Source organism: Mesoplodon densirostris, chromosome 3 (genome assembly GCF_025265405.1).
Source record: "Mesoplodon densirostris isolate mMesDen1 chromosome 3, mMesDen1 primary haplotype, whole genome shotgun sequence".
NCBI classification, from domain to species: domain Eukaryota; kingdom Metazoa; phylum Chordata; class Mammalia; order Artiodactyla; family Ziphiidae; genus Mesoplodon; species Mesoplodon densirostris.
In genome coordinates, this window is record NC_082663.1 from 130,587,466 (window position 1) to 130,650,592 (window position 63,127).

At 41.8% G+C, this 63,127-nt stretch overlaps 2 protein-coding genes across 4 annotated transcripts in view; one reads left to right on the forward strand and one right to left on the reverse strand.

Moving 5' to 3' along the window:
* The window catches only part of ATOX1 (antioxidant 1 copper chaperone), a 13,383-nt gene extending 222 nt beyond the window's left edge, over positions 1-13,161 (reverse strand). The window contains exons 1-3 of one of the 2 annotated variants that reach the window (XM_060093695.1): positions 13,052-13,161; positions 6,631-6,706; positions 3,044-3,213 (exon numbers count right to left, since the gene is read on the reverse strand). In XM_060093695.1, the coding sequence (XP_059949678.1) occupies positions 3,089-3,213; positions 6,631-6,706; positions 13,052-13,057 (207 nt within the window). In that variant the 5' untranslated portion in view covers positions 13,058-13,161 and the 3' untranslated portion in view covers positions 3,044-3,088. The remainder of the gene's footprint in view (positions 1-3,043; positions 3,214-6,630; positions 6,707-13,051) is intronic. The other variant, XM_060093696.1, reaches the window with a different exon arrangement.
* Positions 13,162-28,699: 15,538 nt separating this feature from the next.
* G3BP1 (G3BP stress granule assembly factor 1) lies at positions 28,700-59,294 on the forward strand. Of its 2 annotated transcripts, XM_060093697.1 has the most exons (13): positions 28,700-28,817; positions 37,591-37,627; positions 43,651-43,763; positions 45,972-46,053; positions 46,528-46,701; positions 49,240-49,330; positions 50,313-50,406; positions 51,601-51,802; positions 53,397-53,498; positions 53,946-54,057; positions 54,276-54,404; positions 54,796-54,905; positions 58,955-59,294. In XM_060093697.1, the coding sequence occupies exons 3-13, from the start codon at positions 43,669-43,671 to the stop codon at positions 59,159-59,161; spliced, it is 1,398 nt and encodes a 465-aa protein (XP_059949680.1). In that variant the 5' UTR covers positions 28,700-28,817; positions 37,591-37,627; positions 43,651-43,668; the 3' UTR covers positions 59,162-59,294. The 2 variants fall into 2 exon arrangements, with proteins under 2 accessions (XP_059949680.1, XP_059949681.1); XM_060093698.1 differs by lacking the exon at positions 37,591-37,627 and having other exon boundaries at positions 28,703-28,817.
* The last annotated feature ends 3,833 nt before the right edge of the window (positions 59,295-63,127 follow it).

Sequence of the window (63,127 nt, forward strand, 5' to 3'; positions counted from 1 at the left end):
AAGAGGCAGTTGTACCGGGTGAGGTGGGAAACCCAGGTGCTGGAGCAGGACTAGAACCCCATGTCCAGCCCTGCACGCTGCTTCTACCAAGACTGCCTCTTGGCAGTCTTGACCAGAACCCATTGATCTTGCTAAGCCGATCACTGCCGAGGCCCTCTTCTGGGGAACTCCCAGGGCTGCTGGGGCACCTTCCCTGTCCTGTTTCAACTTATACCGGGAGGGCAACAAAAAAAATCACGAGCAAACAAATCTGCCGAGAGCCAGACAATCAAGGAAACTTCAGAACCAATAAACATTCTATCTCTGGTTCCTGAACCTGGCTTCAAATCAGTCATTGGGCAGCCTCTTAAAACAGACTCGGAGACAGATGCTGCCTGGTGTGTGGGGTAAAAGCTTACCTGATCAGTGATTCTCACCCAGTGCCGTGCATATGAATCTCCAGGAGCCTTTTCATACTACACATGGTTACTGACAGATGTGCGGATGAAATTATATGATGCCTGAATTTGCTGTGAATATGGGGGTGGAGAGAGCGGGCCATGGATGAAATGATGGCAATGACTTGATAATTGTTGGATCTGGGTGATGCGTACGTGGAGATTCATTTTACTACCCTACTTGCATAGGTTCGACACTTCCTATAATAAAAAAGCTAAAATTAATTAATTAAAACTACTATGAGAACTATCCAGCCATAGAAAGGAATGAAGTACTGATACATGCTAAGCTTGGGTGAATCCTGAAAACATTATGCTAAGTGAAAGAAGCCAGACACAAAAGGTCATATAACGTATGATTCCTTTTATATGAAATATCCAGAATAGGTGAGTCCGGGGGGCAGAAAGCAGATTAGTGGTTGCCAGGGGATGGAGAGAGGAGGCAGTGGGACAGCCTAAATGGGTACAGGGAGTTTTTCTAGGGTGATGAAAAGTTTTGAAACTAGAGAGAGGTGGTGGATGTACAACATTGTGAATACATAAAGGCCAATGAATGGTACACTTTAAAATGGTTAATTGCATGTTATGTGAATTTCATCTCAATAAAAATAAGAGCCTACTATGAGAAAAACACACATTAAGCTACACATGGTTTACAACAGGCAGGTATTGCTTTTTTAGTCAAACAAAATTCACATGCTCAGGTCGGGAGCTTCCAATTCAAAGTGTCTACACTGGGGCTCCACGTGTGTAGCCAGCTGAGGAAGATTTTTTTTCTTCCCTCCCTCCATCCCTCCTTGTCACAGAGACTTTTATAAACAGTCTTACACAGAGGCCCAATATAAAACAGGGCTACTTGGGATACATGGAGGGGCCTGGGGTCCCTCCCCCCACCCTCCCCCCAAAACCCTAGGGATGCAGGAACCATGTGATGAACACTGGTACGGTGGAAACGTTACCCTCCCTTTAAGGATCATCCTGCATATTCAGAGGGATTTCACAGTAACCTCCACAAGGCAGGAAAGCAGGGTAGAGGTTATAGCCTCATTTTACAGGAGGGAGGACTAAGTCTCAGGAATGAAAGAGAAGTGTCCAAAGTCAGAGTGTGAAATGAGGGCACAGCTAAAAACTAGACTCCTAGAATACTGATTATTCATCCTGGGCTCATTCCTGAACATGGTTCATCCTTGGGCAGAAAGGGGATGACAAAGTCAGACACATCTGACATCTCATGATTTGCACGTGATGTCACCAGACACACAGGACACTGCCACGGCTCAGATTCCAATGCACACCTTGAGGAAGGAGGCTGCAGCTGAAGTTCACTGCCATGGCCCAGCAGTCAGTTGTAGTTGGATGCCTGATTCTCAGCCTGCCCCTGGCACTCACCTGTGTGGGGCTTTGGTCAAGTCACTTCCCCTCTCCAGGCCTCATTTTTAATTACAGTGAGAGCACTGACCGACATCAGGGATGTGGCGATTGTTGTAATACACACATGAAGGGCATGAAAGGCACTATGGGGGCAGTGACTGCTAGGAGGGCTGTGCTGTGAAGGATTCTGAGACTGTGGCTAGGCACGGAGGGAAGGAATGCTGGATGGATGACTAAAGTCTGCCCTGGTTCCGCAGTGAAGGGTGCTGGCACAGTATCACTAACCTCCTTTCTGGACTATGTAAAATCAAAGGGAACATCCAGCTTAAACAAGCTGCTGTTTTTTGTTTGTTTGTGTTGTGTTTTTTACCTTAACAGCTTTATTGGGGGTGTAACTGACATGCTATATGTAGACATATTTTAAGTGCACAATGTGATGATCTGTAACTTATCAATTGAATACACCCACATACCCTTACCACACTCAAGATAATGAACATTTCCAACCCCAAAGTCTCCTCCTGCCTCTCCTTGCCACCCCACATCATCAGGCAATCACGGATCTGCTTTGGTCGCTATAGGTTCGTTTGCATTTTTTAGAACTTTATATAAACGATATCATACAGTATGTGAGATTCATTGGAGTTGTTGCATGGACAATAGTATTCAATTGTATGGCTATACCACAATTTGTTTATCTATTCACCTGGTGATGGACATTGGGTTGTTTCCAGCTTTTGGCTATTACAAGTAAAGCTGCTCTCAATATTTACAAGTCTTCATATGGACAGTGCTTTCCATTTCTCTTGGGTAAATACCTGGCAAAGGAATGGCTGGGTCATATGGTAGGTTTTAAGAAACTACCAGATTGACCACAGTATTGTCTTTGCACCAGTCTGGGCAGAGGGCATGTTCAGGAAGCTGAGAACAGTTCCAAGTGGGGACAGAGGCCAAGGTGAACTAACTCACCTGGTCAGTGCACAGGACCACAAGGCTCAGGGTGTAGGTGTCACCTCTGATGGGACCGTCAAGTTATCAAAGCAAAAGACACACTGCTCAGGGCCATATGCTTAAACTTAAACCCTGCTGATGAATGTACCCTGAAGTCATAGAGGGGACCCTGGGAGACATCACATAGTGCTCCGTCTACTCACAGGGGGCTGGAAGGAGTCCCTGAGTTTGTGATTTGCATTCGGTAGAGACATATTTTGTTGCACTGTCGGGGCCTCACCCACCTGCCCACTTTGGTCCATCCTGCAGGCTGGGGGCCCAGGCCCTTGCTATTTGGGGCCGAGGTAGGAAACAGCCTTTCCTGTTTTCCCCAGGGTCTCCAGCAGAGTGTCCACGCTGTGCTCAGAGTCGACGCAGACCTTCTTGTTGGGCAGGTCAATGTCAAATTGAACTCCTGCAGGAAGGGGGGGTGAGGGGGGACAGAGACGTTCCCAGTCAGGCTCCTGAATTATTGACCACCACCCTTCCCCTCTCCTCTAGACCAAGGATCGGCACACTTCTCCTGAAAAGGGCCAGAGAGCACATGTTTTAGGAACTGTGGGCTGCATAGTCTTCTGTATATTGTTTTTACAACCCTGTAAAAATGTAAAAACCATTGTCAGCTGTGCAAAAACAGGCTGTGGGCTGGATTGGGCCCAGGGGCTGTAGTTTGCCCATCCCTGCTCTAGATGGGGGCTTTAAAATGTTTTTTTCTTAATTACAAAAGTAATAGACACACTTTTTTTTTTTTTTGGCCGGGCCACGCGGCATGTGGGATCTTAATTTCCCTACCAGGGATTGAAACCGTGCCCCACTGAAGTGGAAGCGCGGAGTCTTAACCACTGGACTGCCAGGGAAGTCCCCAGACACACCATTTAAAAAGAAAAAAGGCAAGCATTTCTGAATAAAATTTGAAACTGTAAGGCCCCTACTATTTCCTCCCTCTAAGGATCACTGAACAATAGGGGCCCTATCCAGTGTTTCTCCCCGATGGACAAATGAAAAGTAATTCTCCAAAGTGGCATCATACTCTGTAAACAGGTCTTGCTATATGTCACTTTCCAATGTCCAGGATATATTGCCATCTCAGTGCATACAGACTTACTTCATTCTTTTTTAACAGCTACACCATACCCCATAGTGTGGATGTACCATCCATCTACTCAGTCCCCCTCTGAAGGACACTGAGGTTGCCTCCAATCTCTCACTATGATCACAACAATGTAAACATACTTGAACGTATCTTATAAAACTTGTGGAAATATTTCTATACCATGAATTCATAGAATGGAAATTGTGGGACAACAGACTGGCACACTTTTTATTTTTTTCATTAGCATTTCATGATGTATTTTGTTGAACATTAAGACTCCTATGCACAGGGACCCATAAGTCCTGACAACTGCTTTCTAGAATCTGAACCACTGATAAAAAAAAGCCCTGGTGTGTTTAAAATTCAGCTTGTTGGGCCCCATTCCAACATTCTGATTATGACCAGAATGGTTTGGTCTGAGATGAGGAAGCCAGGTGGAAGAACCTTAGACTGAGGAAGTAAGTTCCAAAGAACCACTTCTATCCTACCACTGACCCATCTTTCCAACGTGACTCAGCAAAATCTGGTAAAGATCATGAGTTTTCCCCCCTTGAGTCCCATGGAACAGTTAAGGGCACGTTCTCCCACTCATTTATAAATTCAGAGCATACAATGGCAATAGGCTTTTCAACGATAAGATATGTCCATTATCGGGCTTCCCTGGTGGTGCAGTGGTTGAGAGTCCGCCTGCCGATGCAGGGGACGCGGGTTCGTGCCCCAGTCCGGGAGGATCCCACATGCTGCGGAGCGGCTGGGCCCGTGAGCCATGGCCGCTGAGCCTGCGCCTCCAGAGCCTGTGCTCCGCAATGGGAGAGGCCACAGCAGTGAGAGGCCCGCGTACCGCAAAACAAACAAACAAACAAAAAAAGATACGTCCATTATCAACAGGTAGCATTCTCACTTTCAAAGTGAGAAGCCTCAAATTAGGTAACCAGCCAAGGCCTTATTCTAAGTGTTGGTGCCATGTCTTCCACACTCTGAGGGGAGCTGGCAAAGGAGCCCAGGTCTTCATTCCCTAACTCCTAGAACCCGTTAGGTGGGTTTCGGTACAGGTAGGGAGGTAGAAGTGCCAAAGAACCTACACTCAGACCAGATGAGGAAAGCACTTGTTATCCTTTAACGCAGCGGTCCCCAACCTTTTTGGCACCAGGGGCCGGTTTTATGCAAGACAGTTTTTCGGATGGGGAGGGTGATGGGGAGGATGATGGGGAGTGGCGATGGGGAGGGCAACGGGGTGGGCTCTCCAGTTCAAGTATGCCACTGGTCTGTGATTCCTCAGGCCCAGCACTGCTCATCTGTGGCCCCGACTAGCTCAGAAAACCCTTCTGACCTTTCTTAAGAGGCCACCCCAAGTGGGGATAGTAGTGGAAGAGGGAGAGATACCTGCCCAAGCTCAAAGGCAGATCCTCAGGCACCAGTGAAGGGGCCTGAAAAAGCACATGGCATGGGATTTAGTCCTAACCTCTGACTCTGTACATAATGGATACCAGGGAGAGGGCAGTGTATCCTGGCTGCACTCCGGGTTTTGTCTTTTGGTTCAGAAGTTTCTCCCTCCTCTTTGGAGAAAATATTCTGGTGGCATCATAGAGCTGGAAGATACTCTGGCATCATCTGACCCAGTGGATTTCAAGCTGTGTTTCTGGCAGCCCAGGTCCCTGGACAGGTGTCCTGGGGCCAGCAAGAGCGAAAGCAGGCCCTCCCTCACTTCATGCAGAGCTGGTGCTTGTATAGAGGGGCTTGTGAGCAGAGTTATACTGTTAAAGTATCCACAGCAAAGCTGAGAGGCTGACTTTCCCATACTGTAGCTGGGGAAAGCCAGGCCCCGGGAGAGGAGGCCAAGGTCACATGGCAAGTCAGCAGCCAGGTTCTTTTCACTGTTTCAGATTCTTTTATAGTTCAGATTCCAGTTTACAGTCTAGAAACCAGCCATGGACTCACTGTGGGACACTGGGCAAGTCACTTCCCCTCCTGGGGCCTGGTGTCAACATCCCAATTCCACAGACGGAAAGTACAGCTCAGAGGACGGTGTTAAGTGCTAACGAGATGACATCCACATGAAAGCCCTTTGAAAACTGGGTGTTACTATTATCCAGGGTTAAAAGACTGACTGCCCCAGCACTACCAGAACTCTGATCACAGCTCTGTCATGACTTCATGGAGCCCCAGGACCAGACCCCAGCCCTCTCTGGGCCTCAGTTTCCCCAGATGAGAACTGAGGGGACTGGAGGAGATTAATGGTTTTCTAAATACACCAAAAAGAGGTGCTTTAGGAGTTCTGCACAGGACTGATCCAAAGTTTATTTCTTAAAATGTTACAGCTTCTAAAAATCTTAATAGAAAATGACACTCACGTGTGTCACATAACAAAAGTTATCACACTGGAGATGAATGTGATTACCAACATACTAAGTAGTACTGCCAGGGCTGCATGTGGCCAAATCCCAGCTCTGCCACTACTGGCTGTGTGATCCCAACAGGTTACTTAACCTCTCTGAACTTCAGTTCCCTCCTGCTTGAAATGGAGATGGTGAAAGCAGCTACCTGAAATGGTCAGGGTGAGGGTTAAATGATGTGATCCACGGAAGCCATGAAGCAGAGTACTTGGCATGTGCTAAGTACTCAATATGTTTTAGTGTTACTGTTAACAGCTTAAACTCAAGCTTCTCCTGTTCCATGCCTACATGCATTTAATATAAGTGTATCTGTCCCCGCACCCCCATCCGAGGGCCACACACTCACCTCCCAGCTTGTTGAGGACCCGAGTGACTGCATTAGAGCAGCCTTCACAGGTCATGTCCACGGAGAACTCGTGCTTCTGAAACAAAGGAGACCATAAGCCAAGTCCTGCAGAGGGGCCCCAGGGGCCCCATGCCCCACTTAGCATGCAGGCCCACTCGGGGGCCAAGACACAGGGCAGAGAGAAAGGCAAGATCCAGCTTTCATCAGACTCCCCAGTAGCCTGTTTCTGAGCCCCACTCTCTTAAACTGTACAGTAACTAAGGGTTGCTATATCTCACAGGTGGTTGTGTTAAAGGACAGAATCCCTCGAAACCCTTTAGCGGCGTCTGGGACATGCAAGAAGAATCACCTGGGAAGGTAGTTTAAGATGTTGGTTCCTAGTCTCATCTTCAAAGCCCTGATTCTTCAGCTATGGGGTTGTCTCAAGATCACTAATAACTCTAATGTGGGTGGGCCCCATGCTCTGAGCAGTGCTGATCTGGTGGTCTTAATTATGCATTAAAAGATCACTCTCTGCATTAGACTCACCTGGGAGCTTACAAAAACTATAGGTTCCAAGGGGAGAAAGGGGGAGGTGGCGAGCGTGGGATGAATTGGGAGATTGGGATTGACATATGTACACTAATATGTATAAAATGGATAACCAATAAGAACCTGCTGTATAAAAACAAACAAACAGGGCTTCCCTGGTGGCGCAGTGGTTGAGAGTCCGCCTGCAGATGCAGGGGACACGGGTTCGTGCCCTGGTCCGGGAGGATCCCACGTGCCGCGGAGCGGCTGGGCCCGTGAGCCATGGCCGCTGAGCCTGCGCCTCCGGATCCTGTGCTGCGCAACGGGAGAGGCCACAGCAGTGAGAGGCCCGCGTACCGCAAAAAAAAAAAAAAACAACCAACCAACCAAACAAAAACTATAGGTTCTGGTCAGCAAGCCAGAGGGCTGAGGCATCTATTATGGTCAATAAGCTTCCCTGGTGACTCTGAAATATGGAGACCACTGCTGCCATCCAAGTGCTTCAGAGGCAGCACCTGAATCCTGGGAAGGGAGAGGATTTGCCTGGGCTCCAGTGAGCTGAATCTGGGCCAGTAAGGGAACCCAGGCTCCTGGACTCTTCATGAGGGCTCAACATCCTACAGTCTCCAGGATATCTAACAAACCAAGGGTCTGAAGGCAAGCTCCCAGAAGATGAGGCTTTGTTCAGTCCACTGCTGCATCCCCAATACTTGGAACAGTGAGTGCTGGGCACAGAGTAGGGGCTTAACACATTTTGTTGAGTGAATAGATGTTTGACACAGCTGGTTGAACAACCCTGGGTCCTTCCTTTGCTTTCAAACAAAGGTTACTTATACCAATACTTCCTTTATTTTAAATCTCTGGAAATGAGACCTGGCTTCAGATCCCAGCTCTGGCACTTAGTAGCTGTGTGGCCATGAGTAAGTTACTTAACTCCTTTGTGCCTTGGTTTCTATATCTGCAAAATGGGGATGAAAGTCCCTCTCCAGGCTGGTGAATGGGATGAACACAAGATTTTAAGTGTGGTAGCCAGCATGCAAGATGGCCCAGTGATCTCTACCTCCTGGTATTTATGCCCTTGAGTAGTCCTATCCCACAGTGTCTCAGGGTTGGCCTGTGTGTCCAGTAGAATATGGCTGAAGTGACGTTAGGTGACCTTGGAGGCTAACACATAAAAGACATTGTGGTTTCTGCCTTACTTTCTCTGGGATCCTTCACTCTGGAGGAAGCTGGCTGCCATGTCCTAAGGACCCTCTGGCAACCCTAAGGAGAGGTGCACATGGTGAAGAGCTGAGCCCTCCAGCCAACAGCCGTGTGAGGGAGCCAACTTGGAAGCAGATCCTCCTTCAGAGGACCACAACCCTGGACAACATCCTCACTGCAGCTTCCATGAGAGATCCTGAGCCAGAAATACTAGCTAATCTGCTTCCAGATTCCTGACTCTCAGAAACTATAAGTTAATAAATATTTGTTGTCTCAAACCACTAAGTTTTGGAGGTAATTACTCAGAAGTATAGTTAATTCATATGTTAGGTAAAGAGACTGGAGCCTAGTAGTAGGTTCCACTGGGGTAAAAAGTTGGCTATCGGGGGAATTCCCTGGCTGTCCAGTGGTTTAGGACTCTGTGCTCTCACTGCTGAGAGCCCAGGCTCAATCCCTCGCCGGGGAACTAAGGGGAACTAAAATGCCACAAACCACTCGGCGCGGTGAAAAAAATTCTTGAAAAAGTTAGCTATCGGATTATTAGTATTACTTTGTTCCACTTCCATTTTTTCTGTCCCTTTAAAAAACTATGGCTACGTTTTCCATGGAGCTTTTCAAATCTCTTACCTCAATTGGAATTCTGGGCACAGCACTGTATCTTGCTGGAAGACCTCAGGCAAAATCCCTGCCCTTAGGGGCCCCAGTCCCCTTATCTATACCAAAAGGGCATTAGCCAATTCAGTTTCCTCAGTCTCAGTGCACAGAAGAATCACAGAGGTACTTGGTGACTGGGCAGCTCTGCAGGCAGCTGACTCAGTGAGCTCTGTAGCTCTGGGTGGGCCCTGTGACTCTCCATTTTTAACCCACTGAGGAGAAACAGAGGGGTAAGACCACACACTTGAGAAACATTGGTCTAAATGGCTTCTCAGGCTCTTTCCAAGTCTCAAACCACCTTTGGGTCTGGGTTATCATCATGCTGTACAGGGGAAACTGAAGCCAAGAGTTAAGCAGTTTGGTTTTTCGGTGCTGAATTACATAACCATCATTACAAACATAATGACACAACCAGGAGACGACTATTTTATCGAGGCCAAATCTGCAAAACCTGCCTTAAAGAAAACGGTTAGTCTTTCTTTTTTTCTAAACACCTCTGATCCCTTCAGCTCATTTTGTGACTATTCAACAACCACCACAGCAAATTCTGGAAGTAAGGATTTCTAGTGAGGATTCCATAATCTTGCCTTTAACGGGTGGTTCTCAGAACAACGGTATCAGCATGACCCGGGAACTTGCCAGACTGCAGACTCTCAGGTCCCACCCCAGACCTCCAGAATCAGAATCCTTTTTGTTCTTTTTTTTTTTTTTTTTTCCAGAACCCTCATTTTTAACAAGACACCCAGCCAGCACATTCCTGCCCACATTATAGTTTGAGATGCTGCTCTAGCACACAAGCTGGCAAACTATAGCTTGCCTGCCACCTGGTTTTATAAAGTTTTACTGGAACACAGCTAAGCTCATTCATTTACTTTCACACTAGAATGGCAGAGTTGAGGAGTTGTAACAGACCGCATGGTTCATGGAGCCTTAGGTATTCACTATCTCGCCCTTTAAGAAAAAGTTTGCTGACTCCTGCTCTAGAATAACTGGTAATCAAGATTCATCAGTGGTTGGTACCTGTACACCCATCCAAAGCTTTAATGGGTTTGTAAGACCAACATAAAACCCAAATCTAAAAAAAAAAAAAAAAAACCCAAATCTAATGAGTGCCCACTATGTGAAATGCTCTTTATATAGTATCTCAGTCCTTACCCAGCCTGGAAAGGGAGCTAGTCACCGTACTATACGTAGGAGAAAACTTGAGGTTCCAGGGGTGAACTAAGCCACCCACAGTCCTGTGGTGGGTATGCCTTGAGGCTGGGATGTGAACCCAGGCTTTCCTGGCTCCAGGGACACCTTGCTGGTTCTGGACCAGCAAATGGGGCTGCCACCCCCCACAATGATGACTCTTAGCAGGAGACCTGAGATGGGAACACCATGTGAAGGAGCCCAAGTTTTTGCTGCCTGAGGGCTTGAAGTCAACAGATCTCTAAAGCTTTCTGTTGTTGGCTACAGAGAGAGGGTCTCCTTCCATCCTGCACGGTAAAGAGGTCAGAAGCCAGCAGACGGCTTCCGTTGGGCAAATATTACAATTCAGTCCTCTCCTCCTCCACCTCTGAGTTGCAAAAGTAAATATGGGGGCTTCCCTGGTGGCGCAGTGGTTGAGAGTCCGCCTGCCGATGCAGGGGACGCGGGTTCGTGCCCCGGTCTGGGAAGATCCCACATGCCGCGGAGTGGCTGGGCCTGTGAGCCATGGCTGCTGGGCCTACGCATCCGGAGACTGTGCTCCGCAACGGGAGAGGCCACAACAGTGAGAGGCCCGCATACCGCCAAAAAAAAAAAGTAAATATGGGGTTGTGGAAAGTCTCCTTCCTGCGCAGAGTAATCCTGTCTTTACAGAGAATCCCAAGGCCGGCCCCACCACTGAATGCTCGACTTTGCACAGTCCCAACCCCTCAGTCACCTACAAAATGGGTCCTGTAACGTAGAGGAAAAAGCCCAGTCATCTGTGCAATGCTTTAACAGAATCGCAGAACTGGAAGGGTGGGAATGGAACGGGGTCATACTATCCAGACCCCTCCCAGAGACGAAATGCTTTCACAAATATCCGGGGCGTTCAGTTTTTGAACACCCTGATGATTGGGAATTTACTATTATTAGAGTGCCTACTATGTGCCAGGCACTGTGCATGCATGTCCTCATCACAACAACACCATGAGGTAGGCATTATTATTATCCCTTCTTGACAGATGAGGTTAGGTCACTCACTCAGAGTGACACAGCTAGTGAATAGCAGGGCCTAGACCTACCCAAGCCTAAACTTTTAGCCACTGTGGTCCTTGTTAACATAGGGTTGAAACCTGCCTGCCTATAGTTCTACCAATTTGTCCTAGGTCTACACAAGACCTACCATTTCTTCGGGACTAACTATGTCAGTGGCTGAGCTACATATTTTACTGGCATTTTTCCAGTTACTACTAATGACAGCCCTGTGAGGTCAGTTTTTACCCCCATTTTACACTGAGGAAATCAAGGCACAAAGAGGTAAAACAGCTTGCCTGAGGTCATGCAGCTGGCAAGGGGGGTGGGGTAGGGCACAGATTTTTCAAAGAGGTTTCTGAGATTCCAAGTGTTTTGTGTGAGAAACCTCTCAGGTGACACATTAATCCCTTTCCAGTTTTGGTTCATCTCGTGGTATACGGCCAAGTGCCCTCTTCATTTGGGTCATCCACTCTGGTGGGTCTTTTGTTCGTCAAAATTCCCAGAAGTGAACATAGAATAGAGCCATCCTCAAGCTGGCCTTTCCCTCACTGCCATCCCCCACAAAAGGCCGGTAGCCTCAGCCATCCCAGTCCCAGAGTGATTAATGCTTTCCTTTGACATTGCCACAGGCAGATTTGCTCAACTGGGAGGGCTGATTCTGTCAGGTTCTTTGTCCATACTTTGTGTTGTCTGAGGATTTGTCTCAAGGCACCTGGCAACACCCAAGGGAAATGACACCTGAGATATTTGTGGCCTGGCCCAGGGGGCCTCTGACTCACCTGTCAGCTCCCCAAAGCTAGGCCGCTAAGACACAGGGCGTCTGTGGGACACCTCTGGGTACCCACTTGGAGCAAGGCCAGAAAACCAGGCACCCTGGGGGAAAGTGCTAAACACCACGCCTCCAGCCAGTAGCCCTGGGACGCAACTGGGATCAGAGCTTCCTGCCAAGCCGGTATGACTACTTTTGTTGGACATGTATCATGTGGTGTGGTCAGGAGAGGCTGGGCCCCTGAAGATAAGGGGCTTAATCCTGGCTGCACCCATCTCCCAACACCACCTTGAATAAATTACTGGGATTTTAATGTTTGTTTGTTTTTATCTGCAAAAGGCCTTAATCTTTTACCTACAAAATGAGGCCATGAGCAACAAAATGAGGCCATGAGTCTTATCATGTATATTGGATGATAAGACTGAGTGAGCAGCTCATCCCTCCCCAGACTCTGCCACTGAGCAACTGGCGACTTGGGCAGGTCCCTGAACCTCTCTCTAGCTCACGGGTTCGGGTTCATAAAGTGACCTGTAGAAAAGGTTAAAAGCACTGTCTCCATTCAGTGTGGCCCAGCGCTGACCTGAAACTCAGACACAGTGGGCAGAGGAAGGGAAGACAAACACGGACCTCCGAACTCCTGCCCTGTCCGGGAGGTAACAGTCACCCCAAGCCCCTCTTTCAGGCCAGCTCCGCGGGAAGGGGCATCCACGTGGGAGACGCAGGGACTAGCCATCCCAGTTCCGGATCGCCACCGACTCCCTGTGTGACCTCCAGCGACTCTGCCCCTCGCTGGGTCTCAGTTTCCCCGTCTTTGCAGGGAAGCTTTAGGCTTGTAATCGCTTGGAGGCCTTAGAGCTTTGATGTTCTGAAGCCTGACTGCCAGATAAAACTCCCATGGGATCCTATTTTAGGGAGGGTCGAAGAAGCTGGAGGCTGGGTGGGGAGGGGTGAGAAGAGGGGCGACAGCTCCGGGCGCGGCCTGAGCCCTTTAAGAGGGACCTCTGGCCAAAAGGCGGTGCAGCCGAGGCGCTAGCTGTTGGCCGCGGGTCTGCGCGGGGCGGGGACGGCGCGACAACTTACCGGCATGACTGAGAAGCTGGCTGCAGAGACAGCGGCGGCGGCGGCGCTGCTTCCCCCGGCTCTGAGCGCGGACGCCGGTGCGCTTCCGGGTGTCTCTGGCCCAGGCCCCGCCCACTCCGGTCCCGCGGGCTGGCAGCTGCCTGAAGATCGTAGGCCTCCCCGCCTCCTTCCGGCCGGGTCGGGGCCACTGGAGCCCCGCCACGACTACGCTAGTTGGTGGGAAGGATGTTAGGCAAGCCTGCCTTGCTTGTTAGCCATTTTTAGAACTCCTGCTCCGTGTCAGGCTTGTATTAGGGGGCTGGGAATACTGGGGCCCCCCCGCTGCGAACAGGACAAACTCCCCCTCACACCCCCCATCCCTCCCTCCCTAGAGGGACAATCTCAGTTACTCAGTATTTGTTTATTGCCAGCCATGGGCCGGCACTGTGCTAGGCATCCAAGATGCAGTAGTGGAAAAGACACAGCCTAGTAGGGAGCCAGGGAAGCAGGCGATGATAATGCAAGATAATGCAAGTGTTAAAGGAACTGTGTGTTTGGAACGAAAAAAGGATCTCTAACTCAGGGGCGGTTCGTGAAGAGAGGAGGCTTCCAGAGGAGGAAGTCTTCGTTCATCTGAAGATGGAAGATGGACCAACTGGGAAGGAAGGAGACAGAACAGCACGTAAAAGTTGAAAGACATTAGAGGGCATTCCTTGGGAGGCAGAGATATTCAGATTGAGGGGCAGGCACAGAGAGAGATGGAGAAACGAAGCTGCAAAGACAGGAGACCCACAGATGCTCTAGGACACTTACAAAGAGGTGTACCAAGACCCAGAACTTCAGACACACACACACACACACACACACACACACACACACACACAGTACCAGGCTGGTTCTGTCCTTGTAATATCCAAGGGGATCCCTCCAAGTTAATAGCTTCAAAGATCTCTCATCACTAGAACTGCTTGGAGAGCTTATTAAAAACTCAGATTTCTAGTCCTTTCATTAGATACACTGTCCCTTAATTTCCAGGTGTATTTTTAGTCTGCGTCCTCCTTCTGGTTTGGGGAACCACGTTGAGGAAAACTACAGTCTTTTTTTTTTTTTTTGACCAAGCAGCGAGGCATGCAGGATCTTAGTTCCAGGGATCAAACCCGCGCCCCCTGCAGTGGAAGTGCAGATTCTTAACCACTGGAGGGCCAGGGAAGTACCAAACTATAGTCTTAACAAATACATGAAACCTTTTTGAGAAAGTGTGCTGGTTGTTGATTTATTGTCTCTTAGCTCCAATTCATCCTTTTTGTTTGTTTGTTTAAAGAGCACATTCATGTAATTTTTTTTTTTTTTTTTTTTTTTGCAGTACGCGGGCCTCTCACTGTTGTGGCCTCTCCCGCTGCGGAGCACAGGCTCTGGACGCGCAGGCTCAGCGGCCATGGCTCACGGGCCCAGCCGCTCCGCGGCATGTGGGATCCTCCCGGACTGGGTCACGAACCCGTGTCCCCTGCATCGGCAGGCGGACTCTCAACCACTGCGCCACCAGCGAAGCCCTCATTCATGTAATTTTATTTTATTTTTTGAATTTTTATTTTTTATACAGCAGGTTCTTATTAGTTATCTATCTTAGACATATTAGTGTGTCTACGTCAATAAAAATCTCCCAATTCATCCCATCGCCACCACCACCGCCCCCATCCACTTTCCCCCCTTGGTGTCCATACGTTTGTTCTCTACATCTGTGTCTCTATTTCTGCCCTGCAAACCTGTTCATCTGTACCATTTTTCTAGGTTCAACATATATGCGTTAATATACGATATTTGTTTTTCTCTTTCTGACTTACTTCACTCTGTATGACAGTCTCTAGATCCATCCACATCTCTACAAATGACCCAATCTCGTTCCTTTTTATGGCTGGGTAATATTCCATTGTATATGTGTACCACATCTTCTTTATCCATTCATCTGTCGATGGGCATTTAGGTTGCTTCCATGACCTGGCTATTGTAAATAGTGCTGAAATGAACATTGGGGTGCATGTGTCTTCTTGTCCAATTTATCCTTTTTGCCTGCTTGTGAAAATCTGGACCCATTAAACATTGTTTTTTCATTGCCTGATGGCAGAATGTTAAGCTTTGCCAGTAAAGGCTCTGGAGAGACACTAGAGGAGAAAAGCTTTTCCTTTCTGATTCCAGTGTGCTCGCTCTCCAGGCTCTTGCAGTATGTGTGATTGGCCTCTGCCTAGCTTCTGAGGACGGCTTCCCCAGCACCAGGCTCCTGCTGTGTACAGGGACCAGCAGCACCTAGCAGCTAGCAGCTTCTCCCAGTACCTGCCCTGCTTATGCACTTTCATAGAGTAACTACAGTGAGATGATTCTCTGTGAACAGCTTTCTCCAGCACCCTAGAGGGCAGTTTTCCAGCTCAGAGAGTGAATTTCTAACAAGTTCCACCAGCATGGTACCATAGCCACTCCTCTGCCATTCACAAGGGTTGGATCTCAGCCTGGGTGTGTGGGGTGCAGGATTCTTCTTTGGGCACTCCACTTTACTATTTTAGCCCTGTGGGCAATGGCTTCTCCCCGAATCTGCTACTTCTATATTCTTTAGAGTTCTGTTTACTTCTTACTAGCCAATCCTTCATTACTCTAGCTCCATTATAATCTTTAAACTCTTCTATTTCTAATTATGGTGTGGTTTCCCTCTCCTGATTAAAGCCAGACTGATTCAGGGAGTGACAACTTGCCTACTTCAGTTTAGGAAAGAGGATAATGGTTCCACCCTTAGTCTAAGTTCAAGGAAAACAGGACATCCCTGGTGGTCCAGTGGTGAAGACTCTGCCCTTCTGTGGTTAAGAATCCGCCTGCCAATGCAGGGGACATGGGTTTGATCCCTGGTCTGGGAAGATCCCACATGCCGCGGAGCAACTAAGCCCGTGCGCCACAACTACTGAGTTTGCGCTCTAAAGCCCGTGAGCCACGACTACTGAGCCTGCGTGCCACAACTACTGGAGCCCATATACCTAGAGCCCTTGCTCTTCAACAAGAGAAAACATGACAATGAGAAGCCCGCGCACCGCAGTGAAGAGTAGCCCCAGCTCGCCGCAACTAGAGAAAGCCCGCGTGCAACAACAAAGACCGAATACAGCCAAAAATAAATAAATAAAATAAATAATTTTTTAAAAAATTAAAAAAAAAAAGACTCTGCCCTTCCACTGCAGGGGGCACGGATTTGATCCCTGGTCCTGGGAACTAAGATCCCACATGCCACACGGCCAAAAAAAAAAAAAAAAAAAAAAAACAATTTTTACATTCAAGGAAAACAGAAGGGGTAAGTCTAAACCAGGGCCAGTTGCTGACTCACACTAACCCTAGATGACTAGGCCCACCAGCATGGTGAGTAGAAGGGGCATGGATATTAGAGCCCGTCCTAATCTGCTCAGGCTGCTGTAAGAAAATACTGTATCACAGACTGGATGGCTTAAGCAACAAAAAGTTATTTCTCACATTTCTCACAGTTCTAGAAGCTGGGAAGTCCAAGATCAAGATGCCAGCCCATTTGGTTTCTGGTGAGAGCTCCCTTCTTGGCTTGCAGACAGCTGCCTTCTTGCTATGTCCTCACAGGGTCGAACTAGCTAGCTCTGGTGTCTCCTTCTCCTCTTACAAGCACACCAGCTCTACTGAATTAGGGCCCCCCCTCTTTTAACCTTTACCACCTCCTCACAGGCCCTGTCTCCAAATACACTCACATTGTGTGTGTGTGTGGGGGGGGCGCTTAGGGCATCAACTATGAATTTGGGGGAACACATTTCAGTCCATAGCAAAGCCATGTATACCAGAGTTTGAATCTTAGCCCTATCATTTACCAGCTGTCTATCCTTGGACAGATTGCTTTACCTCTCTAAGGCTCAGTATCCTCACTTATAAAAGGGAGCAGTTTGGGACTTCCCTGGCGGTCCAGTGGTTAGGACTCCGCGCTTCCAGTGCAGGGAACACGGGTTCCATCCCTGGTCAGAGAACTAAGATCCTGCATGCCGGGCGGCACGGCCAAAAAAATAAAAACAAAGTGTTTCAATAAAAGGGAGTAGTTAAGATAACTCCATACTTTTTTATCCAAACCTCTAGCTGGTGAAAGGGGATACCATTAATAATGTTGTCAGGACAACAGATATATACCATGACTGTTCCAGGGCATATGGTTCCCTCAAAGAAACCTACACTAAAGTATTGTTTGGAGGAATATATATGGTAATGCATGCATTTGTCTAGCACATTGCTTGGCACAGGCTAGGCATCAAAAAATATTAGAATTCTTCGAATTGTTAAAATCTCTGCTGGCCTCCCTGGCCCTGGGTCTTCCCCTACAGGCAAAATGCTCACCTGTTAACCCTCCACCCCCTCCCTACCTGCCAGGTGTTTCCTAAAGGAGGGAGGGAGGGAGGAAGGGAGGGAGGAAGAGAGGGAGGAAGAGAGGGAGGGAGGGAGACCAGTGAAGGTAGCACTGGGGACAACTGTTTACTGAGACTGGGAAAAGCTAGATCACTGTAGGAGGCAGAGGAGGGAGTAAAGGAAAGGCAGAGGAAGAGTGAATAGCTCAGAGAATTGGGGAGGAGTGGGTTAAGCAGAGAAAGTGCAATTTAATGATAAGCAGTATTATGAAAACTCACTAGAGATAGCAAATGAAGACCTGTCAAAGAGGAGAGAAAGGGCTTCCCTGGTGGCGCAGTGGTTGAGAGTCCGCCTGCCGATGCAGGGGACACGGGTTCGTGCCCCGGTCCGGGAAGATCCCACATGCCGCGGAGCGGCTGGGCCCGTGAGCCATGGCCGCTGAGCCTGCACGTCCAGAGCCTGTGCTCCGCAACGGGAGAGGCCACAACAGTGAGAGGCCTGCATACCGCAAAAAAAAAAAAAAAAAAGAGGAGAGGAAAATGTACAGGATTATAGTTCCTATATATGAATATATACATAAATTCCATTTATTTACATGAAAATAAGCCTGAAATGAACTACAGCAAATGTTACTAGAAGTTGTCTAGGATGGGTGCAGGATTACAGGCAAAATCCCAATATACATATTATTTTTAAAATTTCAAATAATACAAAAGGATACAGAGGGAAAAGTCAGTCTCCATCCTACCTTAATCCCCTCTTTTAAACAAAAGGCATACTATATACAGTTTTGCCCCTTGCTTTTCTCACTTTACAAAATATCTTAGAGATTGTTCTTTCCTAGTACATGTCAATTCCCTTCGTTCTTTTTAGCACTACCTGGTGTTCTACTATTCAGTTGTACCATAATTTATTTAGCCAGTCCCTATGGCAGAAACCTTTGGTTGGTTAATCCAGCCCTCATTCCCAGTCGTTTTACTTTAGCTACTGTAGAGGCTGGAATCCCTAAATACTTGCTTTCCCATCCTCTCTTGCAGCCAAGTGCACCCACATGATATGACTTGGGCCAGTGAGTCAAAAGCAGACTGCTGGGAGGCTTCTGGGAAAGCTCTTGCTTTCCTCACAAAGGGAACAGATACCATTCCTTTTCCTTTCCTGCCTAGAATGCTGATAAGATATCTAGAGCACAAGTGCACCATCTTGCAACCATGAGGGAAATGTCAAGAGAATCTAGTTCTGACTGTGTAGTCACTGAACTGATGCCAGCTGCAGCTTGGGCCTCCACATTTGTTATGTCAAAAATGTAAGCCCACCTTTATTTTTAGCTACTAGTACTAAGACTTCCCGCTGACACATTCCAGATACAGTCCCTTACCATTGGACATATAGGTTGCTTCCAATCTTTTATTGCTAATAACAGTGATGTAATGACTATCCATATACACACACGTTTGCTTATAATTTTGTATAGAATTCCTAGATGTGAAATTGCTATTCATTTTTAATTTTGATATAGCCAGATTGCCTCTCAAAGTTTTATTAACTACATCTTTCCCATCTCCAGATCTCTGTGTATTATTCTTAGCCTTTCCAATATTACAGATCATTTTTATTCCCTTTTAAAGACTTTGTCATATTTTCAAGAGTGAATGTGTATTAAAAGAAACACAGGGAAGAATATTTTTAAAAAGCAGAGTTCAGGAATTCTGAGTTCCAGACTGCCCAGCAGCAGTCTCATTACTAGCCTTGTCAACTTGGGTAAGTCATTTCATCACTAAGCCAGTGGGCCTGGGAAAGACTACGGTCATGTGTAGTGGTGGGTTCTCAGACAGTGATTGGAGCCTTCTTCCAGGGATACCCTACCTCTAGACTCCACCTACTGGAGTGACCCTTTGGTGGATGCTGGTGGATGCTTTCCAGTTAAGCTTTGGAAAGAGAGGCCTTTATAGCTGCTGCCTACTCCTTCTGGGAGACCAAGTGTTTATTTTCTGTGTTATAATACAGGTATGCACTAGCTGCTTCACTGCTTTATCCACTAAGGAACCCTTAACCTAAGATCAAAGGTTCTGATCTGAAAGGGCCTGCAGAGAAGCCCAGGCATGAGAAGAGATGGGCTAAAAGCCAAGGGAGCTTGGGCTGCAGGCTTGGGAGAGGGAGCATAGCATCTGGCAGAGTTGCGAACTGGCTTAATCTGGCCTGTAGACATATTTTATTCAGTTCCTAAAGTATTCAAAATATTTTAGAGTAGTTAACATTTAAGAACATTGAGTGTGGTTGCACAACATTGTGAGTATACTACGTGCCATTGAATTGTACACTTAGAAATGGTTAAATTGGTAAATTTTATGTTCTGTATATTTTACCACAATTAAAAACAAATCTACTTGTAGAATGGCATGTGAAATTAGTTGCTTCTTTCTTACAAGAACTAAGAAAAGGATTTAAAAAATTAAAATTCCAAATAATGTTTAAAAAAAGAATGAATTTAGTTATAGTACTCTTCTAAAGAATATTTCATTGCATTTTTTAAAGTGAGAGCAAAACATTTTTATACCATTAATAAAATGTTAAGAAAATAAAGAATGCTGAGTGATGTCACGTCATCACCCAGATTTTGAGTATCTCCTGAAAAACTGGAATATATGGAAACCTATCTATAATTGGCAGGATAGGTCAGGTAATGCTGTGGTAACAAACAATCCCCAAACCTCAATGGCTTGAAACAACAGATTTATTTCTTGCTCATGCCATATGCCCACTGCAGGTTGGGCACCTTGGAGGAATGGCTCTGTACAAATTGTTTTTGCCCAGGGATCCACATCGAGAGAGACTATCCATATGGGACAACATTGAATATTGGGGTGGGGTGGGGAGGGAAGACCTTGGCAAAATAATCACCAGCTCCAAAGACTGCCTGGAAGAGATCTGTGTCACTTCTGCTCACATTGTTTTGGTCAAAGCAGAGCATGTGGTCATGCCTAATTTTTTTTTTTTTAATTATTATTATTTTTTTGGCCATGCTGCTCAGCTTGTGGGATCTTGGTTCCCTGACCAGGGATTGAACCCACACCCTCGGCAGCGAAAGTGTGGAGTCCTAACCACTGGACCACCAGGGAATTCCCATTCATGCCTGTCTTTAAAGGCAACAGTAAAGTATAATCTTGCCAGGCACCTCGAAGGAGGAGAAACAGCATTGTCAGAAAACAACACTAACGACTGCTAGGGACTGTTTAGACAAGGCACGAACTCTTTGGGTCACCACAGTCCCCAGCATGCCTTAGTGGACTCCCAGCACTACAGCCAAAGGTCAGAGGACATTTGTCACACCGTCCTTTTGTTCCTTTATTTTCTGCCAAACTACTCTAGGCTTCCAGGATTTAAAGCTGTGTTCAGTGAGATGATCCAGACAAACCTGTGTTCAATTCCTGGCTGTTTTGGACAATTAACCTCTTCAAACCTCAGTGTACTTCCCTGTAAGATAAAGATAATAATTAGACTTATCTTCATAGTGCAGTTGTGAAAAATAAGACAATGCTCACAAAATACTCAGTTCACTGCCTGGTACACAAAAGCACTCAGAAGCTACTCTTAGGGTTATGACAAGTTATTTTTTAAATTACACAATATATGAAAAGTTTCTTAATGTAAAAAAATTTAAAAATAATACAGATAAAGTAAAAGTCTCCTTCAAACTCTTAGGTCACTGTCTTCCATAGAGGTACTAACTATTATCAGATTGCTCTACATCTTTCCAGATATTTACCTATGCATTTACCAACACTGACAAACACATGCAAATAATAGTTGGGATTTTTTAAGCATATATGACATACTGTACATAATTTGTAAGATGCTCTTTTTAATGAATATGCTCTGGAGATTTATGCTATATAATATTGCAATATATACTTAAAATATCAATATCTATGTATATAAACACACATATTATAAACCAGCTCAATCTTTAAAATTACTGCATAAAATTCTCTAGTATAGATTTATTATTGTAAATTTAGATATTCCCTTATTGAGAGATGTTTAGATTATTTTTCAATATTACAAACAATGCTATAATGAACATCTTTGCTCACTGTGTATATGTGGGAGAGTTTCTTCAGAAGGGATATAAAAAGTATAATCTCTGGGTCATAGAGTGTATGGATTTTAACGGATACATTCAAATAGCGCTTGGAAGGTTATGCTAATTTATATTTTCTACTAGTAGTATATGAGAATAACTACTTTTCCACACTCTTGTCAACATTTGATTTTAGCAAATTATCATTTTCTCAATTTGACGAGTGAACAGTTATTCAACTTCTTTTTGCCTTGGTTTCCCCCTGTGTTAAAGTGAGCAGTTTGAGGATTAGATGAGCTATTGTATGTATTTTATTATTGTTCCCATTTTCCTTATTGGGCTTTGTATTTAGAGTGCTATTATCCTGAATTTGAATACCAGCTCTGCCACTTCCAAGCTATGTGACCTTGGGCCAGTCATTTAACCTTTCTGAGCCATAGTTTCTACTGCTGTAAAATGGAGTTAATATTTTATGAAGTTTATGAAGAGTTTTTGTGAGGAGGGACTCAAACGTGGTGCCTAGAGCACCATGCCTATCATATAGTAGGTGCTTGATACATGCTACGTTATTTAGACTTCAAGTTTTTGTCCCTCTTCTAAGCCACAGGAAGTGAGAACACCTAGGTCTATAGATGGTACTGGAGTGTGCTCTTTTTGCAAAGAGCTTTGGCTGCAGATTACCAGGATTTGCCGTGGATTAAATTCTCAAACCACCTGGAAAGCTGTCTATGCAGCAATACCTGGTGCTGTGCCTGAGAGAATGAAAGAAAATCCCAGCCTCTCAGGGGTTTCTGAGGAGGTCCTGCCCCTTTTCTCTACTTGGGGCTGTATTATCCTGCCCTGGGTAGTACTGACAAGTGGGTAAAAGAACATGGACTTCAAGTCAGAGAGTCCTACTTTCTAGCTCTTGCTGTGTGACCTTGGGCAAGTTGCTTACTCCCTCTGAGCTTGTTTCTGAGAAATGGGAAATAGGGTTGTTGTGACTATTAAATGAAATGATCTTTGTAGAGAACATTAGTAGGGTGCCTGGTTGAGGCACTGGTCAGAGTTTGAGGAGGTGATGTGTTTGCAGTCAATGCCAAAGGAGAGAGGGATCCAATTAGGCATGGATTTCTAAGCCAGTAAAGGGTCTCTTTGGATCTTTGTATGATTTTTGTAAGGTAAGGAGAAAAAGGAAAAGAGGTTAGCAGTCTGGGAGGGAGGCAGATTAAAACTTAAATGCCTCATTTCCAAAAACCCTCATATACCTAAAGGGGTAATGTAGTATTCCATCTGTTTGTTTTAAAGATCAAAGTTTTCATATGTGTAGTTCCTCATATCACTATTAAAATCTATACTTAACGTTGAATTTTTGAAAAATACATGCACATGTTTAAAAAAATTATAAAGTACCAAAGGGTACTTTCAATGAATGAAAACTAAGACTTTTTCCACCCAGGTGCAATTCATCTCCCTGTTAGCAATCATTGACAGTTTCTTATGACTCCGTCCAGGTGTTACCTGTGCATGTACAGCAAAACCATACAGGATTGTGCATGGATAACTGTAGCAATACAGAGTATCAATAGAAATAATTACCCCATTAATAATGGCCCCCTACCTGGTTTTCTTTTCTTCCTATCTTCATTTATTGATATCTCTTGGAGATCTTTATAACCATACACATAGATCTGCCTCATTTTCTCTATGTTTGCATGACAGTCCACTGTAAGAGTGAAACAGGAGGGAAGGGGGCAGGGCACAACCTTTAGAAGAATGACATAGCCCAAGGACATGACATAAACTGATTAGAACCAAATAGGTCCAAGATGGCGGACGAGCCGACTTTCCACTAGAGCTTGAGCCTCAGTATACGCTCATTGTAATACATCAGCAAGCTAAATGACACACCCACAGGCGCCATGACAGTTCCAAGGCTGACCCTAAAGGTCGAAAAGTGGGTGGTGGCCCAACTTCTGGAAATCCCCACCCCTTCCTCAAAATAGCTGGAATAATCCTCCCACTTATTAGCCTATGAAATTACCCACCCCTATAAAAACTGACAACCCCATACCCAGGTGCCTTTCTCACCTTCTGAGGTGGCCCACACTCTGTGGAGTGTGTTTCTCTCTAAATAAATCCACTTCTTACCTATCACTTGGTCTCTCACTGAATTCTTTCTGTGACGAGACATGGAGAACCTGAGTTTCATTAAGTCCTGAAAACAGGTGTGTGATCTCAGTTAAAAGACCGTGGGTTCGGGCTTCCCTGGTGGCGCAGTGGTTGAGAGTCCGCCTGCCGATGCAGGGGACACGGGTTCGTGCCCAGGTCTGGGAAGATCCCACATTCCGCGCAGCGGCTGGGCCTGCGCGTCCAGAGCCTGTGCTCCGCAACGAGAGGCCACAACAGTGAGAGGCCTGCGTACCGCAAAAAAAAAAAAAAAAAAAGACCGTGGGTTCAAGTCCCAATCTGAGTTGCACGGTTTCAAGAGTGCACTCTAGTGGGATGGGGAGGGTGGGTGGGAGGGAGGGAGATGCATGAGGGAAGGGATGTGGGAACAGAAGTATATGTATGACTGATTCACTTTGTTATAAAGCAGAAACTAAAAAAAAAAAAAAAAAAAAAAAAAAAGTGCACTGTATTGTTGTATTGTATCTACCCATTCCCATATAGCTCAACATTTGGGTTGTTCCTGTCTCTACTGCAAGCAGTGCTTCAGTGAATAATATTACACTGGGTCTTTCTTCATAGGTAGAAGTTTAACAGTTAAAGGTACACACAGGCATTTTTTTTTTTTTTTTTGCGGTATGCGGGCCTCTCACTGTTGTGGCCTCTCCCGTTGTGGAGCACAGGCTCCAGACGTGCAGGCTCATCGGCCATGGCTCACGGGCCCAGCGGCTCCGCGGCATGTGGGATCTTCCCGGACCGGGGCCCCTGCATCTGCAGGCGGCCTCTCAACCACTGTGCCACCAGGGAAGTCCCCAGGCACATATTTTTAATCACCCTTCCTGAGTGATTAGCTTTGTTTGAGAAATACTGATTCAGGTGATATTCTTAGGAGCATTCCTTACCCAATACACCACCCATCCATTCTCTCCACAAAAGTGTATTTTCTGGGGTCTTGCCCATGCTTTTTTCTGTTACTAAACACAAGTTCGTGTGCCAGATGCACAGTGAGGCAAAACAAACTGAAACGTCGGAGTGTGGAGCAGAGAAAGGTTTATTGCAGGGCCACGCAAGGGAAATGGGTGACTCAGGCTCAAAAACCACCGAACTCCTGACGGTTTTCAGGGAGAAATTTTTACAGGCAAAATTTGGGTTGAGGGCTGTAGAGTGTGTGACTTTCTTCTGATTGGCTTGGTGGTGAGGTAATGGGAGCGTTTGTTCTTACTTAATTGAGGCATGCATCGTTAAGGTGCCTGGGCTCTTCGCTGTGGCGTGCAGGTTTCTCTAGTTGTGGCATGTGGGTTTCTTCTCTCTCTAGTTGTGGTGCGCGGGCTCCAGGGCACGTAGGCTCTGTAGTTTGCGGCATGCGGGCTCTCTCACTGAGGCGTACAAGCTCAATAGTTGTGGCTCTCGGGCTTAGTTGCCCCACAGCATGTGGGATCTCAGTTCCCCGACCAGGGATCGAACTGCGTCCCCTGCACTGGAAGGTGGATTCTTTACCACTGGACCACCAAGGAAGTCCCAGTTCCAGGAATCTTGTGCTCAGCCTGAAGTTATCATCCCCCACCTGGGCGGGGGGCCTTAGTTCCTGCAGAAGAACTCAAAGATATTGTTATGTATCTTCCTTCAGGAAGAACTAAGACCCTGCCCCAAGGCTGGACTATTGTTTCTTGACTTCTCCTTTGTCTCTGCATTCCCTCCCTTCCCTGACTAGCAACTGTTTGAACCTCCCCTTTGGAACTCAAGGAAGGTCAAGGAGGCTGAAGTCTTTTTCTAGCAAATAAGAAAAGGGACATGGAAAGGATTTGTACCAGGAAGGGCCCCACAGAGTCTCGCTCCGTTTCATTTCCACCCCCATTCTCAGAGCTTTGGGGAGAATTGGCAGAAACAAAAGGGTGAAGTTGTGTTCTGGAGGGGTTTGCAGAATTTGTTTGCCAGTAGAAAGACTAGTAGGAGGCCGGGTACTCTCGCTTAGATGACTACATCAGGGTTCTCACCGCTGGCACTATTAATTTGGCCCCCTTCATCACTGAGTTCTCCTGGGCTTCCCAGGCCTCCGTCTATTAGATGCCAGTAGCCCCTCTACCTAGTTGTGAAAAGATCACATGTCTCCTGGGGGCAAAATCTCCTCCATTTTGAGAACAAGCGCTCCAGACACTTCCATGGTGGTAAATTACTCACTGAACATTTACTAAGTATCCAGCATCTGGATCCTGAGGTAAATGACCACAGGAAGATGCCAACTTGTTCTCTCCTGTGGAAGACAGTCACAGCCACCTGAAGGGTCTTGTCCACATTCTCACTCTGGTAATCCATTTCCTCTTCCTTTCTTCCTACCCACTATTAGACAGCAAAACCATACAGGATTGTGCATGGATAACTATAGCAACAGAGACAACACAGTACATGAACACAGTCTCATTGTACAACTTTCCAATAATATATTATCCTTGTTGCTCCCACCCTAGGGGAATCCCTAAGGGGAATGGCTTGTTTTAAATTTAGAATTCTTACCCGGTGCACTTACATACCTATTTTAACATACAGAAATCAGGCGTTTTGGTTTTTAGTTTTTAACATAAATGGGAATTCACTGTATGTTTTGTTGAACTTGATTTTTGTCAGTTAACAATCCAATTAACAACTGGAGACAGGCTCATATCAGTATAGTTCGACTTCATTCTCTTTTAAACTGCTGCATAGTATTCTATACTATGGGCATATTACCGGTTAATCAGTTTGCAAATTGATGAGCAATTACGTTTTCAGTTTTTAAATATCATAACAAAGCTGACAGTGCTGTAATGAACACGTAGTACATGTCTCTTGGTAAAAAAAAAACACATGGCTATCAAGCAAGAAGGGAGATATACACAATTTTAACAGACTGCCAAACAGCCCTACAAAAAGAGCTGTTATCACTTAAAATTCCCTCCAAATGTGATTAAGAATAGCTTTGACTGCCGTCACAGGCCACCTGGGTTAAATTACTAATCTGTGAATTTGAAGTGTTGCCAATCCGCTCTCCTTAGCATTTCAATTTGTAAAGTCCTGTTGTAAAATGCAAATTTCTTAGTTCACCCTTTAAGAAACCTTTCAGGGGCTCTCCAACGCCCTCAGAATAAAGTCCAAATTCCTTAGCAAGGCTAACGTGATCCTGGAGGTTCCTTACTCCAGAAAACCTCTAGCAGCTTCTCTCCTCCGAGCCGAGTTCCCTCCAGTGCCCCCATAGCCCCACACGCCCGTTCCCCAGTTTTGGGAGCTCCCGGCACTGCGCAGAGGCACGGTTTGTTGAATGGGTGACAGCGGGCAGGGACAGCATCTCGGTCATCTCTGACCCCAGCCCCTGGAGCTCAATAAATGCTTATTGAGCAAGGCCAGTGCGGGAGAGGGGCTTGGGGGGCCAGAGGGACGCTCCTACTTCGCTCCTGGAGCCGCACCTCCGTCCCCACCAGGCTGCTGCCTGCGCCCCTTCGTCCCCAACAGAGAGGCCTCACGTGCTTCATTTCCAAATTTGCAAAACAACGAGAGCCCCTTCCGCAGGGTCACATGCCTGGAAGGAGAACGGACAGAGGCGGTCTCTGTATTTCCATATAAAATGCTCATGTGATCAACAGAGGGCCCAACAAAACAGTAAGAGTCCTGGACAGGACCAGGCTGGAGTGCTACTTATCCTCTAAAGTGTTTCGGGAAAGCTTCGGGGTGTCCATATAGAAGTTCTTTTTTTTTTTTTTTTAATATAAACTTATTTATTTATTTTATTTTTGGCTGCGTTGGGTCTTTGTTGCGGTGCGCGGGCTTCTCATTGCGGTGGCTTCTCAGGGAGCACCGGCTCTAAGCACGTGGGCTCAGTAGTTGTGGCGTGCAGGCTCAGTAGTTGTGGTACACGGGCGTAGTTGCTCCGCGGTATGTGGTATCTTCCCGGACCAGAGCTCGAACCCGTGTCCCCTGCATTGGTAGGCGGATTCTTAACCACTGAGCCACCAAGGAAGTCCCCATATGAGTCTGACAATCAACCTTTTAAAGACGCAAGGACCTGAAGAAATAAGCCCTCACACCTACAGCAACTGGAAATCTGAATGACAATGGTGGTGAAGCCCAGGATGTTGCAGGAAGGCCCCAGCCCATCGGAGAATTTACAAACTCCCGTTCCTCGGTGAACACCCACCAGCCAACCTGCCGCAGCACTTGCCGAGAACAGCAGGGTAGAAATGGGTGTCCTCAAACTCAACGGTTTTCACCTGCGACCTTTTTAGAGGATCTTAGGTACACAACGGGAGTTACTTTCTCCTCTGGCTTTCCTTGAACAGTTGTTCCACAAGAGTGCTGACTAATGGTGGGAGCCAGCAAGTGCCCTTAGGCGGCCTCATGGAAATAAAAAAGTTGGTATAAGAAAGAAAAACAAAACAAAATAACCAAACAACGGGAAACTTTACCACCTGGCTCCCCTGGTACCAAACTGTGAGGAAAAGGCGGGAGAGGGGGCCTCAGGGACCGCACCCAAGAAGTGAAGAAAGAAAAAAGGACAGAAGCCGGAGCCCAGACAGCCTCAGAACCGCCCCAGAGGGCATGGCGAACCCGGGGCTAGGTCTCCTCGGTGCGGTCCAACCCCTGCGTCAATCAGCTCCTTCCCGCGCTGTGATTGGTGGGTTTCCTTGGCCACCCTGGCGCCCACCTCCTAGTTGCTTGGGGTTTACTTCCCCAAAGTACACGGGCCCCACCTTGTGGAGCAACCGCTCCTGCATGGAAAGCGGATCTCCGCCTTGGGGAAGACGTTGTAACGAATGGGAGCACCCTCACACATTTATTGGCTACCGTGGATATCGGTCAAAGAACTTCCCACCCTCCTTCCCACCGTACCTTTCAGTTATTGGTCTCTCTTAGTGCCAATCCGTTACTAGGGAAACGAGCTCCTCACAGTCTCATAGGCATGAGTCAAAGCCAATCAATAGCCACGCCTTCATCCTGAGTCAGTACCCAATTGCTGCTCGAAGAGCCCAGGGTGCGCAGTCGGGATTGGCCATCAGACTGCCCGACCTGGCCGCAACAAGTTAGGCTGAATCGCCCTTATATAGCCCGGCGACGGAACACGCGTGTGTGCGGACGCAGTTGCGTGAGGGGTTTTTTGCTTTTTGCCGTGCTGTGGAGCAGAGCTTGTTCCTCTCCCGCTCAGCTGTGCAGGTACGCCGAGGTGTGGGCGGGGCGGGGCTGGGCGGCCCCGGGACGAGGACGAGCTGGGGCTGTGGTGAGAAGGAGACGTCCTAACGGCGACCGCGCGAGGCGCGCCTCCCCCCCCTCCGCAACGGCCGCAGGCGCGTGGCGGACGCACGGGCGCGCGGAGGCTCTTCGCCCCCCGCCCTCACCGGCCCGGCGCGCGTGGCCGTGGCCGCGTCCGCCGCCTGCGCGTGCCGCGCCCAACGGCCACGGCGGGCGAGAGCGAGCCGCGGCCGCCGCCCGGGCCCCAGGGTAATCTCGGGGGCCTGAGGCCCTGCGCAGCCGGCTCGGTAGCTTTTCCCGCCTGCCCCCCACCCCCGACCCTCCGCGCCCTAGCCGAGTCCTCCCTCCCCTGGCGGGGTCTCCAGGTTAACCCAGACCAGAGGAGGCTTTTCTTTGGGTGGGGGACACGAAAGTGCGATGAGAATTTCTCGACTCGAGAAGCAGAAGTGCTGCTCCTAGGTTTTACAAGGAGTAAGGGGGGAGCAGCGAGTTCATGGATATTGAGTGATGATAATAGCTAACATTTTCCCAAGCTCTCGTTGTGTGCCAGGCACTGTGCGGAGCAACTTGTGTGTCTCTTCTTTACTCCCGAAATGCCCCGATGAGGTATGTACGATGCTTTCCCTCTTTTTACAGCGGACTTGAAGGCCCAGAGGTGGAGTGACACGGTCAAAGGCACACAGACCGTAAGGGGCAGGTATTTGTTTGAACCTAGGCGGTCTGACTCCCAGTCCCCGAACCTGTTTTATTCTTTGTCCCATCGCCCTGTGCGGCTCTAGGGCATCTTTGCCCCCAGAACGCTAGTCCCTGGGGTCAGCGTCAGCCTCGGAAGGCCGACTGCAGCGGCATTTGTACTTGGGCCAGTTGAGGGCTTCCAGGGAGACGAGGGTTGGACGTGGGATTATTTCTAAGGAGAAGAAAGGGTTTTGGGGGCTTCTTTTCTACAGATATTCCTACAGGTAGCTGATGGATGTGCTGCCCTAAAAGCCTCTGGGAAAAGCGTAGAATAAAATGAATAAGCCCCAATGATCCTGGACAGTGTTCCTCGTCAGATTTGAAACTTAGAGCCTGATGATGGGAAGTTCCCGCCAGCAGGAAGTTAGGCTCTGATATTAGATACTTGAATCTTCTTTCTTCATTTTTTAATTGGAGCAGGCTTTTGAGAAAGACCCTGGAGAAGACAGTTGAACTTCCTCGTTTTATGTAGTTGAAGAAAATGAGGTTGCAGAGCGATGAGTTTCAAATCTGGCCATGACGTATAAGTGAAAATTTGAAATTGGGGTGGAAAGCTTGGTGCCCAGTTACAGTACAAATTTGACCTCTGTGGAGCCTCAGCTAGGTGAATTAGGGGTGATTGAGAGGTGTTGGAAATCTTACCCTTATGGCAGTTGGGAACTTCCGTGGATGAAAACTTGTCTACATACATTTATTTAGCATTGTGTGTATGCTCCTGTTATATGCAAACGTAGAAGACACCTTCAAAGACTTGAGTGTAAATTTTTCTAGTAGAGTTATATCTGAGATTTTTTTAAAGCCAGTTTATTTCTTGACTTAATGAAATAATAAATGTTCCTGTGTTGCAGGTCTGCATCATTACTTTGCATCACAAACGTCTCTACTTGAGCTAAAGCTACATTAAAAGTTTTGGAGCTAGCTCTTCTGAATTAATTTTGATTGGAATGGCTGTCGACCATTTTTCTTTCTCTTTTTTTTTTTTAAAGAAGTTTATCTATTTTGTTTGTGCCGACACTTTTTAGAATTGGTCTTTGTATAAGAATTGTTTTTGCTGCCAGAGGGAACACATAATTTACATCTTTGTAAGTAAATTAAAAAGCTGTGAGGAAACGAACATTTTGTTTCCATTTACCCAGTAATTTCCATATTTCTTAACAAAGTAGCAGTAGATACAGAATCAAAGCAGCTTGTGGACAGGTTCCAACACCTTTGTTGGTGTTGCCATGAATGACAGATAGCTTTAGAGTATAACATTGTTTTCTTTGGAACTTGCCTTGTAGCAATTCCAGTTACCTGCATTTATATACGCCAGTTAGCTATTAAATTAACATTTTAAGTTATCAAATGTTAAAACACTACTGATCTACATTTAAATTGTTAATGAGTCCACAAATTATTCCTTGAGGTAAAATATATCAGAATGAAAGTTCTTTGTGTATTAATTGAGGGAAATTTTTGTTAGTTTCCCCTTCAGGTATTTTAAAAAATACTGCTCTTGGCTTCAGGCAAATGGTTATCGGTTGGGTAGGAATATGAAAACTGGTATTTCACAGATTGGTAGCCCAGGTGATTGCTTGTGTATTCACTGATCAAGAACAAATGAATTGAAGCAAATTGTGATAATACAAGACTTGTCTGCCTGTCTTCAATCCAAGCTAGAGGTTGCTTTTGCTGTTAAATCCTTTGAATCCTTTTGTATCTCTTCTAACTGGTAGAAAAGTAGGTAGTTCTTTGTTCTTTTATTTAACTCACTTTAGTTTGCTGTTCTCAGCTGACAGTCTGCTAAGGGAACATCAGGAGATTTGGTAATGTTTCTTGGTGACCTACTTCACAGCAGTTTTTGGTAATTTACATTTTTTTTAACTTGTTTCAGTACTTTGCCTGGAAAGTAAAGGGCAGACGTTTGTTTTAAATTTTTATAGGTTTGTGAATTGTATATGGTTCTTAGGACGGATGGGGCAGTGTTAAAAAATGAAATTTGGTGTAAAGCCTGAATGTGTGACCTAAACCAGTTTTTCTTTTTGCCAGTTTACTAACATTACCCACTTGATCTTTCAACATTTTGCAGTTAGATTTGTTTCTTAAAATACTTCAAAATTCAAATATGCATTGTATATTCATTTAATTGCAGTTTAAGACTTCCTTGGACAAAATTTACTGACTTTAAAGAGGGAGATAATTGTTAAAGTAGGTAGCTAAGAAAAAAAGCACCCCCCCCATCAGTTTTTAACACCTAGTGGGACCTTTAGTACAGTACTATCCTTCCAGCCATGAGTTAAATTTAAGATTCAGCAACTGTAATCACTCTTGTAGTTGGTGATCACGCTGTGGTGAAGAACTAAGTTTGTTTTTAAATCTCAAAAGTCAGCTTTCTGTTTGTTTGTTTATTTATAGTATTCTTGGTCACCCTATCTGGCTTTGGTTGGGAAAGCTTAATTGCAAGCCTGATGATACGGTGAAGAGGGTGAAGAGTTAGGAAAAATCTGTACATGAAGAGTGGTAAGAGGGGGCTTAACAAAGAAAGTTACTAAAAGTTCTCTTGAAGGCTGCGGCCTTTGTAAATAAAATCAGGTCTTTAGATTTTAAGTGATAGATTTCCACTAATGCCTTCTGGCCAATCTGTTACGTCATATTGCTTGGCTGTTTAGCCTGGGTGCTGTATTTCAGGTATTTAATAAAAAGTATGGTTAGAGATGGTTCAGAGAAAAAAAATCTGGCTTCCTAGATGGGACACACTTCAGCTTAGTAGGAATGTCATCCTTGGTGGCTGTTAAGTGGCTTTGTGGCAGCATCATTGTTTATTTGTATAGCTGTTTATGTATTTTTAAAGTGCATTCACACATCTTAGGTATTCTCATGTTTTTGCTTATAAGACCTGGAGCTCTGTAACCTAAATAGTTGTCTAAACTATTTTGTAAAGCACGTGGTGTAACTGGTAAGGATATGTGCTAGATATATTTCCTTGTTCAGAAACTTTGAAGGTTTTAGAATTTCCTTATTCAAAAAATCTTTTAAGGTTTTAGAAGGCATCAGTGGCACCTACCTACCTGCCTTTCCACGGTTTTTTGTTTGTTTTAACAACTGTGCCTCAAGTATTCCCATGTTTATGGACTATCTTGAGCTTACTCCTAGGGATTCCTGGCATACATCCACCTATGCTTCATGAGATCTAAAACATAGGAAATTCATGTTTTTAAGGAATTTCGTAGATGAAGCATTAGTATATAGTTAACAGTATTTTTTTCATCTTGGTGAGAAAGGACAGATTGTTGCTTAATTATAAACCTAGCTGACTAGCTTTTAATGCTGGATTGGGGAAGGGATGTTAAAAACCAAGAAAAGTTAGTGAATTAAGTTTCTCAGTTCTTGAATTTCTTTCTCTTGAGGAAACATGTTTTTTGAGGTAATCTTGGATTTACAGACAAGTTGCAATACAGACATGTTTTGTATACCCTTTACCCAACTTCACTAATGTTAACATCTCACCTAATCATGGTACATTTTTCAAAAATAAATTGACATTGATAAACTATTATTAACAGAGGATTGACCTTATATGGATTTCCTTAGTTTTTCCACTAATGTCCTTTTTTTCTGTTCTAGGATCCAATCCAGGATACCACATTGCAGTTAGTCCTCCTGTCTCCTTGGTTTCTCTTCTCTGATCTGTGACAGTTTCTTGTATTTTCTTTGTCTTTAATGACCTTGACACTTGATCTCAGTTTAGTTATACTTGGTGTTGAGTAGGCTGAGGTTATGGATATTGGGAAGAATACCACAGAGGTGACTTAGCCTTCTTACCGCATCACGGGGCACATAATACCATTCCTGGTTGAATTTAACCTTGATCACTTGATTAAAGTGGTGTGTACCAGGTTTGTATTTTTTTCCTTTCCATATTCTTTTCGTGAGAAGTTAGTCACTAAGGGAGGAAAATCTTTGAATTTGTGGACATATATTAAAGCTACCACTGTAGTTACTAAACATTTTGGGGGAAACACTTTGAACTTAGGCAGATATTCTCTTTCTGTAAAGTTTCCCCGCTTAATGTTAGCGTTCATTAGTGGATCGTGCCTGCAGCTCTTATGGTGGTGTTCTCATGGTGATTATTTCCCTTGTTTCTTCTCCATCATTTGAAATTCTTAGGTAAGAAAGATTTGTCTCTTCTTCCCATTTTTTTAATTCTTCACTTTCCCATTTTTTGACACTATTTACCCATTAATTTTTAAATTTTTAGTTATATCAGTATGGGCTCATGGATATTCTTTGGGGTTGTAATCCAGTGTTCTCCTAACTTATTTTTGGTTTTTTACTTATTACTTTATTTTTTGAATTGTTCCAGTTTTGACTCTTGTGTTCTTTTGATGTTCCCATATATATATATATTTTTAAGCATTTTCTTTCTTTATCAGGTACTTCAGGCTCATGTTGTATTTTGCCTGTCCTGTGTCTCCAAGGAGTTGTCAGGAAGAATTTTTTTTTTTTTTTTTTTTTTTGCGGTATGCGGGCCTCTCACTGCTGTGGCCTCTCCCGTTGCGGAGCACAGGCTCCGGACGCGCAGGCCCAGCGGCCATGGCTCACGGGCCCAGCCGCTCCGCGGCATATGGGATCCCCCCAGACCGGGGCACGAACCCGTATCCCCTGCATCGGCAGGCGGACTCTCAACCACTGCGCCACCAGGGAGGCCCGTCAGGAAGAATTTTGAAGGAGGGTGACAGGTGGTAAATGTCAAGAGTTTGGAAAATAGATTGAACAGTAGTAGATGTAGTGATAGTTAATGCTGCTCTTGCTCTGAGCAAAAGCGGCTTGGTTTCTGTAGTTTTTTCTCTGGTCTGGGAAAGCATTTTTTTTTCTCATAACTAAGCCAAATTTCAAATGTTTGAATACATAGCATAACTTTGCAACAAAATTTGCAACATATTCATGTTAGTACACAGAAACCCTTGCTGTTTATTTTTCTGTAGTGTTTTAGATAGGTTATTACAATAGAGTAAAAAGTTCCCTTAAATGTCATGGTACTCAGAATTGACAGTTAACATTTTGAGTCACTCTTTTAAATTTCCTTTTTTTTCCTGTACAGGTTCCCATTCTTCTCTCTTCCCCTGAGATGACCTTTTGTCTTTCCAAGCTATTATATTGGTGGGTTAAAAAACAGCTTTATTGAGGTATAATTGACATACAATAAACTGCACATATTTCAAGTGTAGAATCTGATAAATTTTGGCATTGTTTATACCTATGAAACCACCACAATCAAGATAGTGAAAATAGCTATCATCCCCAAAAGTTTTCTCATGCTCCTTTGCATTCCCTCTTTCCTATTGACTCTCCCTCCTCTTCTGCCCCCAGGGATCCCTTATCTGCTTTCTGTCACTGAAGATCAGTTTATACTTTCTAGAATTTTTATGTAAATGGAATCACACAATATGTGCTTTTTAAAAAAATTGCTGAGTAATACTGTTTGTTCTGTCCTGTAAATATACCACAATTTGTTTATCCATTCACCTGTTGATGGACATTGGTTTGTTTCCAGCCTTTAGCTGTTACAAATAAAACTTCTTAAGAAACCACCTAACTTTTACAACGTGGTTGTACCATTTTACATTCCTGCCAGCAATGTTTGAGGGTTCCATTTCCTTGATATCCTGGCCAACGCTTTATTATCAGCCTTTTAAGTTGTCATTTTGACAGGTGTGTAGTGGTACTTTACTGTGGTTTAAATTTGCATTTCTATAATTACTAATGATGTTGATGTTCAGCATTTTTCATGTGCTTTTTTGACATTCGAATAATTTCTTTGATGAATTGTCTTCAGATTTTTTGCTCATATTTTTTAGTTGTTTTTCAGTTTTGAGACTTCTTTAATATATTCTGTATACAAGTTGCTTTGCAAATAGTTACCTCAAGCTGCTTTGCCTTTTCATTCTCTTGATAGTGTCTTTGCAAAGCGAAAGTTTTTATTTATTTGTTTATTTTGGCTATGCCGTGCGGCATACGAGATCCTACTTCCCTGACCAGGGATCAAACCTGCACCCCCTGCAGTAGAAGCGTGAAGTCTTAACCACTGGACCGCCAGGGAAGTCCCTGGAAGGTTTTAATTTTGATGGAGTTCGCATTATCAATCTGTGCTCTTATAGATCACGTTTTTAGTGTTGTATCCAAAAATGACTCACTGTCATTCAGATTTTCTTTAGAAGTTTTATAGTTCTAGGTAAAACCTAAAACTATTAAGTATATTTTAATATTCTGTAAGTCTTGAGTTGAAGTTCTCTTTATTTCTATATATGGATGTGCAGTTGTTCCAGCACCGTTTGTTGAAAGAAGTATCCTTTTTCTACTGAATTGTCTGCACTTTTGGAAATCAATTGTCCATTTATGTGTGAATATATTTCTTTATTCTGTTTCATGGATCTATTTGTCTGTTTTTTACATCCAGACTGTTTTAAAAATAAATTTACTGATGTATCTATGAACAATACTGCTATTGTTTTGTGTATACTAAAAACACTTAAACATTTCAAGGCTATCATACAGTACTTATTTGGCAAGTGACTTTTTGTTTCTTTTCTTTAAATCCAAGCTGATTTATTTATTTTTTTAAATGTATTTATTTATTTATTTTTGATTGCGTAGGGTCTTCATTACTGTGTGCAGGCTTTCTCTAGTCTCAGAGAGCGGGGCTACTCTTTGTTGAGGTGCGCGGGCTTCTCATTGCGGTGGCTTCCCTTGTGGAGCACAGGCTCTAGGCGCGCAGGCTTCAGTAGCTGTGGCTCACAGGCTCTAGAGCGCAGGCTCAGTAGCTGTGGCGCACAGACTTTGTTGCTCTGTGGCATGTGGGATCTTCCCAGACCAGGGCTCGAACCCTTGTCCTCTGCATTGGCAGGCGGATTCTTAACTGCTTCGCCACCAGGCAAGCCCAACTTATTTTGTTTCTGAGATCTAGTTCATGCTGACTTTATGACCGCTATAAATAGGGTGACTTTATATCTCGGTTTCCCAGGAACACTCCTAATTCACTCCAGTTAAGCTGGCGTAATTATCAATTGTATCACTTTTTAATCTTTTAAGTGCCCATATGATTATCTTACATACAGGCCGCTCCATGATGTGAATAAACTGCAACTTAATCCATTACCCCTTTGACGGATATGTGAATTGTTACCTGTCTTATGTTTCAGAAATAGGGTGGCATTTAATTTCTCTGTTTATATCTTGTGCACATGGGTGAGTTTCTCTTGTTTATATATCAATCTACAAGAGAACTGCTGGATTCATCAGATTGGTTTTAATTTTGTTAGACAACTGCAGAGTTGTTCTCCACCATTGACACTCAGCAGTTTTGCAGGTTCTCTTTTCATTACTTCCTTTCCAGTGTTTGATATTGAGTGATATTTTAATACTTTGGAGGATCTCCTGTGAGAAGTGATAAGTTTTAATATGCATTTTACTAGTTACTTACTTTATCTTTTGTTGTTGCCCGTTTACTTTCCTGAGAGTTGCCTGTTCCATTTCTTTGCTTGTTTTTCTCTCAGGTTATTCTTTGTTTTAATGATCTGTGTGGGAGTTCTGTATCTATTCTTCATATTAATCTCTTAGATTATGATGCTGTGCTTTTTCTTAATTTACAGTGGGCACTTAGAGATCTTGAGTTATTAAGACATTTTTCTATTTTGCTATTATTAGAAAGAGTAAGCTCTACTATTTAAAAATTCAGGTGGATTATAGTTGGTCTCAATGCTTCCCTGTTCTTGGAACATAAATTCTCACAGCTGTATTAGACTCAGTTAAAAGAAGCACCTTTAACATTTCTCTGAATTTCAGCAAAATTGATGTGGAATTTCTTTAAAGTTGCCATGCAGTCTAGTTAAATTGGGCTAAGTGAGTATTTTGAAAGTTAGGAAAGTATTGAATATTTCACAAATCAGGGTTAACTAGTAAAAACAAATCAGTGATTATGTTAGTATGTGAGGTATTGACATTTCTGTGTGTGTGTTTTTTTTAGAATAGCACTCATTGATGTTGCATGCTTTACAAATAAGGTAAGAAAAGTATAAAAATTACATTCTTCACTCCTTTTAGGTAACTAATATCAACTCTGTTGCCTCAAACTTTTTTTTCCTGTTTTGTAAACTACCTTAGTCATGCTTTTATTGTTTGCTTTGATGGATCCTAAGGCCAACACGAAGTGATGCTATTGGGAAAATTATACTATTAGAAGCCAGAAGCGAATCTTTCCTAAAGCTGGAAAACTTATCAGAAAATATTCTGATATAATCCTTTAAAAAAGCAAAGTACATAGATATCATAAGACAGATTTAGAGATGAAACCAAGAGCTTTTTAGGAGGTTGCTCCGCTCTAAGACCTTAACCCTGAAAGTTGGGAGAAAGTAACCAGATAGAAACTTCCTGCATCATAAAAAAGTTTAAATTGGACCATCTATACTTGCTGTTAGTAAATACAGGAGATGTTCTGTGGTCCTCAGATCTGTTAAAGTATCCCACTTGGACTAATTAAAATCACACAGTGTGGAGTTAGTTTATAGAATTGTGAACTTAAAGGGATTTTTTTTTCTTTTAAATTTATTTTATTTATTTATTTTTGGCTGCTTTGGGCCTTCGTTGCTGCACGTGGGCTTTCTCTAGCTGGCGGCGAGCGGGGGCTACTCTTCCTTGTGGTGCATGGGGTTCTCATAGCTTTGGCTTCTCATTGCAGAGCACAGGGCTCTAGGTGCGCAGGCATCAGTAGCTGTGGCTCGCGGGCCCTATAGTGCAGGCTCAGTAGTTGTGACCCATGGGCTTAGTTGCTCTGCGGCATGTGGGATCTTCCCAGACCAGGGCTCGAACCCGTGTCCCCTGCATTGGCAGGCGGATTCTTAACCACTGTGCCACCAGGGAAGTCCCTTACAGGGATTTTTAAAGATCATTTTGTTTTAAGAGCTAGAATATGTAAGATAACAGGTCATAAATTATTGGATGTTGGTACCCTTTGTTGCGTTTTTCTTTTTCTTTTATTCTGAAAGTAATTCATGTTCATCCCAGGACATTCCAGCAATTCAGAGGTCTATGAATTTTATTCTTTTTAACAGGTACATAGTATTCCATTAAAAATGTTTTATATATATTATGGAACAAAATATAATTTTCTATAACACAGGTAATGAAACGGTGAATACTTTTTAAACCTTATGTTGTATGTATTTACACCTTGTGTTTTTTTATATAGTACTTTTTGTATGGATTATTTCATAATATAAACAACCCCCCCTAAAAAAGGAGTGGTCAGTATCCTCAGTTTTTAGGTTGCTAATGTGAGATAAACATTTTGATTCATATTTTCTTGCAGTTTTTCTCAGGGGAAATATTCTTTATGACTCCGATGAATAAAAATTGTTTTAGAAATACTTCAGTTCAGCAAACTTATTTTCCTAGCCTAAGAATAAAATAAATTTTTAGCAGTGTTTAACAGAAAAGTAAAACTTAATGCTTTATTTATGTTTTTTTAAAGAGAGCAGAAATTTTTATATCTAACACTAGCATAAATGTACCTAAAATTATTGTAGCTTCGTGATGCATGTTTTAAAAGTTAAGATGTGCACGTCATTTGGTTTTACAGTTTAATTGGGCCAGTTACATTCTGTGGGCACACAGGTGACTCTGGCATTCATGAGTAGACCACTGCAGTCATCAAGTCAACCTAGAAGTTCACTAAAAAGTAGTTTTACTTAAGTGCTTGGGCTTCTGTAGTCCAAGGTACTCTAGAAAAATTCTTATTCTCTCAGGAGATAATCCTCTTTTTATTTTGCTAGCAAAATAGTTAAATAGTATTCTGGGTGACAGAAAATGGTGGGATGTAGAGAAGTTTTCTTTCACTATAGTTAATAGTTATAATAGTAATAATAACAGCTAACATTCATTGCTTACTACCAGGCACTTAATTCTTGCAGTTATGATTTTAATTTTAAAGATTAAAGAACTGAGGGCACCAGAGAGATTGTTACTAGCTCAGGAACACAACTAGTGTTAGAAGTTTGCCCAGTGAGAATTGGTCAGAGAAAATTTGAAGGTTTCCTTTTGTTGCATCTCAAATACTCATTCACTGTTTTAAAATAGAGCACTCAGTTTCAGAGTTCATTTGTTACATATTACTGGTCTTAGATTTACTAGTTCAGTTAGATAGAACTGGTAAAGTGAAGGTATTGTTTACTATCTTTGCTTCCTTAAGTATTTCTAAGTGGCCAAGTTTTTTCTACTTCTTGAGGTCAAGAACTGTTCTGTTCTTCTCCTTTCCCTAAGCTAGGACTTTTTCAGTATTTCTTGAAAAAATTTTTAAGGGGAAGTATAATTTTTAAAATATATTTTTCTTGTCCCCTTTGTAGAGTACAATTTTGGCATATTATGACATTCAGAATATTACAAACTTGGATATAAAATTAATGGAAAGTAAACTTTAGTGGAAGTGAGTGATTTCCTCCTTCCCCCTTTATTCTTCTTAGGCTCTGTTTCTTTCATCACTGATCTTTCTAGACCACAATGATTTTATTTTATATCATTTTTAGGAATATTACTTTTGAGTGATTTGTAATATATACCCCAAAAGGTTTATCCTGTAGATCTGAAAGCAGTGTTGCAAGGGAGTGATCTCCAAATTGGAATTACTTGGAATGTTCAATGAACTTACTTTGTCTTGGGAGAGTGGCATGTATCTTTCAGGAAGTCTTCCAGTCTTCACATCAGCATGGGGAAGGGGGAATTGCTGTTGATAATTAAAATAATAAGACTATCTAGTTTCTCTCTTATTTCTGATTTTGGTACATGCTTCATAGTCCAACCAATAATGTATCCGTTGGCATATGCTGTTATATAAGGAACAGCCAGAATCCATAGTAGTATAAATTTGTAAAATTTCTTCTAAAAGGACACAGTGTTTCAGGAGTATTTAATAAATGAGGGAGGATCTCATGTATCTTTAGCATGTATTTTCATTGGTATGCATAGTTTCTAATTGTCATAGTGGATCAGTAACTGGTAAAACATCAGCTTTTCTGAGTTGATGACATTTGATTTTGTTTACTTTCATTATTTTAGATTTGACAAAATTGAGAGTTCTAATGAACGAGGGTGAGATTAAAGACTTTATTCTCAGGAGGGTATGATGTTAGTTTACATATTTCTCATAGCTTCTGTTTTATGTTTGGACCAGAAATAAAGGTGGAGATTTCAGGGTGGTGATTTACCAAATAAAATTTTTCTAATGAGAATTGATTGAGTCTATTTGTATAGACTAAATCTTTTGGGCTCAAATTGCCAAAATTTTCTGCATTTTCTTTTTTACTGGGAATGATGATCAAATAGACAAGGTTATTCACAAAACTTTCAGTGTATGGTCTTAGATTACTGAAGAACTTCCCTAAACATTTTGTAGTCACTGGTGCTATTGGGTGGTTCAGTACTCTTAATTATTCTAAAACATTTTATGATGTCTTCAGGATTTTTTTTAATGTGGAAGCATTTTTATTTAGATTTTTTGAGGCATAATTTACAAACCACAAAATTATAGAATTTAAGGGTTCAGTTTGAAAAGTTTTTTAGTTGTATACAGGTAGCCATCACCCAAATGCATACAGTCCTCTCACCCCAGCCAGTTCCCCTCCAGTCCTTCCCAGTCTGTTCCCTCTCAGGCAGCTTCTGTTTTTTTAGCACCATAGCTTAGTTTTCTCTTTGGCCTTTTCTTAATCATTGAAAAAAAATGTATCTGTGGTCATAATCTGAATTCTGGACAACCTGATAGTTCAGTCTGACAAATGGATGATCAGAAGTCTGTTTTGCTTGTATAAAATTCTAATCTCCGCTTGTGTTGAGAATGATGAATGAAAGAAAGCTTTTTATTCCTGAGTGTGTCAGACACTCTTAAGTTTTAGGGCTAGAAAGTTGCATAAGAAATGGTCTCTACTCATAAGAAACTTTATGACTTCAAAGAAGCTTGCAGCCTTCTTTCAAAATGTTATTTTTATCTGACCATGACTTACGTAGAATTCTTGACGCTTTTGGCTATTTTAAGAATCAGTCCTTTTTTTTTTTTTAATATTGAAGCAATATAGTTTCTTTTCACTAAAATGCTATGTGTATTTACGTACATGGAATATAATTTTTTCCTCAATTATTGAGATAATTGGCAAAGATTTTTTTTAAATACTGCTACCATTTCCCTCGAACTGATTAGTTGATATTTATCATAGAAGAGCTTAAAGGAGAGACTTGAGCTGGAGTTTCCACCTTAATGGAACCATAGTGTGAATATAAGCCTTGGGAGTGTGCAAGGCTATTTGAGGTAACCCTGGAATAAAGTACCATCTGTTTGGAACATTTTAAAATGCTAATTGAGAACCTAGTTTGCAAAATATTTAGTTATATTAAACTGATAAACTAATAAAGAAACTCAGTGAATAATACGGATTTCTCTGAGAAGCTTCAGAAGTATAACAGTTAAATTCACAAATGAGGTAAAGATTAATTTACTGTATAAATATGTTAACTTTCTTGGCTTTATGGCAATGACCCGAAGTAAAACACTGATGATAATGGTAATCAAACTGAGTTGTTTTTTTTTTTTTAATTTGAATTATCTAGATAATCTCAAAGGGAAAGGAGAAGTTCCAGATGTGGTCTATAAGTTTTTATTTTTCTTACCTTTGATATATAACCTGGAGGATTTTCATCATTTTTCATGGGAAGATTGGATGTGGGAAGCAATATTTGATAAAATATTATTTAGAAATTTATATTATAATGAGACTACTTGGCAGTATCAAAGGATGCAGTTAGGTTGATGTTATTAGTCTAGTTTCTTAGATCTTGGTGAAACAAGTAATAAATGGTTTAGGTATTCAGGAATAATGCAGTCATGCACTAGATGAGGATAAACATCTCTACAGATTGCTTGTACAGGAATTGACCAACCAAACTCGATCCATTTTGCCCATTCTTTAGGAAAACTGAAATACAATTTCTCTCATTTTTCCTTTATACTGTAGTTAATTATGCGTACCTCTGTTTGCCTTTATGTTTATAAAGTTCGGGATGATTTTATCTCCTCAAATGAAAACTTGGATTATCTCATGACAAATATTTTTTTGAAAGGTTTTTTTTCATTTTGTTTTGTTTTTTTCTTTTTTTGCGATATGCGGGCCTCTCACTGCAGTGGCCTCTCCCGTTGCGGAGCACAGGCTCCAGACGCGCAGGCTCAGCGGCCATGGCTCACGGGCCCAGCCGCTCCGCGGCATGTGGGATCTTCCCGGACCAGGGCACGAACCTGCGTCCCCTGCATTGGCAGGTGGACTCTTAACCACTGTGCCACCAGGGAAGCCCTGAAAGGGTTTTTTAAAAAAATAATAACTGACAGTAATTGAGAACTTACTGTGTGCCAGGTGCCTTTCTTAACACACCAACATACTTTAAGTCATAATTTTGAGGTGGTAGGGATTATTTTGTTGAGTAAAAACATCATTTGTTACTTTTTTGCCTATTTTTTTTCATTTTAGAATTCTTTTTTCATTTTTAAAGATAGTAAAAATTTCTCTGATTTAGTTTGACTAAAAATGTGATAGTATGTGTCTGTATTGTCAAATATATATTTATCACCCTTGAACCTAATATTGCCATAGTAATATGTTGTAATATTACAAGTGGAACACTCTTAATTGATTTTATTGGCTTGGGAAAGTTATGATAGGATGCATGTTGGCAATATGTACCTTTGAAGTTCTTATATTAACTTTAAGGAAATTGAATATTGGGAATAATGATGAATTAATTCTTTGTAGTGATTTTTTCCCCCATAGCATTCATCTGATTACAGTAAATTTGAATATATAAAACCTCACTGGTTTGTGTGGGTTTTGTTTGTTTCTTATAGTGTTTATTCCTTTTAAAAACCAAGAATTGCTGAAATGATCTTGTTGGTCAATGAGTCGGTCTCAGCTAAATGATTCAGTCTTCTCCCCTTACCCTTTCTCCCCTTGTACTTGATCTTTCAGTTTGAACATATTTGACTATTTTTTTCCAGGTTGAATTGACCAAAGCAATGGTTATGGAGAAGCCTAGTCCCCTGCTGGTCGGGCGGGAATTTGTGAGACAGTATTACACACTGCTGAACCAGGCCCCAGACATGCTACACAGGTAAGACCTTTCTTTTCCTGAGCATCGTCTAATGCTGTGTTTTAGTGTGTGGGTACGTATCCTTAAGATTCTCTTATTCATCACGCACCTTCTAGGGTTACTGCATAAAGGTGCTTTGTAAGTACCAAAAAGTGATGGTGGTTCAAATTATGTAATAGTAGAATATACAAATATTATTTAAAAATTAGTCTAAGTTACCTATACATTATCAGAAAAGTAATGCTTGATAATGTAAACGTATAATATTTGTGCTTTTGATTTTGTTTTCCGTTTTGCTGTTTTTGGTGAATCATGAATTATTTAGTAAGAATGTATTGAAGAAGATGCAGGAGTGTTCCTGTAATGACATACTTTTGTGTTGATATGCTAACGATTTTTCTATGTAGGTGCAAATTTTTTTATCATACTGTGTTTTAGCTTTTTTACTTGATAATCTGTGATCATCTTACAAGGGTAATACATGTATCACATTAATTTTGTTACCCATGAGGTTTTTATTTTCCAGAGGTGTAACATGTTTTAATCCTCTAATGATGAATATGTAAGTTGCTTCCATTATTTACTCTTACAAACAGTGCTGCATTATACAAAGCTCTTAAGTTTGTTTATGTGGACTTATTAGAATATTTTTTAGAAATTCTAAAATGTGTATTTGTTGGACCAGAACTATTTTTTCTTCTATATCTTGCCAGTTTGCATATTGGATACCACATGATTATTAGGTGTAAGAGAATGTTTTTAAATTCGTTTTGAGTCCTTGTTCTGAAAATGGAAAAAATCACTTTTTTTTTTTTTAAGGCTTTATAATTTCCAAAACACTTTTACCTTTTCTTCTTGATCTTTATAAAAACCTCTTAGTAAGGCATTGTAGGATAGTTAACTTCATTTTACAGATAAAGACACTAAGGGGTTAAAATTTTGCTGGTACTCACACACCTATTAAGTGATAGAACAAGTCCTAAACCTTTCTTTCCCCCTTTTTTGTTGTTTTTTTTTGTCAAATGTATTCTTTGCCTTTAGAAGTTAGATACATTTGGAATTTTTTTTTTTGCGGTATGAGGGCCTCTCACTGTTGTGGCCTCCCCCGTTGCGGAGCACAGGCTCCGGACGCGCAGGCTCAGCGGCCATGGCTCACGGGCCCAGCCGCTCCGCGGCATGTGGGATCCTCCTGGACTGGGGCACAAACCCGTGTCCCCTGCATCGGCAGGCGGACTCCCAACCACTGCGCCACCAGGGAAGCCCACATTTGGAATTTAAAGTGGAGCAGGAGTTGAAACAAGCTAACCAAATATATTTCTTGTCAATATTATTATTTACTGGTTCTAACACATCTGTTTTTCACATTTCATCTCTGAGGTACATTTTAGATACAATGAAAAGTGGATTAGCCAGCAGTGAACTGATTCTGGCTGATGTGCAGCCTTTTAATAACTTTGAAAGTTGAAAGGTACTTTTGAGATCCTTAAGGCCCCAGATCTGTCCCTTTTTTGGAGGAAAAAACAATCAGGATGTAGAATGACATGTATGGTCTTATTTGTGAAAAATTGTTAATTTGGAGTACAAGTGTCAAGATATCCTAAAAGTGATTATCCCCAAGTCAGGGTATTTTCTGTGTGTCTGTGTGTGTGTTGGGGCCGGGTGTTGTTGGCGCTTCCCTAATTCAGTATTGTAATGAAAACAAGACAATTTTGAGGATATAGGTGAATTAAAGCTATGAAGATTTAAGTCTGAAGCTCTTAATGCATCAGCAAAAATTGTTAAACTACTCCTAAAACCCATCTGCCTGAGTTTTTAATGGGAACTCATCACATTCATTCTCAGATATAAAAGGACTCTCTAAGTCGGTAGAGAGTATAGATGTCCTCATGTATATCAAGACTACCTGTGGTCTCCTTGAGTGAAAACAGGAACTTTTATTTTAAGTGGCCTTCCTGACATGAACTACAAACAAGATCCTTCCCAACGTGATCATCCTTTCGTGAGACCTGAAACTTGTGACTCATAAAAATTCCTTGACCAGATTCATTCCCATTCAGCAAATGTTGTGACATGTAGGTGATGCATATATTATGATAGCATACAAAGATGAAAAAGAAAACACATTCCTGCCTCCAAGAATGTACTAGTGAGACAGATGGGTTCAAACATGAACAATAAATACCTGGTCTTAGGATACTTGAAGATGACAAGTATCTTTCTGTTTTACAGATTTTATGGAAAGAACTCTTCTTATGTCCATGGGGGATTGGATTCAAATGGAAAGCCAGCAGATGCAGTCTATGGACAGAAAGTAAGCATAACAAGCTTCGTGTAGGCTGTTGAGCAGCTAGAAAATAACCCATAGAATTGAGGTGGATACATGCTTGATATGTTTGTTGATATTTAAAGATCAAATTTCTCAACATCTGTTTAGAAATTTAGCTATTCAGTAACTACTTGGTTTATATGATAATCATTGAAAAGCTTATAATGTCACTTTTGTTTATTTTGTATGATATATTCTGAAGTTTTTTTATGTTAGAAGATAATAGGTTTTAGCATGGGGATCATCTATTGTAAACATTTTAGTTATGTTAATTAAGGACAATAATTTTAATAATTAAGGTTAAGGTGTCATTGGGAATATACTGTATTAAGACAAATTACAGTGGGGTCTGTGTAGTTTGTAATTTAAATGTGCATAGGTAAATGCTCTGTCTTTGTTGTGTTAGAAAGTTTTTTGTTGTTCTTGGAGATTCTGCATTCTCTTCCTTCGATTCCTTAGGAAATCCATAGGAAAGTGATGTCACAAAATTTCACCAATTGCCACACTAAGATCCGTCATGTCGATGCTCATGCCACTCTGAATGATGGTGTGGTGGTCCAGGTGATGGGCTTGCTCTCTAACAACAACCAGGCTTTGAGGAGATTCATGCAGACCTTTGTCCTTGCTCCTGAGGTATGAAAAAAAATAACAATGAAAGGTTGTACATGTCTTTTTAAAAACTGTTGATTTTGAAATTTTAAATATACAGAAAAGTTGAAATAATAGTGCAGAAGTACTCTTACATATATCTTACCTAGAGCCACATTTGCCCACACATTTATAATCCTTTTTCTATTTACCTATCATTTTTAATTCTAAACTATTTTAAAAGTAAATTGGAGGACTTCCCTGGTGGCACAGTGGTGAAGAATCCACCTGCCAATGCAGGGGACACGGGTTCGATCCCTGGTCCGGGAAGATCCCACATGCCGCGGAGCAACTAAGCCCGTGTGCCACAACTACTAAAGCCTGCACGCCTAGAGCCCGTGCTCCGCAACAAGAGAAGCCACCTCAATGAGAAGCCCGCACACCACCACGAAGAGTAGTCCCCACTCACTGCAACTAAAGAAAGCCCGTGTGCAGCAACCAAGACCCAGCGCAGCCAAAATTAGATTAAAAAAAAAAAAAAAAAAAAAGTAAATTGGAGATATTATGCCCAGTCATCCTCCAGTACTTAAGTGAGCACTTCTTAAGAATAAGGACTTCTCTTCCATAACCATAGTACAGTTATCAAATTAGAGTATTTGTAATACATTTACCCATCTATAGTCCATATTTAAATTTTGGTTATTGTCCCAGTAATACAAAGAATAGTAATTTTTTTTTCCTTGTCCAAGATTCAGTTCAGGATTACACATTGCATATAGCTGTCATGTCTCTTTAGGCTCCTTTAATCTGCTCTAATTCACTAATCTTTTGTTTTTCAAGATGTTGACAATTTTAAAGAGGACAATCAAATTACCGTGTAGAATGCGTCAGTTTGAATTGTCTGATATTTCCTTATAATTAGTTTTAGGTTATACATGTCTTTCAGTGCCTCACATTAGGTAGCACTTGATGTCATTTAGTCCCATTATTAATATTACTTAGTTAAGGTGATGGTCACCAGGTTTTGCCACTGTAAAGTTATGCTTTTATTTTTCTCATTAGTAAGTAAATTATGGGTGCTTCTTTGAGACTGTGCGTATACTTTGTTCTTCATCAAACGTTTAGGCGCTAGTTCTAGCATTCATAATTCTTGCCAGAATCAGTTGCTACTCTGATGGCTGCAAATGGTGATCATCTAATTCTTTATTTATTAGTTGGCATTCTACTGTAAAGAACTTTGCCTTTTCTTCTATCTGTCATGGGGTCTTTGTTTATTTAATGGATTTAGTTAATTTTTTATTGATTTCTGAAGTGTCCTAGGATCTGCTAAGTGTGAACCCCTTCAAGCGGGTTTCTGTTTTTCTTTGTTTGTTTGTTTTGGGTTTTTTTGCGGGGGGGCAGTTTGTGGCACAGATGTTTCAGGCTCACCTTGCACTCTCCCTGCTCCAGCCACAACCCCAGTTCTGGAGTCAGCTGTTTCTTCAAGGAGCCCTGTTTTTTTTTTTTAGTTATCATGCTTATCATGAAAAGACTACAGGTTTATGTTGATTGATTGCATTTGTACTGCCTTCTCAACTGGTCCAGAATGAACAAAGTCAGGAATCCTATCTGTGAGCATGTGGAAGGGGCTCCAAGAGGACCTGCTGACTAAAAGTTTTCTCTACATTACTTGTCAGATAGTTTTCTGTTGAAGTGTAGTGAATCTAAAATCCCTGTCATTTTATTGTTTGAATATAAAATAACTCAGTTGTCTATTTGAAAAATTACATGAAGTCGTTTTAGTCATGATTTTTAGAGGAAGGCTTAGATTATCTATAGTGTTAAAATTGTTGATGGACTTCTAAATATTCAAGGAATCATGGGATGATTATTAATTATTCTAAATTTAGTTCTTTTTTGCCTTTAAAGAGGAATATCCTAACATTACCATAGTATAATGGATTGTTACATAAACTGTCTCATTTAATATTCAAAACTCTAAAGTATAAGTTGGTATCCTTCATTTTGCAGATGAAGAAACAGCCTTAGAAATTGAATGACTAGTAAGTGACATAGTTGGTTTTCAGTGTAGGTGTGTCTTATACCTAGGGTAGGCAAACCTTTTTAGCTACATGTTTGAATGCTTGTGTCAATATTCTTGGATAGAGATTTAGCGAATTTTAAAATATCTGTTGCAATTGGTAATATGTATTCATTGTTCAAGAAGTGATTTGAAGTCTGGGCTTTGGCATCTTAAATACTTAGAGTTTGTCAGTTTTTGGATATTCACCTGGTGGTATTTTAAGCACACAGTATGTAATGGAAAGCAGGGATCCTTTCAGCCTTGACCTTATTGGCATTTGGGGCTGGGTTACTGCTTGCTGTGGGGCTGTCCTGTGCGGCGGGGACTGTCTGGCAGCGTCCCTGCCCTTTCCTCAGTAGTTGTCAGCTCTCCTCCCCGATGGGAAACCTGAAATGTCTCCCGAAGTTGCCAAATGTCTCCTGGGGTGGGCAGTATTGCCTTTAGTTGAGAACGATGGTGTAGGGTGATGTGGAATTTTCAAAGTTTGCTGAATAAATGAAAACTTTCTGTTGGCATTGCAGGGCTCTGTTGCAAATAAGTTCTATGTTCATAATGATATCTTCAGATACCAAGATGAGGTCTTTGGTGGCTTTGTCACTGAGCCTCAGGAAGGTAAGTTACTTGTCTAAATTTTTTTGGATGGCATCAGATTGACCTGAAGAGAGTGTAGGTTTCTTTTTTTCTTTTTTTTTTTTTTTTGAGAGTGTAGGTTTCTTGAATGTTTTCATAATTCTTTGTATCTTTCATTAGTAACTTTTAATTGTCAAGGCATAAGAAGGGTTGGAGATTTTAACCTACTTGAGGCTGATAGGTTAGTCTACTTCACTGATATTGGTAGAAGACATCAAACTCCTAAATCAGAAGTAGACAGGTTATTACAGCAACAATAGTAGCATCTTAGCCATAGTTTCCGTAGGACACTGCAGAAGTTTAGATGATACCTGCAGTGCAGTGGGGTGCATTACTAGAGTGGAAGCTAAGTGTCAGCAACCAAAACCTTATAATGGGACAGCAAACATGCCTGCCTGTTACTCTGGAGAGAGACGCTGTTTTCTGAGAGTGTTGCTGTATAAATATTCTTAAAAGGTAGTCTGGAACAAAGGTTAGCCATTGCCTCAGTTGTAAGATGTGCAGAAACACAAGCAACCCATGGAGAATTGTCTCTAAATGCTAAGAGTAATTAGTATTTTAGTGTTTTCTGTATGACTCAGAATTCTAAGTGCTTTGTATTTATTGTATAATACAACAGCCTTACAGATAAGTATTTTAGGAACTATTGTTCCCTTTTAATAAATTAGGACACTGAAATGCACGGAGGTCATTTGCCTGATGTCATATAGCTAGTTAGGTGGTAGAACCTTCGTTGGATTACTGGCAATATGACCTCAGACTCCATGCTTGTAACCCAAACATTACGATGGCCTTAATTCTGTCCTTAAAGCCTACGTCATGATTTTACACACTTTTCTTTATCTTTTTATGTATGTGTACTTTTCTTATTTCATTGCCTTTTTTATCATGATGAACATTGTGCAAGTGAATATATTTGTGAGTTAAGTGTGCACAAGTATGTTAAATTTCTTTTCTCATTTAGAATCTGAAGAAGAAGTAGAGGAACCAGAAGAAAGACAGCAGACACCTGAGGTGGTACCTGATGATTCTGGAACTTTCTATGATCAAACTGTCAGGTAAGGAAAACTTTGTTCGTCTGTCCAGAGCTGCATGAGAATTTGAGTTGTTTAGCCTTTCTGTTTGATGGAGGGCAGCCATAATGCTCAGAATTATCTCAGAAAATAGTGATAATTTCCCAGAAGAAAGGTTTTGCTTTTGGTATGTAACATAAATATATAACTTGTTTAAATACAAATTGCAGTCTGAGGACTACTTAAATAGTATCCATCAGTTGCTTTTCGGTTTGGTTTTATCAAGTATTTAATACATCAAGGCATAGCTTTAAGTGCTTTTGAGATGCAAAGGTATACAAGGACTTAGACATAAATTGACAGAAATTCAGACATGAGTTAAGTAACAATAAAGAAGTTCATTTATTAGCTCAGACAAATGTGTGACTTAGGTTTTTTAAATCTGAAACTGGAACGGAAATATGTTGGATAGCAATATAAATTAATATTTACTTGCCCTGTGATACCCTTAATGTTAATATTCAGTGCTTAAAGGATACTTTCAAATGTGTCTCAAGGTGTGGTGATGGGACTGACTTTACTCACCTGGGTTGCTGGTTGAAAATGAAGATTTGTTGTCCTACCACAAACCTGCCAAATTAGAATTTCTGGCAAGGGTGGGGGAAGCATCTACAGTTTGTTAAAGTGACTTATGTGGAAGTTTAAGAACTATTCTGAATCACAACTGATGGTTTTTTTTTCCTCCAAAATTCCTTGTGTGTTTTTATGAGAAAAAGTTTTGATACTAAAAACCACGTAACATAAAGTTTACCTTCTTAACCATTTCTAAGTGTACTTTACAGTAGTGTTAAGTATATGCACATGATTGTGCAGCAGATCTCCAGAAATTTTTACCTTGGAAAAACTGAAACTGTACCTTTCCAACTCCCCATAGCCTATTAGAGTTTTGTGATATGTGATAGGTAAATTGTAATAATTTTGGGATTCTGAGAAACACTGCTCTGGTTCATTTTGATCTGTTTGATGCATTTGCTTAATCAGAATTTAGCAAATCTGACTGCAGTTAAAATTTGCTCACTGAGGGCTTTTCTAAAAAGTTGTCTTGTTTTAATATGCAAATACATAATTCTTAGATCTTTTTGGGGAGGAGGGAGCTATGCTTTTTAGGTTCAGGACTCTAGGAATTTCTTGCTAAATCAACGGAAGCAGAATGATATTTCTCAAATTTTACCATGAAAGCAATGACTTAGAAGAACATTTAGAAGAACCTGTTGCTGAACCAGAGCCTGATCCTGAACCAGAGCCAGAGCAAGAACCTGTGTCTGAAGTCCAAGAGGAAAAGTCTGAGCCAGTATTGGAAGAAACTGCTCCTGAGGATACTCAGAAGAGTTCTTCTCCAGCGCCTGCAGACATAGCCCAGACAGTGCAGGAGGACTTGAGAGTATGCATTGTGTCTTCATTTTTATTCCATTTCTATTTTTAAAAATCTCTCTTCTTCTTTATTGTTGCTTGGTTGACTTTTGTAGGTACATTTTCATATTGGTTGTTTAGGGAAGTTTCTTCCATATTGAGCCATACCTCAGATAAGAAGTAAGATGCATATTGCTTTATAAAATCAAAAGTAGTTTTCCCCCCTCCTCTAAGGAAACTTGAATACTTTTTAGGCCAGAAATTTCAGGTGCTATTTTATCACTGCATCAACAAACCTTCTTTTTAATATTACATCTTTCAAATTGCAGATTATTGTGTGCTTGTTAAACAAGTGATAGTCTATCTTTAAAAAATAACATGGCACAACAGACTTTTCCTGCCCTTTTCTATGAAATCTAATTGAGGACAACTTTACAGTACAAGTAGAAACAAATTGCTCAAGTATAACTACTTTTCTAATTAGAATACCTGATTTGAAAAGTTTGAAGATTTTCAGTTACTGTCCCTGAGTCACATCAAGATGATAACAACTAACAGAACCTTTACAGTTGGTGCTCCTTGAAGGAATATGTTTTAGTGCTGTATTTATGGGGCCAGAGTTCTTGTAATGACGTTTGTCTAAGTTATTATTTCAGGTGTCTTTACGTTAGGCATTGTTCTAGGTATGGGAACTGTCAGTAAAGTAGATAGAGTTCTTGGTCTCTGGAAGCTTTTGGGTGAGTAGGAAAGAGAAATGGTGAAATGACTTTAGCTTGCAGGTGGAAAAGTAGGTTGGCTGGATTGAGAATGGATGACAAGTTAGGTGGCTTAATTATAGTAGTTCTGGAGAGAGGTAATGACATCTTGGATTAGAGTCATGGCAGTGGAGATGGAGAAGAGATTTAAGAGGTAAATAACAGGATTTGGTGATTTTGGTATTGATTGAAATAACTCAAGAAGATTCTAAAGTTGGTGTAATTGGGTTATAGATTGAGAGAATCATAGGAGGAAGAGCTGGTTTTGGAAGGAGAATTTTCTTTGATTCACAAACTTGAAATTAATGTGAAAGTAGCCTCTCATACTTTGCTGATACTTGATGATTAGTCCTAAGGAATTTTAGTACTAAATTTTAAGTAGTGGGGAAAAAGAATCTCAAGTTACTTATAAATTCCATCTTGCCTCTGAAAATGAGATGCACATGTAATAATACAAGAAATCAAAAGCTAATACCTTTTTTTAAAAATAAAATTTATTTATTTTTTGCTGTGTTGGGTCTTCGTTGTGTGTGGTCTTTCTCTAGTTGCAGCAAGCGGGGGCTACTCTTGGTTGTGGTGCATGGGCTTCTCATTGCGGTGGCTTCTCTTATTGCGGAGCACGGGCTCTGCGTGCCCAGGCTTCAGTAGGTGTGGCTCGCAGGCTCTAGAGCGCAGGCTCAGTAGTTGTGGCATATGGGCTTAGTTGCTCCATGGCATGTGGGATCTTCCCGGCCCAGGGCTTGAACCCGTGTACTGTGCATTGGCAGGCGGATTCTTAACCACTGCACCACCAGGGAAGCCCAAAAGTTAATACCTTTTATATTGTTGTGATAAGTAGTGTAATCAACTGATGTTGGTGTGTTCCCTTAGACCTTTTCTTGGGCATCTGTGACCAGTAAGAACCTTCCACCCAGTGGAGCTGTTCCAGTTACTGGGATACCACCTCATGTTGTTAAAGTACCAGCTTCACAGGTGAGTTTCTAATTAAGCTTGCATATTAGGCAAATTTATTTGTATTTTCGTGTAATGTGATTTCACAGAGGTTTAATGAATAAGGCAGAGGAGAAGGGTACAAGGTGATTTTAAAAAAAATTTTTTAATTTAATTTTTTTATACAGCAGGTTCTTATTAGTCATCAATTTTATACACATCAATGTATACATGTCAATCCCAATCATCCAGTTCATCACACCACCAGCCCCCGCCCCTGCCGCTTTTCCCCCTCGGTGTCCATACACTTGTTCTCTACATCTGTGTTCCAAGGTGATTTTTAATGTGTTTTTTTGGTTTTTTTTTTTGGTGAGAGAATGAGGGAATTGTCATTTTCTAGTTTAAACCTTATTGTTAGCTAGGATACTTCACAAAAAAAGGTAAGCTTGCTTTGTTCTTACACAAAAGTTAATGTTATACATTTTTTAGTCTCGTCCGGAGTCTAAGCCTGAATCTCAGATTCCACCGCAGAGGCCTCAGAGGGATCAAAGAGTGCGAGAACAGCGAATAAATGTTCCTCCCCAGAGGGGACCTAGACCAGGTGAGAGCTCAGAAGGGTGGCTTCTTTAGTCTGAGCCTGTTGAGGGTGAGAGTTTGTTTTGGGAGGGCAGTTGATGTTTGTGTGTACTTAGATTTAAAAAAATATGTTGTGGAGTTAATGGAATTGCCTGTATTTAGGGGTAGAGAGAACTGTTGAATGGAACAGTCATGGAAAGGTGTCTTCTTTCTCATTCCTTGCTGCTTTTGTTTCCTCTTCAGTCCGTGAGGCTGGTGAGCAAGGTGAAGTTGAACCCCGAAGAATCGTGAGACACCCTGACAGTCACCAACTCTTTATCGGCAACCTGCCTCATGAGGTGGACAAATTAGAGCTTAAAGATTTTTTTCAAAGTAGGTTATTGAGTTTTAAATATTAGATTCATTTAATACAGTGGTATCCAATAGAAACAGAAGATGAGTCACATATATAATTTTAAGTTTTGTAGTAACATTTTAAAAGGCAAAAAGAACCTGGATAATTTAATTTTAATAATATTTTATTTAACCCAGTGTATCTAAGACATCATCTTAATATGTACAAACATGAGATACTTTCCATCAGCCTATCCTAAGTCTTTGAAATCCAGTGTGTATGTTGCACGTAGGGCACATCTTATTTTGGAGTAGCCACAGTTCACATGCTTTGTAACCATGTGTTACTAGTGGCTTTCATTGGACAGTGTGCGTGTAATACTTAAAGGAAATGTTCTAAGTTATTTGAGAGTCTGTGTTCCACTTGCAGATTATGGGAATGTGGTGGAGCTGCGTATTAACAGCGGTGGGAAATTACCTAATTTTGGGTTCGTTGTGTTTGATGATTCTGAACCTGTTCAGAAGGTGCTTAGCAACAGGGTAAGCAGTTTTTCATCTTGATTTTCTGTATCTTTGGTCTTTTATTGTATTCATCCTTAAAACTATGTCTTATATGTAAAGCGCAGTTTATTCCAACATGTCTGGGTAATATTTTCCATTATGCTAAAACCATTATTAAAAGAACTGCCTGGGAATTAGAAAAACAAAACTGCCATCTAAATAACGTACTTTTTGAATATGTGCATGATGGAGAATGAAATAACTATGGTAATCAATACACTGAGATTTATGCAGTTTCTTTCTTTGGTAGTGGCTTCTGGTGTAAGTGATGAATTAAATATTATGTTATTTTTAGCTAAGATAACTTAGAATCAGTTTGTTTAGCAGGTATATTTGTAGTCTTCATACATAACTGGGTATAACTATGAGGAACTCCTTTTGTTCTATAAGTTGTCTGGGTTTGGAGTCACCCTACCTTAAGGCACTTTTATTAACAGTACTTTCTCTAATAATAGAGGGATTTGTAGAATCAGAATCTTATTTCTGTGTTCTTAAAGAGCCCTTTCCTGGGCTTCCCTGGTGGCGCAGTGGTTGAGAGTCCGCCTGCCGATGCAGGGGACACGGGTTCGCGCCCTGGTCCGGGAAGATCCCACGTGCCGCTGAGCGGCTAGGCCCGTGAGCCATGGCCGCTGAGCCTGTGCGTCCGGAGCCTGTGCTCCGCAACGGGAGAGGCCACAACAGTGAGAGGCTGGCGTACCGCAAAAAAAAAAAAAAAAAAAAAAAGGAAAGAAAAAAGAGCCCTTTTCTTCCCCCACGTCTTTCATTAGCAAAAAACACTTTCTGTAGTAGTAGAGAAGAACAAAGGTGTAAATACTGTTAACTTACTGAGATGGGTGTGGGAGTTTTAAGAGCTCACTTTTTTTTCGATTGAGGTGAAATTCACATAAGAAAATTAACGATTTTAAAGTTCAAGACTTCCCTGTTGGCGCAGTGGTTAAGAATTTGCCTGTCAATGCAGGGGACATGGGTTTGAGCCCTGGTCTGGGAAGATCCCACACGCCGCGGAGCAACTAAGCCCGTGTGCCACAACTACTGAGTCTGCGCTCTAGGGCCCGCGAGCCACAACCACTGAGCCTGTCCACCCTAGAGCCTGCGCGCCGCAGCAGCTGAGCCCATGTGCCACAGTTACTGAAGCTGTTTGCTCTAGGGCCCATGTGCTGCAACTACTGAGCCCGCATGCTGCAACTACTGAAGCCCATGCACCTAGAGCCTGTGCTCCACAGCAAGAGAACCCACTGGAATGAGAAGCCCGCACACTACAACGAAGAGTAACCACTGCTCTCTGCAACTAGAGAAAGCCTGCACACAGCCATGAAGATCCATTGTGGCCAAAAACAAATTTAAAAAAACAAAACAAAAAATTTCATTAAAAAATAATACAGTGTGCAACTCAGTGGCATTTAATACACATTGTTGTGCAACCATCACCTATCTAGTTGCAAAACATTTTCATCGACAGTAAGTCCCTTACCCATTAAGCAGTCTTTCCCCATATCCTCTCTCCCCAGCCCCTGGCAACCACTAATCTGCTTTCAGTCTCTGCCAGTTAAAACTTACACATTTTATTAACCACGTTAGTTAGAAATGTTGTAGACCATTATTTCCCAGAGGTTCTCCAGAATGTTAATGGGTATATTACAAAGTTTAATGTTGTGGTCATAACATTAAGTTAACTTTAATCTGAAATGTGCATTATCTGTCAAACTGTTGGACCACTACCTTTGTGAAGCATCTCCTGCAAAACCCTGAGAAGTGTGGAGAGGATATGGCTTATGTCACCCAGGACACAGAATACTGAAAACAGATGTCCAGTAGGCTTTGTTGATAAATCCACCATTGAGCATACAATAGATCCAGGGTCCACACTTTTTGGTGCAGCCTTGACTTTGTATTTTCTTAGATGGTATGATACTCCAGTGGGGCCAAACAGGGTCAGGCCTGCTAGCTTGCTTCCAGTTAATTATCCAAGATGAGGGCTTTGGTGTTTCATTTAACCCCTGTGGGTAAGGCATGGCATCATTATGCATAGGAATTGTTGAGGTAAATTTCCTCAGAAAGTGGGCTGTATGTCTGCTACCTTTTTTCATTCAGATTGCTTCTATCCTTGTGATACCTCCTTAGAGGTATCTTCCATAACTACCTTTTTTTTTTTTTTTTTTTTTTGCGGTACGCGGGCCTCTCACTGTTGTGGCCTCTCCCGTTGCGGAGCACAGGCTCCGGACGTGCAGGCCCAGCGGCCATGGCTCACGGGCCCAGCCGCTCCGCGGCATATGGGATCTTCCCGGACCGGGGCACGAACCTGTGTCCCCTGCATCGGCAGGCGGACTCTCAACCACTGCGCCACCAGGGAAGCCCCGTAACTACCTTTTAAAATATCCACAGTCCTAACCTCTCCTTATCTTTCAGACTTTAAATGATTTTATTTTTCCCATTGTATCTAGAACATTACCAGAAACAGCACTTCACATTAATGTGTGTGATTTATATGCTGTGTATATAAAATATATATATATATTTGTAAATTTGTGTTAAAATACTTATAAATGTACAAATATAAGTATATATTTAATCAGAATTTAAAATTCACTTTAGAGTCAGAGCTCAAAAGAGGCTCCCCCGCTCCACACCCATGCAGGTTTCCTTACATGCACTTTCAGATCATTCCTGTGAACTCTGGTGACTTCAGATGTAGCTTGCCTTTCCCTCACCTCACTGTATTGGTAGAAGTCTACCGTACTCCCTTCAGGAATTTTTTTTAGCCTTCTTTTTTTTGTTTTGGTTTGTTCTTAATTTTTTAAACATTTATTTATTTATTTGGTTGCACCGGGTCTTAGTTGCGGCAGGCGGGCTCCTTAGTTGTGGCTTGCCTGGCTCCTTAGTTGCAGCAGGTGGGCTCCTTAGTTGTGGCTGTCCGGCTCCTTAGTTGTAGCATGCAAACTCTTGGTTGCGGCATGCATGTGGGATCTAGTTCCCTGACCAGGGATTGAACCCGGGCCCCCTGCACTGGGAGCGCAGAGTCTTAACCACTGCGCCACCACAGAAGCCCCCTTCAGTCGTTTTTTATGAGTACGGAAATAGCTTGTAGAATATGACCGTGGTGTCTCACCATGCTGTGTCGGTTAAAAGCTTATGCTTTCCTGTCAGGATGCCTTGGTTTACATTGCTCTTCTGTCTCTCACTAGCCTTGTGACCTGTGCAGTCTTGTTCCTTAACCTCCCTGGCACATAGTTTGCTGGTCTCTATAAAATAGGTGTGCTAACAACCTTGAAAGGGTTGTTGTGAAGATTAAATGAGATATTAAAAGTGAAGTATATAGCATACTTCTTTGCATAGTAAGTACTGTTAGATATTTATTTTAAAAAATATTACAGTAGAAAACCACTGAGCACCAGCAAGGAGCGTAAATTGAGTTCATTGGAATCTTGAGTAACCCTTTGTTTTCTGTACTTCTCTTGGCAAAAAAGAAAGCCCAAGACTTAGTGGGAAGTAACTTTTTTTTCCTGCACTAAGATCTGGTATCTTTATTATCTTCAGTATTTTCCCAAATTCTGTTCAGGCAAATAGCATTTTAAGATTATATTTAGATGAAATTCATGATGTTTTTGAGACGTATATGTACTTTGCATAAACATGTGCAGCAAAGTCTTTCCACATTAGGTGATGATGGGATTTTATTCTAAGCCTCCCAATCCATGGAGAAGGTGGCAATTTTTATTTATATTCTATTTATATAATTCTGTGGGAATATAAAATTTGCTTTAATAAGTACAAAGAGAGTTACTCTGCTGCACTGTTTAAATTGACTTTGACTTTTGAACTAGCTTGCATACCTAACTGCTTTTCCATGTATCTGTTAATGGGAAAATTATGTGTCCTGAGTTTGAGACAAAAAACTGCACTGTGAGAACGTAGCTGATTTGTAAGCTGCCGGTTCCTTGTTTTGTCTTTGTTTTATAGCTTTGTTTTGTCTTTGGTAGTCAGTAGTCCATAAGCACTCTGTGTAAGTCTGTTCACCTTGGTTCTTACAGCCCATCATGTTCAGAGGTGAGGTCCGTCTGAATGTGGAAGAAAAGAAGACTCGAGCCGCCCGGGAAGGGGACCGCCGAGATAACCGCCTTCGGGGACCTGGAGGCCCTCGAGGTGGGCTGGGTGGTGGGATGAGAGGCCCACCCCGTGGAGGCATGGTGCAGAAACCAGGATTTGGAGTGGGAAGGGGCATTGCTCCAAGGCAGTGAATTGCTCTTCACCGATCTTCAGGCAGGAGTACAAACCCTAGCTCCCACAGAATGGTGATTTCTTCAGCCAACCTTTGGTATCTTGGAATCTGATCCTAGTCTATGATAAACTGCTTAAGTTTGTACAATTCTACTTTTTGTGTTACTGGTGTGTGCTCCTTCCCCTCTCGCCCCCACTCCCCCACCTTTTAGTCCTTCACTTCCAGTTTTGTGGAATGATATTTTAGGAAAAATGGATTTTTAAAGAAGAAAAAAAAGAGACTGCATTTCCTTGCTTTATTTGCATATATAGACTGAATTTTTTTTTTAACAGTTTCCCCAAAGGAATGTGTCTTGCTTATTACTGACATTTGGTATTTTCATTCATTGGAATATTTCTTACTTATTTTCTACATGTTTCAAAAGCCTGTGAGAATAACAGGATTTGATAAACATTTTGAAGGCAGGAAGAACCCAAATCGTCTCTTCTTTGAGAGTCATGACTACCTTCTGGTGTGGAGAAATTGCGGTTGGAAAAATTGACAATTTAGATTCTCTCTGGTATGGTTAAAAACTGAATAAAAGGTGTTAGAGTTTTTCTTTGGATACGTGGTTGCAAAACAGTTCCAAAACCTGTTTTTACCATTGAAATTTAAACTGTGAGATAGGTTTTAAATGTCTAGAATGCAACTGATAAGCTTTTCTTGAACTGTTAGATTTTTTTTTGAAGTAGAGTTTTTTCATGTTTAATTAGTATTTGTAAAAAAAAAAAAAAAAAAAAAAACCAGAAAGACCCCAAAAAATTTCAAAAATCTGAATAACACAAAACCAGAGCAAAACTGTTGTGCCTTCTATTTATCTTTGATTCCAGTCTTGGCAATTGTTTAAAGAAAAATAATAATAAAAAAAAGTAAACTTAGATTTGTTCTATTAGGTTCAGAGTATGTTGGGAATTATAGAATCCCTCTTTCACCCTGTATGTCTTGTGTTCATTTGTTATGCCTTATTCTGAAATTGAGTCTCAAACTGGAATGCTTTTGAGGTCAGATGCTTTTGTAGAGGTCCTTTGACCTGAGTAGTTCAGCATTTGTATTAAGTTTTATTTCAGTGTCTCTTCAGAATCCTAATCATGGCCCTTAAGAAAGAATGTGACTTTAATATTGGACTTTGCTGGTGTGCTTGAGTGTGCACTAGTTTTTTTTTCTTAAATCATAGCCATATGGTAAATATTCTATTTTGTTATGGTTCCCTTTTATTGGTGGGCATGTACTGGGTGTTTCTTGGAAATGGCCAATTTTTATTAAAATGTTTCTGGAAGAAAATTTAATCTGGCAATATAGACTGATACTCGTTTTGCATAGTATATTACTGTTGAGTGCTCTTAGGGAGATGGGTGAAGGTTTTGTTTACACTGGTGAAGCAAGCCTTTGCGTGATAACTTGTCATTAATTGAAGGGCATTGAGGTTGTCAAATTTAACTTATTTGTTTTCTTAACAGTATTCACCTTTAGGACTATTGTTTGAGGATAGAATATTAGTAGGAATAGGAATGTTTGTTTTGCTGTTCCTGGGAAACTCTAGTTTTGCTGAAGGGTGTAGCCTTAAACTAAAATGAAGTTTGATGTTATCAGTTGACCCTCAGTACCTCAAATATTTGAAAATTGGCAACATTTCTTTCACATAAAGAAACTTATATAACTGAGTCACATGGCTGTGTTTTGGGTCAGTTTAAATAAATAATTGGTAACCACTTCATTTGGCCCAGGCCAGTGATAATTGGAAGAAATTCAGCTTGTACTTTCGTAGCTTATATTAAGCTTGTGGTAGAAGAAGGAAATTTAGCCTGAGTTATTTTTGAGAAAAAAATAAAGTTGCAGTAAGTGTTTGGTGATAAATTATAGATAACCTAGAAACCATTTTTCATAAGTGAATACTAAACCGTACATTTCAAAATGTTCTTCCTCCTTAGAACAGAGCTTTAAGGGCACTAACTAGGTGCAGTGTTTCTCAACTTGGGGCTGTACTATATCCTAGAGGACATGCAGAAATGTGTGGGATTTTTGGTGGGTTGGGGGTGGAGGGAGATGCATTCCCTGCATCTAGGGTTTGCTGGGTGGGGGCCAGTGGTGCCAAGTGCCCTTGGAAAATGAAGCAACCCCACTGAGAACACAGGTAGTCCCTACTCCTATAATTCATGCTGGAATGGTGGACTAGGACAATTGCAGTGAAAGTTGTCCTTCCTTTGAAATAGAGCCTCAGAAAAATAAACAAATTAGCAAGTAAATCTCTCTCAGGAATTATAGTAACAACTACTGTAAGTAATAATCTCAGCTTTCCTTTATCTGTACCAATTGTGTTTTTTTTTTTTTTAATTTGGAGAGGTAGTAGCAATGTACTAGATGCTGCTTGCAGGGGATTACTGCATAATTTCAGAAAAGAAAAGGTTGCTTCAGTAATTTCAAGTTATAATTGGGATATTATGGTGTTTTGACTAGCATTGGACTTTATAAATAGGATTTAGCATCATGGTTAACACTATTAAGTATCCAGCTATCATCGATTACATTATTGCTGATGGAATAAACATGTCACCCTAGATACACATATATTCACATATTTCACAGTTAGAAAGTGAAAATAAAATAGATTAGGGCAAGATTTTCTGTAGACAGCATCAACTCATCACATTCAACATAATTTTTCATCTGTAGGAATGGCCCAACATGCAGTTCTTTTCTGAGTTTAAAACCCTTCACCCATGAATACTTTAGCTAGGTAAGACTAGTTTGGTTCAGTGGGTCTCTTTTAAGATCTGTTGAAAATAAATAGATCTTGGTTGTACAAAAATAATTTTGTTTGCTTTTATGCTGAGGTTGGGCTTTACTTGTGTCTCCTGTGTTCTCAACTTTTTGAGCTGTTGCTGTGGAGCAGTGAAATGGATAATGCAAAAATAATTTGCCTTTGGATGAGTAGGTTACTACCACAGTGTTAGTTGAATTGCACTTTAGTTTTAGGTTAGACAACTAAATTTTCACAACTATAACCCTGTGGGTTAGGTGCGATTTCTCCCAAAGTAATAGATGAAGAAATGATATCAGAGGCCTCAAGTCATCCATGTAGCTTAGGAGCAGATTGGCTTCCAAAAACTCTTGCTTTTTCTCTAGAACCATAATGCCTACCTATTTATATTTGAATGACATTAGGGGCATAGGGCATGAAATAACTACAGTATAGAGACTTGAGTCTGCAAACATTCGGATCAAGGTTCTCCATTTCCTTTAGTGTAAAGTAGATGCGTAAACATTGATTTTGTAGGGCTTTGCAGACTGTATGGTAACACAGCAACATTGAGTTACTAGATTATTTTCTCATCTGGTTTGATAATACATTTAGTACAATTTAATCTATATATGGAAGTAATATTTTTATCATAGCATCATACAGATGAGTTTATAACAATTGTGTTTTGCTTATAACTGCCATCCTCCGATGCTTCTCTTCATCCCTTTTATATTTGAAAACCTTTGTAGAGTTTAATGATTTAGTGGAAAATGTGGCACTTTATAGAAAACAATTTGTTCGAATCCATATGAAAATTTCTTTCTATGAGGTTTAAATTTGTAGACCACTGTTCCATGTTGTGGCTTATTTTAAGTAAACGATTGCATTTGTCAAATCTACTGATCTAAAAGTATCTTTTATATTAAAGTTTTATTTTTGTGCTACTTGAACGAATCTCTGCAGGAACTGCATACAAATTAGATAATTGTTGAACTTTTAGTTTAGCAATTTTGAACCTTGTAAAAGAAGCAAGTTCAGCATTTATTTGAAATTGGGGTTCTAGCTAACTGCCTAATATACCACAGATGGGCAGTGGACAGTTAGAGGTACTCTTTCGCAAATGTTTTAGAAACCTTAAAGAATGTGTTAGCAACTTAGCAATGTCTTGTGTGGGATGGGGTTGTAGGTTAAAGTTGCTCATCAAGT

What these genes read in the sequence shown, in the direction of transcription:
- G3BP1 (XM_060093697.1), top strand. Translation starts at nt 43,669, where the DNA reads ATGGTTATGGAGAAGCCTAGTCCCCTGCTGGTCGGGCGGGAATTTGTG. An exon ending in CCTTTGTCCTTGCTCCTGAG is followed by an intron (nt 46,702 to 49,239) that starts GTATGAAAAAAA and finishes TTGGCATTGCAG; the next exon opens with GGCTCTGTTGCAAATAAGTT. An exon ending in TTAAAGTACCAGCTTCACAG is followed by an intron (nt 53,499 to 53,945) that starts GTGAGTTTCTAA and finishes TACATTTTTTAG; the next exon opens with TCTCGTCCGGAGTCTAAGCC.